The sequence below is a fragment of the Bufo gargarizans genome, chromosome 3 (genome assembly GCF_014858855.1).
Source record: "Bufo gargarizans isolate SCDJY-AF-19 chromosome 3, ASM1485885v1, whole genome shotgun sequence".
In the NCBI taxonomy this organism is placed as follows: domain Eukaryota; kingdom Metazoa; phylum Chordata; class Amphibia; order Anura; family Bufonidae; genus Bufo; species Bufo gargarizans.
The window spans coordinates 156,214,936-156,287,024 of NC_058082.1; positions in this window are offsets into that span (position 1 = coordinate 156,214,936).

The following is a 72,089-nucleotide window of genomic DNA, read 5'->3' on the forward strand; positions in this document are numbered from 1 at the left end:
TGTAGCATTTTGGGAATGATATTTTATTTTTTGGGGATGTTACAAGGCTTAGAAGTTTAGAAGCAAATTTTGAAATTTTCAGAAATCTTCAAAATCCCACTTTTTATGGACCAGTTCAGGTTTGAAGTCACTTTGTGAGGCTTACATAATAGAAACCACCCAAAAATGACCCCATTCTAGAAACTACACCCCTCAAGGTATTCAAAACTGTTTTTACAAACTTTGTTAACCCTTTAGGTCTTCCACAACACTTCATGGCAAATGGACATACATTTTTAGAATTTAGATTTTTTGGAAAATTTTCCAATATAATCAATTTTTTCCTGGAAAAAAACAAGGGTTAACTGCCAAACAAAACTCAAAATGGGTTGCCCTGATTCTGTAGTTGCAGAAACACCCCATATGTGGTCGTAAACTACTGTTTGGCCGAACGGGAGGACATAGAAGGAGGGGAACGCCATATGGGTTTTGGAAGGCAGATTTTGCAGGACTGGTTTTGTTTATACCATGTCCCATTTGAAGCCCCCTGTTGCACCCCTAGAATAGAAATTTCAAAAAAGTGACTCCATCTAAGAAAGTACACCCCTCAAGGTATTCAAAACTGGGTTTACAAACTTTGTTAACCCTTTAGGTGTTCCACAAGAGTTATTGGCAGATGGAGAAACAATTTAGAAATTTCTATTTTTTGGAAAATTTTCCAATATAATCAATTTTTTCCAGGAGTAAAACAAGGGTTAACTGCCAAACAAAACTCAAAATGGGTTGCCCTGATTCTGTAGTTTGCAAAAACACCCCATATGTGGTCGTAAACTACTGTTTGGCCGAACGGGAGGACATAGAAGGAGGGGAACACCATATGGGTTTTGGAAGGCAGATTTGGCAGGACTGGTTTTGTTTATACCATGTCCCATTTGAAGCCCCCTGTTGCACCCCTAGAATAGAAATTTCAAAAAAGTGACTCCATCTAAGAAAGTACACCCCTCAAGGTATTCAAAACTGGGTTTACAAACTTTGTTAACCCTTTAGGTGTTCCACAAGAGTTATTGGCAGATGGAGAAACAATTTAGAAATTTCTATTTTTTGGAAAATTTTCCAATATAATCAATTTTTTCCAGGAGTAAAACAAGGGTTAACTGCCAAACAAAACTCAAAATGGGTTGCCCTGATTCTGTAGTTTGCAAAAACACCCCATATGTGGTCGTAAACTACTGTTTGGCCGAACGGGAGGACATAGAAGGAGGGGAACACCATATGGGTTTTGGAAGGCAGATTTGGCAGGACTGGTTTTGTTTATACCATGTCCCATTTGAAGCCCCCTGTTGTACCCCTAGAATAAAAATTTCAAAAAAGTGACTCCATCTAAGAAAGTACACCCCTCAAGGTATTCAAAACTGGGTTTACAAACTTTGTTAACCCTTTAGGTGTTCCACAAGAGTTAATGGCAGATGGAGAAACAATTTAGAAATTTCTATTTTTTGGAAAATTTTCCATTTTAACCCATTTTTTCCAGCAATAAAGTAAGGGTTAACAGCCAAACAAAACTCAATATGGGTTGCCCTGATTCTGTAGTTTGCAAAAACACCCCATATGTGGTCGTAAACTACTGTTTGGCCAAACGGGAGCACGTAGAAAGAGGGGAACGCCATATGGGTTTTGGAAGGCAGATTTTGCAGGACTGGTTTTGTTTATACCATGTCCCATTTGAAGCCCCCTGTTGCACCCCTAGAATAGAAATTTCAAAAAAGTGACTCCATCTAAGAAAGTACACCCCTCAAGGTATTCAAAACTGGGTTTACAAACTTTGTTAACCCTTTAGGTGTTCCACAAGAGTTAATGGCAGATGGAGAAACAATTTAGAAATTTCTATTTTTTGGAAAATTTTCCATTTTAACCCTTACTTTATTACTGAAAAAAATGGGTTAACAGCCAAACAAAACTCAAAATGGGTTGCCCTGATTCTGTAGTTTGCAGAAACACCCCAAATGTGGTCGTAAACTACTATTTGGCTAAACGGCAGGACATAGAAGAAGGGGAACGCCATACGGTTTTTGGAAGGCAGATTTTGCTGGACTGGTTTATTTACACCATGTACCCTTTCAAGCCCCCTGATGCACCCCTAGAGTAGAAACTCCATAAAAGTGACCCCATCTAGGAAACTATGGGATAAGGTGGTTGTTGTTTTGGTACTATTTTAGGGGTAAATATGATTTTTGGTTGCTCTATATTACACTTTTTTGAGGCAAGGTAACAAAAAAATAAAATTCTAAAATTTTTCTACATTTGCTATTTAGTTTTGTGGAACACCTAAAGGGTTAACAAAGTTTATAAAGTAACTTTTGAATACCTTGAGGGGTGTAGTTTCTTAGATGGGGTCACTTTTTTGGAGTTTCTAGTCTAGGCTACATCAGGGGGGGCTTCTAATGGGACATGGTGTCAAAAAAAAAAACTGTCCATCAAAATCTGCCTTCCAGAAACCATATGGAGTTCCCTTCGTTCTATGCCCTGCCGTGCGGCTATATAGCCATTTACGACCACATATGGGGTGTTTCTGCAAACTACAGAATCAGGGCCATAAATATTGAGTTTTTTTTGGCTGTTAACCCTTGCTTTATTACTGGAAAAAAAGGATTCAAATGGAAATTTTGCCCAAAAATGGGTGTTTTGGCACCGTTTTTATTTTATATTTTTAACACCGTTCATCCGAGGGGTTTGGTCAAATGTTATTTTTATAGCGACGACTTTTACGCACGCGACGATGCCCAATATGTATGGCTCTCAGACTTTGGAGACACTAAGCAGGCATCCTAAAACTGCGGCCCTCCAGATGTTGTAAAACTACAATTCCCACCATGCCCTGCTGATGGCTGTAGGTTGTCTGGGCATGCTGGGAGTTATAGTTTTACAACATCTGGAGGGCCGCAGTTTGAGGATGCCTGCACTAAAACTAATATTTTTTTGGGGAAAAAAAATTGTTTCTGTGTCTCCAAAGTCTGAGAGACATAGTGTTTTATGTTCTCTAGGGGACTGTTGGAGATTATAAAAATTTAGTACTCCATGGAAGTGTGATACTCCCTGAAGCAATCGATAACGCAGAGGCCCGGATGATCGGGGCAAGTGTCACACTGAGTAGTGGTGTCCTTCCGTATCCCCCTCTTGTGACACACTCTGCATCTTTTTTGGGTTCGTCCCTTCTTTCCAGTATGGGGGACCACACCTGGAAAGTGTTGGCCAGGGACGATCCGGGCGCCTCCAGTTCCCGAGGTACTCCGGCCTGCTCTTTCCCGGTCCGAAAAGATCAGGTCTTTGAGGACTGCCTCATAGAATTGGAGGAATGTCCCTGTGCTGCCAGCGCTTCGGGATAGTACAAAAGAGTTGTACATGGCAACCTGCACCATGTAGACCGCAACTTTTTTGTACCATGCCCGGGTTTTGCGCATGGCATTATATGGCTTGAGGACTTGATCAGAGAGATCAACTCCTCCCATATACCGATTGTAGTCGACGATACAATCGGGCTTGAGGACCGTTGCCGTGGTACCTCGCACAGAGACTGGGGTGGTGCTGTTACCGTGGATTGTGGACAGCATAAGGACATCCCTCTTGTCCTTATACCTGACCAGCAACAGGTTTCCACTGGTAAGTGCACGGGTCTCACCCCTGGGGATAGGTACCTGGAGGGGGTGGGCAGGGAGGCCGCGTTGATTTTTCCGCACGGTCCCACAAGCGAACGTGGATCTGGCGGCAAGGGACCTGAACAAGGGAATGCTGGTATAAAAGTTGTCCACGTACAAGTGGTAACCCTTATCCAGCAGTGGGTACATAAGGTCCCACACGAGTTTCCCGGTAACACCCAGAGTGGGGGGACATTCTGGTGGTTGAATCCGGGAATCTCGCCCCTCGTACACACGAAATTTGTAAGTGTACCCTGAGGTACTCTCACAAATTTTGTATAGCTTCACGCCATACCTCGCCCGCTTTGTGGGAATGTATTGGCGGAAACTGAGTCTCCCCTTGAACGCAACGAGAGACTCATCAACCGCGACCTCCCTTCCAGGTACGTAGGCCTGCTGAAATGTGGCCCCAAAGTGATCGATGACCGGCCGTATCTTGTACAGCCGGTCATAGGCAGGATCACTTCGGGGGGGACATGCTGCATTATCGGAATAATGCAGACATTTCCGGATGGCCTCAAACCTGGAGCGTGTCATGGCCGTACTGTACAGTGGGGTCTGGTATAGGACGTCCCCACTCCAGTACAGCCTGACACTGGGTTTTTGCACTAGACCCATATGCAGCACGAGGCCCCAAAATGTCCTCATCTCGGCTGCACTGACCGGCGTCCAGCCACCGGGTCTAGCCAAAAATGAGCCCGGGTTTTGAGCGACGAACTGTTGGGCGTACAGATTCGTCTGCTCCACCATCAGATTCACCAGTGGGTTACTGAAAAAAAAACTAAAAAAGTATATTTCAGTAAACCCCACTGTGGGAATCTGGATTCCAGGATTGCCAGCGAAATCCGGAATCTCAGGCTCAAAGTCCACTGGGGGACACCAGCTAAGTTCATCGGCAGGGGGCTCCGGTGAACTTATTTGGTGGGCCGGGAAACCAGTACGAACCCCAGGGCGGCTCGTACTAGGGTGGGCCACAGGATCCCTAGCATGTGTGGCCCCTGGCTCCGCCTGGCGGCGTCTCCGCTGCCTTGGTGGCTCATCGTCATCCGATGATGATGAGGAGGATGCGGATGACAAAAGGAACGTGGGGCAAGTGGCAGGGGGGTCTGGGGTCTGGTAGCTGAAAAAAAAAAGTTTGGAATAAATGTGCTTTTTTTTTTTCTAACTTTTCCCTTCTATCCCTGCCTAAAGGTGCCTCTCCCTCACTGACCCTAACCTACCTGGGTGGCGATGGGTGCAGGAGGGTGATGGATGGCGATTAGGGGGACACAGGAGCTGGTGCTGGACGATGCTGCACGGTCAGGGTGCTGGACAGGAAGAGGAGGGGAGAGAGGAGCGCAGGAAGTTTGAATCTCGCGCCTCTCTCCCCTGCACCAATCAGCACCCTGGACAGCGGCGTTCAGCACCAGGGCCAGCTCCGCCTCTGCAAATCCTCGGACTGCGATTGGTGGTGTAAAATTACGCCACCGATCGCAGTCTTTTTCCGGTTCATCGGGTCACAGGACACCCGAATGGACCGGAAACGCAGAAAACCGCAGGTCTGAATTGACCTGCGGTTTTCTGCGATCGTCGATGCGGGGGGGTCAAATGACCCCCCCCTGCATTGTTACAGGATGCCGGCTGAATGATTTCAGCCGGCGTCCCGTTCCGATTAACCCCCGCGGCGCCGGCATCGCTATTTAAAGCCATGACGTACCGGTACGTTATGTGTCCTTAAGGACTCGGGAAACATGCCGTACCGGTACGTCATGTGTCCTTAAGGGGTTAAGGAACAGAGCCTCAGATCTAGAAAAGAAAAAAAGTTTTTAATCAGGTAAATTACAACTAATTGTCTATGCCAACAGCTGGTTAGGGAGGTTGCTGGTAACAGATTCCCTTTAAAGAAATCCTGGTCCAAGTGACCATAGGCAGGCTATTATAGCTAAATGATAAAGTACATGGAAGATATACTATATTGGACTGTAGTATTCAGGTTAAAATGCCATGTTGGCACGTCGCTATAAATAAGTGGGTTTTGGGTTACAGTTTAGGCACTCGGTCTGGAAAAGATTCGCCATCACTGATCTATAGAATTAGAAAATCTGGGCTATTGTGCCGGTTTAAAGTGTTTTGAAACCTTTAACTTATGGTTGGGATAACTGGGTTCTTACAACCTGTAAAAAGTCTATGGTGTACCAATATACCTTAGACTTTCCCTATCATCTATCAGCGCAGGGCGCACTATGAATAGCACAGGCAGCGCACTGAATTTAGGCAGGCTATTATAGCTAAATGATAAAGTACATAAAAGATTTACTATATTGGACTGTAGTATTGCCGTGTTGGCACTTTGTGATAAATAAGTGGATTTTGGGTAGCAGTTTGGGCACTGTCTCTAAAAGGTTCATCATCACTGTCATAGAGATTCATTTTCAAATTGTACTACATAAGGTACCCATAAATGTAAGCGTAAAGTAAGACAAACCCTCAATTTAATCAGGATTTGCCAACTATCTCATACATAGGGTGGTATCCTAATGTTCGCCTGGCGATAGATGCTGTCAGAAGAAAGGACAGGGTGTGCTCAATTTCAACATGTGAGATCCTTTTTTCATACAGGAGACAGCTTTCCCATCTTTTCTCTACCATACGCCGTCTCCAAAGGTGTTTCAGAGAATTTGGCAGTACATCCAATCGTAAATCACAGAAAAAATGCACCAAACGGATATGCCACTGACTATACTGGCTAGTCATAAATGCAGATATTAAAAGCTGAGACTTTTGCCAATATATTCCTGTCAGGAAGATATCGGAGCCCACATGCACCACGTCACGGCTCTCAGCATGGCAAGGGGTCCTACCACTACGCTACCTATGGTGTGAACAAGGTCTGAAGGTGATGTAATCCAGCTCACAGCCAAGCTTCCACACAACCGCCTAGCAGGACAACTAGTGCAATGTGAACAAAGCCAGACTGTAAGCCACACCCATATCAGACCATGTGATGGAGGCTACCAGGTGCAAAGGAGAGTGTTTAAATGCCAGGTAAAGGCACATACACTACATATAAAACAAGACAAAAACACAGAAATATAGTGGCAAATATCTGTACATGTGGGCTCCGATATCTTCCTGACAGGAATATATTGGCAAAAGTCTCAGCTTTTAATATCTGCATTTATGACTAGCCAGTATAGTCAGTGGCATATCCGTTTGGTGCATTTTTTCTGTGATTTATGATTATATTTTCATCCGCACAATGCTCGGTTTTGTGTAGGATGCCTTTGTGGTGCATGTGGACCGCGCCGACATCCTCCACCGTATGCAAAATATTTTTTGCTGGGGATAGTCGTTTGCTGCGGTCCACATGCGGTGGGGCTGCTCCCCCAATGAAAAACACGCTACAGTGTTAGGGGTTGAGCAGCTCCCCCAGATTTGCCACTATATTTCTGTGTTTTTGTCTTGTTTTATATGTAGTGTATGTGCCTTTACCTGGCATTTAAACACTCTCCTTTGCACCTGGTAGCCTCCATCACATGGTCTGATATGGGTGTGGCTTACAGTCTGGCTTTGTTCACATTGCACTAGTTGTCCTGCTAGGCGGCTTTGTGGAAGCTTGGCTGTGAGCTGGATTACATCACCCTCAGACCTTGTTCACACCATAGGTAGCGTAGTGGTAGGACCCCTTGCCATGCTGAGAGCCGTGACGTGGTGCATGTGGGCTCCGATATCTTCCTGACAGGAATATATTGGCAAAAGTCTCAGCTTTTAATATCTGCATTTATGACTAGCCAGTATAGTCAGTGGCATATCCGTTTGGTGCATTTTTTCTGTGATTTATGATTATATTTTCATCCGCACAATGCTCCGTTTTGTGTAGGATGCCTTTGTGGTGCATGTGGACCGCGCCGACATCCTCCACCGTATGCAAAATATTTTTTGCTGGGGATAGTCGTTTGCTGCGGTCCACATGCGGTGGGGCTGCTCCCCCAATGAAAAACATGCTACAGTGTTAGGGGTTGAGCAGCTCCCCCAGATTTGCCACTATATTTCTGTGTTTTAGTACATCCAATCGGCCTCACAACCACAGACCACGTGTAACCACACCAGCCCAGGACCTCCACATCCAGCATGTTCACCTCCATGATCGTCTGAGACCAGCCACCTGGACAGCTACAGCAACAATCGGTTTGCATAACCAAAGAATTTCTGCATAAACTGTCAGAAACTGTCTCAGGGAAGCTCATCTGCATGCTCGTCGTCCTCATCGGACTGCAGTTCGTCGTTGTAACCGACTTGATGGTGTCTGACATGTTGGAGAGGCATTCTGCTCACGGATGAGTCCCAGTTTTCACTGTTCAGGGCAGATGGCAGACAGCATGTGTGGCGTTGTGTGGGTGAGCAGTTTGCTGACGTCAACGTTGTGAATCTAGTGGGCCATGGTGGAGGTGGGGTTATGGTATGGGCAGGCGTATGTTATGGACAACGAACACAGGTGCATTTTAATGAAGGCATTTTGAATGCACAGAGATACCGTGATGAAATCATGAGGCCCAAGGTTGTGCCATTCATCCAAGAGCATAAACTCATGTTGCAGCATGATAATGCACGGTCCCATATTGCAAGGATTTGTACGCAATTCCTGAAAGCTGAAAACATCCCAGTTCTTGCATGGCCAGCATACTCACTAGTAATGAGCGGCAGGGGTCATATTCGAATTGGATTTCTCGTGAATATTTCGTAGAATATTCGTCATATTAAACTTTTTCTTTACTACAAAAATCGGCAAGGTAATGATCGCGTAATATGCAAATATTATGCGATCAATACAGGTGTGGGTCAAAAACGAATATATAGCACTATAGAATTTAGTGCTATATATATTCTTTATTTAGAATATTAGTAATTTTTTTTCCATCTAAAGTCATGATTCCTCCCTGCTTAAGTTACCTAAGCAGGGAGGAATCATGACTTCAGATGGAAAAAATTACAAATATTCTAAAAAACAAATATATAGAGCAATATATATAATATAGTGCTATATTCATTTTTGCAGAATATTCTAAATATTCTAAAACAAGAATATATAGCAATATAGCGAATATTCGAAAAAACTAATATAGAGCAATTTAGCTAATATAGTGCTATAATCTTTTTTTTTAATAGTTGTAATTTCTTTTCCAATCTGAACTTCAGATGAGAAAAGAATTACAACTATTAGACAAAGAAGATTATAGCACTATATCAGCTAAATTGCTCTACATTTGTTTATTCGAATATTCGCTATATTGCTATATATTCTTATTTTAGAATATTACAAATATTCTAAAAAAAGAATATATAGCACTATATCGAATATATTTGTTTTTTAGAATATACGTCTTTTTATTTTTCAATCTGTACAGTTGTTCCATTTCGGCATACTCCTCCCCGTCAAGCGTCTCCGTCACAATGGGAATGCCTGGGGGTTAGAATATACCATCGAATCTGAGTTTTCACGATCTCACTGAGATCTTAAAAAAACTCAGATCCGATGATATATTCTAACCCTCAGGCGTTCCCATGGTTGCCCCCCTCCCCCCTTTGCAGGCAGAGTTTTGGTGTCTGCCTCCAAAGCGGAATGGAGATGGAATGGAGACAAACTGAGGCAAACTGATGCATTCTGAGCGTATCCTTTCCCATTCAGAATGCATTATGGCAAAACTGATCCATTTTAAACTGCTTGTGAGAGCCCATTATGGATCTCACAAACGGAAAGCTGTAGAATGACTGTGTGTCACTGTCAGGCTCAGTTCACACTTCACTTATTTGGTCAGTTAGAACAGGTGCAGATCTTTTCATGATATCTTATCAGAGAGTAGAGATGGCCTTGTGGTTCACCCGGCGGTCGTTTTGCGGCAAACTTTGCTTGTTCGCAATTCGCCGAACATGTGAACATATGGTGATATTCGCATGTGCCATATTTTTTTGCATAGCGCCGAACTTTGACCCATGACACATACATCAGGTGAGACAGGACAGCCAATTGAGACATTTCAGCACATGGACATACCCCCTACCCTATAAATAAACCCGATCTGGCTGCCATTTTACATTCAGTCTTTTGCCAGTGTAGGGAGAGGTTTCTGTGTGGAGCAGGGACAGACTGTTAGAGAGTATACACTACGTGCAGAATTATTAGGCAAATGAGTATTTTGACCACATCATCCTCTTTATGCATGTTGTCTTACTCCAAGCTGTATAGGCTCGAAGGCCTACTACCAATTAAGCATATTAGGTGATGTGCATCTCTGTAATGAGAAGGGGTGTGGTCTAATGACATCAACACCCTATATCAGGTGTGCATAATTATTAGGCAACTTCCTTTCCTTTGGCAAAATGGGTCAAAAGAAGGACTTGATAGGCTCAGAAAAGTCAAAAATAGTGAGATATCTTGCAGAGGGATGCAGCACTCTTAAAATTGCAAAGCTTCTGAAGCGTGATCATCGAACAATCAAGCGTTTCATTCAAAATAGTCAACAGGGTCGCAAGAAGTGTGTGGAAAAAACGAGGCGCAAAATGGTTGCAAGTCAAGCGTGCAGCTGCCAAGATGCCACTTGCCACCAGTTTGGCCATATTTCAGAGCTGCAACATCACTGGAGTGCCCAAAAGCACAAGGTGTGCAATACTCAGAGACATGGCCAAGGTAAGAAAGGCTGAAAGACGACCACCACTGAACAAGACACACAAGCTGAAATGTCAAGACTGGGCCAAGAAATATCTCAAGACTGATTTTTCTAAGGTTTTATGGACTGATGAAATGAGAGTGAGTCTTGATGGGCCAGATGGCTGGATTGGTAAAGGGCAGAGAGCTCCAGTCCGACTCAGATGCCAGCAAGGTGGAGGTGGAGTACTGGTTTGGGCTGGTATCATCAAAGATGAGCTTGTGGGGCCTTTTTGGGTTGAGGATGGAGTCAAGCTCAACTCCCAGTCCTACTGCCAGTTTCTGGAAGACACCTTCTTCAAGCAGTGGTACAGGAAGAAGTCTGCAAGGTAAGAAAAACATGATTTTAATGCAGGACAATGCTCCATCACACGCGTCCAAGTATAAAAGAAGAAAATCTAATGACATGGCCTCCTTGTTTACCTGATCTGAACCCCATTGAGAACCTGTGGTCCATCATCAAATGTGAGATTTACAAGGAGGGAAAACAGTACACCTCTCAGAACAGTGTCTGGGAGGCTGTGGTTGCTGCTGCACGCAATGTTGATGGTGAACAGATCAAAACACTGACAGAATCCCTGGATGGCATGCTTTTGAGTGTCCTTGCAAAGAAAGGTGGCTATATTGGTCACTGATTTGTTTTTGTTTTGTTTTTGAATGTCAGAAATGTATATTTGTGAATGTTGAGATGTTATATTGGTTTCACTGGTAAAAATAAATAATTGAAATGGGTATATATTTGTTTTTTGTTAAGTTGCCTAATAATTATGTACAGTAATAGTCACCTGCACACACAGATATCCCCCTAAAATAGCTAAAACTAAAAACAAACTAAAAACTACTTCCAAAAATATTCAGCTTTGATATTAATGAGTTTTTTGGGTTCATTGAGAACATGGTTGTTGTTCAATAATAAAATTAATCCTCAAAAATACAACTTGCCTAATAATTCTGCACTCCCTGTAGAGACACCAAACGCTAGCTAATTGGGCCATAAAAGTCCTTTTAAGGACTGGAATAGGTATGCAATCGATAGGTGTGACTTACTGAGGGGTGTAATATACTTATATTATACTTTCCAACATAGAAAGTATATTATAGTGCATTTGTATTGTGCAGCATTTGTGTGTGGTTCTGCTGAGATACTGCAGCTATACAGAGGGACAAACTAACTACAACTGGTGTGCTATACCAGTTGCCCCCAAAAAAATCTGATTGCGGCAGGGGTGTGATATACCTAAAATATAATTTCTATATAGTGCATTTGTATAGTGCAGCATTTTTGTGCGGTTCTGCTGAGATACTGCAGCTATACAGAGGGAGAAATATCATTGGAGCAACTAATTGCAACTGGTTTGGTATACCAGTTTCCCCCCAAAAAAATCTGATTGAGGCAGGGGAGTGATATACCTATAATATAATTTCTATATAGTGCATTTGTATAGTGCAGCATTTGTGTGCGGTACTGCTGAGATACCGTAGTTATACAGAGGGACAAACGCCATTGGAACAACTAATTGCAACTGGTGTGATATACCAGTTGCCCCCCAAAAATCTGATTGAGGGAGGGGTGTGATATGCCTATAATATAATTTCTATATAGTGCATTTGTATAATGCAGCATTTGTGTACGGTTCTGCTGAGATACCGCAGCTATACAGAGGGACAAACGCCATTGGAACAACTATAGTAATTGCAACTGGTGTGATATACCAGTTGCCCCCCAAAAAATCTGATTGGGGCAGGGCTGTGATATACCTATAATATAATTTCTATATAGTGCATTTTTATAGTGCAGCATTTGTGTGCGGTTCTGCTGAGATACCGCAGCTACACCAAGGGACAAACGCCATTGGAACAACTAATTGCAACTGGTGTGATATCCAGTTGTTCCCCCAAAAACGGATTATGGGGTTATATATGTCTGCTTCCACAAATACTGCTCTTCTATAGGGACTTTGTCACAGAGTCATTTTGAAAATGACAGGGAGAGGAAGAGGCAGACCATTCTGCAGGGGTGGTAGGGGTCGGGCAGGTGCACCAGGCCGAAGCCTAAGTGGGAAGTTGGAGAAAGTGCATGTTATTACGTCAAAGGATGCACCAGAGTTGGTTGAGTGGCTCACTCAGCCTTCTGCTTCTGCACCCTCCTCATCCTCTGTATATGCACCCTCCTCACTCTCTGCTGTGTGCACCCCCCCAAAGACACCACCACCACCATAGCCCCTCCACTCGAGTCAGAGGAATTATTTTCCCATCAATTCCCAGACCTTACCGATGCGCAGCCATTCTTGGCATTGGATGAGGAAGAGGAGGTAGCAACGGCGGCAACCCAGCAGTCTGACGACAGTACTCAGATCAGCCCAAGAAGGGTGGTCCCCGCTGTTGCTTCCCTCTCCGAGATATCTAATGTCAGTGGTGGTGAAGATGACGATGATGACATGTCGATAAAGGTCACGTGAGTGCCCACAAGAGAGGAAAAGGAGGGTAGTTCAGAGGGAGAGACGGAGCAGCAGATAGGGAGGAGAAGGAGAAGACAGAACTCGCAGTGCACAGGAGGCAAAAAGCAGACTGCAAATGTGTCTGGAGCGAGCCATCCACCATGCACAGTCATGCGCTCTCAGGACGCTGGCACATGGCTCCGCAGAGTGGGCTTTTTTTAACGTGTCAGCTGCTGACAATAGTGTTGCCATTTGCAGCCTGTGCTGTCAACTCAAGTCGCGGTAAACCCAACACTCACCTAGGGATGACCATTTTAACCACTTCAACCACTTCAACCCCGCTAGCTGAAACCCCCTTCATGACCAGAGCACTTTTTACACTTCGGCACTACACTACTTTCACCGTTTATTGCTCGGTCATGCAACTTACCACCCAAATGAATTTTACCTCCTTTTCTTCTCACTAATGGAGCTTTCATTTGGTGGTATTTTATTGCTGCTGACATTTTTACTTTTTTTGTTATTAATCAAAATGTAACGATTTTTTTTCACTTTCAGCTGTAAAATTTTGCAAAAAAAAACTACATCCATATCTAAATTTTTCACCAAATTTATTGTTCTACATGTCTTTGATAAAAAAAAAATGTTTGGGCAAAAAAAAAAAATGGTTTGGGTAAAAGTTATAGCGTTTACACACTATGGTACAAAAATGTGAATTTCCGCTTTTTGAAGCAGCTCTGACTTTCTGAGCACCTGTCATGATTCCTGAGGTTCTACAATGCCCAAAGAGTAGAAAACCCCCACAAATGACCCCATTTCGGAAAGTAGACACCCTAAGGTATTCGCTGATGGGCATAGTGTGTTCATAGAACTTTTTATTTTTTGTCACAAGTTAGCGGAAAATGATGATGATTTTAATTTTTATTTTTTTCTTACAAAGTCTCATATTCCACTAACTTGCGACAAAAAATAAAATATTCTAGGAGCTCACCATGCCCCTCACAGAATACCTTGGGGTATCTTCTTTCCAAAATGGGGTCACTTGTGGCGTAGTTATACTGCCCTGGCAATTTAGGGGCCCATATGTGTGAGAAGTACTTTGCAATCAAAATGTGTAAAAAATGACCGGTGAAATCCGAAAGGTGCACTTTGGAATATGTGCCCCTTTGCCCACCTTGGCTGCAAAAAAGTGTGACACACCTGGTATCGCCATACTCAGGAGAAGTTGGGGAATGTGTTTTGGGGTGTCATTTTACATATACCCATGCTGGGTGAGAGAAATATCTTGGCAAAAGACAACTTTTCCCATTTTTTTATACAAAGTTGGCATTTTACCAAGATATTTTTCTCACCCAGCATGGGTATATGTAAAATGACACCCCAAAACACATTCCCCAACTTCTCCTGAGTACGGCGATACCAGATGTGTCACACTTTTTTGCTGCCAAGGTGGGCAAAGGGGCACATATTCCAAAGTGCACCTTTCGGATTTCGCAGGCCATTTTTTACACATTTTGATTGCAAGGTACTTCTCACACATATGGGCACCTAAATTGCCAGGGCAGTATAACTACGCCACAAGTGACCCCATTTTGGAAAGAAGACACCCCAAGGTATTCCTTGAGGGGCACGGCGAGTTCCTCGAATTTTTTTTTTTTGTCACAAGTTAGCGGAAAATTATGATTTTTTTTTTCTCTTTTTTCCTTACAAAGTCTCATATTCCACTAACTTGCGACAAAAAATAAAAAATTCTAGGAACTCGCCATGCCCCTCACGGAATACCTTGGGGTGTCTTCTTTCCAAAATGGGGTCACTTGTGGCGTAGTTATACTGCCCTGGCAATTTAGGGGCCCATATGTGTGAGAAGTACTTTGCAATCAAAATGTGTAAAAAATGACCGGTGAAATCCGAAAGGTGCACTTTGGAATATGTGCCCCTTTGCCCACCTTGGCAGCAAAAAAGTGTGACACATCTGGTATCGCCGTACTCAGGAGAAGTTGGGGAATGTGTTTTGGGGTGTCATTTTACATATACCCATGCTGGGTGAGAGAAATATCTTGGCAAAAGACAACTTTTCCCATTTTTTTATACAAAGTTGGCATTTTACCAAGATATTTTTCTCACCCAGCATGGGTATATGTAAAATGACACCCCAAAACACATTCCCCAACTTCTCCTGAGTACAGCGATACCAGATGTGTGACACTTTTTTGCAGCCTAGATGCGCAAAGGTGCCCAAATTCCTTTTAGGAGGGCATTTTTAGACATTTGGATCCCAGACTTCTTCTCACGCTTTCGGGCCCCTAAAAAGTCAGGGCAGTATAAATACCCCACATGTGACCCCACTTTGGAAAGAAGACACCCCAAGGTATCCAATGAGGGGCCTGGCAAGTTAATAGAATTTTTTTTTTTTCGCATAAGTTAGCGGAAATTGATTATTTTTATTTTTTCTCACAAAGTCTCACTTTCCGCTAACTTAGGACAAAAATGTAAATCTTTCATGGACACAATATGCCCCTCAGCAAATACCTTGGGGTGTCTTCTTTCCAAAATGGGGTCAGTTGTGGGGTGTTTGTACTGCCCTGGCATTTGAGGGTCTCCGCAATCATTACATGTATGGCCAGCATTAGGAGTTTCTGCTATTCTCCTTATACTGTATTGAGCATACAGGTAATGAGATTTTTTTTTCCGTTCAGCCTCTGGGCTGAAAGAAAAAAATGAACGGCACAGATTTCTTCATTCGCATCGATCAATGTGGATGAAAAAAATCTCTGCCAAAAAAAAAAATTGAGGGGAAAGGCGTCTGCAAGGACATAGGAGCTCCGCCCTACATCCATACCCACTTAGCTCGTATGCCCTGGCAAACCAGATTTCTCCATTCACATCAATCGATGTGGATGAATAAATCATTGCCGGGATTATTATTTTTTTTTTATATATACAAAGTGTTTGCCAAAGCATAGGAATGCCGCCTCCTCCTCAGCTCGTATGCCTTGGCAAACGTATCTGTTACTGCAGAGTAGAAATCTCGTCTTGCAGCGCCGCATACACCGACTTGCGTGTAATCTGACAGCAGGGCAATGCTTCTGTCAGAATGCACATCAGTGCTGCAGCTAATCGATCAGTTGGTCCACCTGGAAGGTAAAAAAAAAAAAACAGGCCGCAACGCAATAATTTTATTAACTTTGGAACAGAATATATAAACTTTAACTTTTTTAACTGAACATTAACCTTTTTGCTTACTGGTGTTTTTTTTTTTTTTTTTACCTTTATAGAACAAACCTCTCCTTCCCCATGGGTCAATGTGCAAAGCGCAAATCGCCCAAAGATGTGGCGAAGTGCGTTATGCACTTTGTCCCAGGTGAAAGGAGACGTTTGCAGCAGCTGTGTGAGTGAATGGGCCCTAATAGCCCTGTGTGCCTGTCCTGGTGAGATGATTCCTATGCTAATAGTGTACCTGTGAGTGGTACTTCCGGAAACACTCTCCAAAGCATAGGGCAGGGTGGTCAGGACAGTCAGGACAGAAATAGCGGGTGTCACGCCTTATTCCACTCCTGCTACAGACACGACATCTTTTTCAGGGTGACGGTTGGGTTAAGGTACCAGGAACGACATTGGGGAAATGTCGCTCGTGTAGACGGCTAACTACACTGGTGGATGGGGCCACGGAACCTCCTGGGTACAGGAGGTTCTCGATGATCTCTTCCTGAAATTTGAGGAATGATCCAGTTCTCCCAGCCTTACTGTAGAGAACAAAACTATTATACAGAGCCAATTGAATTAAATATACAGACATCTTCTTATACCAGCGTCTGGTTCTGCGGGAAACTAAATACGGAGACAACATCTGGTCATTGAAGTCCACCCCTCCCATGAGCAAATTATAGTCGTGGACTGAGAGGGGCTTTTCAATGACACGGGTTGCTCGCTCAATTTGTATTGTCGTGTCTGCGTGAATGGAGGAGAGCATGTAAACGTCACGCTTGTCTCTCCATTTCACCACGAGCAGTTCTTCGTTACACAGTGCGGCCCTCTGCCCCCTTGCAAGACGGGTGGTAACGAACCGTTGGGGGAAGCCCGCGCGACTAGTTCGGGCGGTACCACAGGCGCCAATCTGTTCTAGAAACAAATGCCTAAAGAGGGCCACACTTGTGTAAAAATTGTCCACATAAAGATGGTACCCCTTGCCGAATAAGGGTGACACCAAGTCCCAAACTGTCTTCCCACTGCTCCCCAGGTAGTCAGGGCAACCGACCGGCTCCAGGGTCTGATCTTTTCCCTCATAGATCCGAAATTTGTGGGTATAGCCTGTGGCCCTTTCACAGAGCTTATACAATTTGACCCCATACCAGGCGCGCTTGCTTGGGATGTATTGTTTGAAGCCAAGGCGCCCGGTAAAATGTATCAGGGACTCGTCTACGCAGATGTTTTGCTCTGGGGTATACAAATCTGCAAATTTCTGGTTGAAATGGTCTATGAGGGGCCGAATTTTGTGGAGCCGGTCAAAAGCAGGGTGGCCTCTGGGACGGGAGGCGGTGTTGTCACTAAAGTGCAGGAAACGCAGGATGGCCTCAAAACGTGCCCTGAACATAGCAGCAGAGAACATGGGCATGTGATGAATTGGGTTCGTGGACCAATATGACCGCAATTCATGCTTTTTAGTTAGACCCATGTTGAGGAGGAGGCCCAGAAAAGTTTTAATTTCGGAAACTTGGACTGGTTTCCACCGGAAAGGCTGGGCATAAAAGCTTCCTGGGTTAGCGGTGATAAATTGTGTGGCATACCTGTTTGTTTCGGCCACAACTATGTCTACGAGCTCCGCAGTCAAGAACAGCTCAAAAAATCCCAGGGCCGAACCGATCTGAGCTGTCTCAACCCGAACTCCAGACTGGGCAGTGAAAGGGAAAACTACAGGTGCGGCTGAAGTTGGGGACTGCCAATCAGGGTTTGCCAGCACCTCAGGGATTCTAGGGGCTCTACGGGCACGTCTTTGCGGTGGCTGCGACGGGGTCACTACTGCACGTGCCACCGTAACAGCTTCAACTGCCCTTCTGGTGCTCGCTACTTCACCAGGTTGTATGGCAGTGCTGGTACTAGGTCCAGGAGGGCTGGGCTGCTGGTGTATGCCTCACCACGTAATCCGACAGCACCAGCCCCACTCTGCTGCTCTTGAAGCGGATCATGCGCAACCTGTGGTCTAGCGACACAGGGCCGGGTACGCCTGGTGCTATCAGGGACCTCAGCCTCCTCGTCCGAACTTAGGGTCAGAGAGCCACTGCTTTCTACATGTTCGTATTCTGACCCGCTGGATTCATCAGATGAGGGTTCCCATTCCTCATCCGACTGGGTCAGAAGCCTGTAGGCCTCTTCAGAAGAATACCCCCTGTTTGACATTTTGGGCAACTAAATTTAGGGGTATTCCCTGAGACTACCCAAGAAAAAAAAAAAAAGCAAGCCTGTCTTACAAAGGGGAGGCTAGCGAAGTACCGGAGGCCGCTGCGGTTGATAAAAAATATCAAAACTGATTTTTTTATCGCCGCAGTGCGTGTAAAGTGATTGTGCAGTGATCAAAAAAAAAAAAAATTGTCACTGCGGTGGGGCGGGCGTGGGTGAACGCACGTGTGGGCGACCGATCAGGCCTGATCGGGCAAACACTGCGTTTTGGGTGGAGGGCGAACTAAAGTGACACTAATACAATTATAGATCTGACCGTGATCAGTTTTGATCACTTACAGATACTATAAAAGTACAAATGCTGATTAGCGATACGCTAAGCAGCGAATAACGGACTGCGGTGCGGTCGGCTGGGCGCTAACTGATCGCTAACTACCTAACCAAGGGGCCTAAACTATACCTAAAACCTAACGGTCAATACCAGTGAAAAAAAAAAAAGTGACAGTTTGCACTGATCACTTTTTTCCTTTCACTAGTGATTGACAAAGGGGTGATCAAAGGGTTAATTGGGGTTCAGGGGGGTGATCTGGGGCTAAGAGTGTAGTGTTTGTGTACTCACTGTGTACCCTGCTCCTCTGCTGGATCCAACCGACGAAAAGAACCAGCAGAGGAGCAGGCAGCCATTTAACAGATCATATTTACAAATATGATCTGTTATCTGGCTCCCTGATTGGATTTTTTGAAAATCATCAGCTTGCCAGCCGCGATCATTGGCTGGCAAGCTGATGACGAAATGCTCCTCTACGAAATGCCGGCCCGAACTGCGCATGACGCGTATATGCATCGTTGTGCGCAGCACTGCCGCCTCCGGACCGCACATCTGCGTTAGGCAGTTAAGAAGGCACCTGGCCTCCCATCACCGAGCCCAGTGGGAGCAACACCGTCAAAACCCACAAAGCCACACTCCTGGCACTCCACGTACTGTCTCTTCTCCTTCTCCTCTATCCTCCCATTTGTCCTCCACTCCACCTTCCACTGTGCCATCGTCATGTTCTTCTTGCAGAAGGCAAGCTTCCGCGGCCCAAATTTTCTAGCGTAAAATGTTGATCACGTCAGATAACCCTCTTGCCCAACGGCTGACCGCTGGCTTTTCGGAACTGCTAGCCCGCCAACTACTGCCATATAAACTGGTGGACTCGGAAGGCTTTTAGAAAATTTGAGGCCACTGGAACACCGCAAGGTCCCCGGAAGGAAATATTTCTCCCAGAAGGGCATCCCAGAGCTACTGTATATGGCCACGTTCACCAAGTGAATGTATCTCTGGCACACAGTGTTGGTGCCAAGATACATCTGACCACAGACACGTAGTCTAGCATTTAACCCGTGGATTTGGTGTTACCTCCATGGATTGCATGCATACCTGCCTCTTCTTCTCCTCCTCCGTCTCCTGCTTGGCTGACTCCTCCTATTCCACTGCTCCCGCCTCTTCCTCTGCACCCCCCAGCTCCCCAGAACCTATTCAATGTGCCAGGTGAGATGTTGCTATGCTGTCCTGCGGCTGTTGTGCCTGGAAGCCAAGAGCCACACCGATCCTGCACTGCTTTCAGTTCTGCGGTCACAGGCCGATCAGTGGCTAACCCCGCTCAATTTTACAGTTGGTAAAGTGGTGTGCGACAATGGTGCCAATCCGCTGAGCGCACTAAAACAGGGCAAAACGACATGGGACACGTCTTGAACTTAGCCGTGCTGCGATTCGTTGCCAAATACCCCGGGGTCCAGGACATCTTGCGGTAGGCCAGGAAAATCTCTGCCCATTTTAGAAAATCTTAAACTGTCATGGATCGCCTTGCTGATGTTCAGCAGCGACACCACTTGCCCGTCAGACCTCTGATTTGTGACTGCCTGACGCGCTGGAACTCCACCTTATAAATGCTTGATAGGCTGCTCCAGCAGAAACTTGCCTTTAACAACTGCCTGTACGAACTCTGCGGCACGACAGCTTTTTTTTTTTTTTCACCGTGCCAGTGGCTGCTCATGTGCGACGCATACAGACTTCTGCTGCCATTTCATGAGATCACCAAACTGGTCAGTTGCAGCCAGGGCGCCATCAGTGACATCGTACCTTACGCTTTCTTTCTGGATCATGCATTGGTTGGTGTCATTGATCAAGCCGTCAAGGAGCAGGAGCTGGAAGATGAGGAAGTCACAATGCTGAATGAATTCCAAGGAGGGGCTAGTCCATCTGATACAAGTCAGCAGGAGTCTGAAGAGGAGTCAGAGGAGGATGGAGCCTGGGGGAGGAGGAGGAGGAAGAGCAAGAAGAGCAGGCTTTAAACTTTTCTGGGATCCCTTGTGTTGTCCGTGGATGGGGGGGGGGGGGGGGGGGGGTGGAGACCGAGGATGACATTCTCCTGAGCTCCACCACTTCCAATTTAGTGAAAATGGGGGCCTTCATGCTCCAGTGTTTGAAGATGGACCCCGTATAAAAATCCTAAAGGGCAAGGACCAGCACTGGATGATAACATACTTAGACCCCCGGTACAAACAAAAATGGCGGATATGTTACCAGCATCACAGAGGCCTTGCTGTGAGAGATGCTGCATTCTGCTGTTGCAGGCGCTGGCAGAGAAATTTTCACCCACAGAGAAACAGTTGCCAGTACCAATGCTACAGCACATGCAAGAAGAGGGTAGTTTAAAGATATGTTGGTTACTTCGGTTAGGAGATCATTTTTGCAGCCAACCCATCGACAGCCACTCTCCTGATCCAGCCTCAGGGAACACGTAGACCGATAGTTGTCCGACTACATCGGGTTAACGGCTGATGTGGTTGCTCTGAGAAGCGAGGAACCCCTGGACTACTGAGTGTGCAGGCTTGACCTGTGGCCAGAGATGGCACATTTTGTCATTGAACTCTTGGCTTTCCCCTCGTCGAGTGTCCTGTCTGAAAGGACGGTCAGCGCAGCAGGGTGGATCTTGACCGATAAGCGCACTCGCCTAGCTCACGACAGTGTGGGATACCTCACATTTTTTTTTAATGAATGAGGCATGGATCTCAGAGGAATTCAACACCTGTGATGACCATGTTTAATTGAATTTCTTCATAAGAGCCCACAAATATCCACCACCACCCAGAACAAATAATCGTCCCTGTCTTAGGTAAATATTGATCCCCCTCTGGTACGTCACTGTCGATGTTGTGGGACGATTTGTGCACTTCTTGTAAATATTTTGTGGCTGCAATAATGACCTGAAGGTTTTTCAGGTTCGCCTGCAATTAAAGTGAATGGGGCCCGCCACAAACTTGCAGTTTGCGAGCATTTGATCGCGTTTGCGAGATTGCGTTCGCGAATCGTCCTGGTTGATGTTCGTCCATCACTATCTGAGAGTAGGATTCGCTCCCGATTTTGGCTCACCATACAGTAACTGACTAAATAACTGAAGAATGAGGAATGCGGAACAGGTGCCGACCCTTTCATTTTAACGGAGCTGCAAAACATGCGGACAGCACACCATGTGCAGTCCACATCCATTGTTCCGTTCTGCGGCCCTGCAAAAAAGCATGTCCTATTCTAGTCCGCAGTCATGGACAAGAATAGGCATTTCTAAAATGGGCCACCTGTTCCGTCCTGCAAATTGCGGAATGCACATGGGCGGCATCCATATTTTACGGATCTGCAATCTGCAGACCGCAAAAATGGCGTGGGCGTCTGAATGCTCCCTTACAGGTCATTGTTAGCATCAGGTCTTATTTACTTAACCATGCACTGGCCCAAGATTCTAATATAGTGGGAAAGAGCGGTCTCATTTTACACCTGCTGTGTCCACATTGATTGATACATCACCTATTCTGTTAGCCACTGATTCTAATATAGTGTGAAAGAGCTTTGTCATTTCACTGTTTGTGGGGTGCCCACATTGATTGATAGATAACGTATTCTGTTAGCCACTGATTCAAGTAGTGGCCCCATGACAGAGTGGGCAACTTGTCAGCAGTACGGTTGTATTGACGTCACTGTTTATTTTTCCCTTCTTCTGATCCATCAGAACAGCCCCCAAAAAATGGATCCTGTATTTTGAGCATCCACCTTCACATGGTCAGTATTTGGTCAGTAATTGACCAGTATTTATAAAACAGAAAAAGGATTGGGTCTAAAACAGAGATGAAATGTCATGGAAATATTTGCATGTCTTCTGTATTTTGGACCAACTCCAGCTTTTGGCTTCGAAATCATGATCAAATCCTGAAAATACTGATCATGTGAACAAGGCCTTATTGATGCTCCAAAGACAGAAACTGCTGTGTTTTTTCATTTTTCAGTTATTCTGATAGAAGATAATGTCAACAATGGAAAACTTGAACAATAGTCGCCCCAGAACAGACTGGTAAGTGTGATCACAGGATAAACATTTCCAATAGTGGCCCAGTCTCAGATTGATGAGGGAATGAAATGCATGAGGAGTCACAATAGTGGTCCAGTGACAGAGTGGGGAGAGTGGCAACATCATGAAGATCAACTTACTGTATTGAGGGTGTGAACAGCATAAGGAATCACAATAGTGACCCAGTCACAGAGTGGGGGGTGGTGGCAAAAGCAGTAGCATTAACAGCATAAGATGGTGGCAGTAGGAAAAAAATGACAGCAGAGGCAGCAGGTGTGTGACATCAGGCAGGTGGCAGCAGCAGGTGGGCAGAAATAGTGGGCCATTTTCAGAATGTTCTGGTGTGACAGCACACTGCAGTCAGATCATTACTGGCAGAATGATCTAGTCTGATGCATCAGGCACCGGTGTGTGGAAATCCTGGCTGATCCCTGCCTGATTCATCTTTTTATAAAGGTTAATATCTCAAAATGTTGTCTTGAAAGGAGAGTTTTCTTTGGGGTAACTATGCCCCCCTCGCTCTGGTGCCACACCACTGGCCAGACAGGAAAGCTTGTATGGGGCATACTGGGCCAGTTGAGGCCACAATTCAAGTTTGGCTGCCCATTAGTCCAGGGAATCTTGGATCTGGGGTGTTAGGGTGCAGTCCAAGTAAGCCACCACCTGCTGGTTCATGTTCTGCTCCATGTCCTGCTGATGTTGGCTGGCTTCTTCAGTAAGCCGGTGAAGGGATGTTCTCATCAGAGACTCAAGTTTCTGCTCATGAAGTCATGGCAGTGAAGTATGAGCCTATAGGGTTCCCCCAGGTCAGACCTTCGTGAGGAAGGGTGATGACGCACGTAGGCAGTGACCAACTGACTACATACTATGTCTCGATAGTAGTTGAGTTTTTCATTCCTCTTAGAAGGTGTAATAAAGGCCCCCATTTTGTCCTAGTAGCTAGAATCTAACATTGAGGAGAGACAGTAGTCATCTCTCTGCTGAATAGTGATAAATCAGCTGACACTATGCAAGCAACTCAGCATGCATCTGGCCATATGCACAAGGGAATCGGAAGGACTCCCTTTCTCCATCTTTACTGCATAATGCCACGGTGTGTCAGGGTCATCTGCCTGGACTTCCTCCTCGCCCTCCAGCTCCTCATACTGCTCCTGTGCTGCTCCGGTTGCTTGGGCAGGTAAACAACCTATTTCTGTATACAATTCCTGGGCATTTATGTCCTCCTCCTCGTCCTCATCCTTCTCCTCCGCCATATTAGCCCCCACCGGGCTCAGGTGGCTTTGAAATGTAGGCACCATGTCTCCGGTCCCCTGGTCAGTCAGATTTATTAGCATCTGCCCTCAAAAAAGAGTGGAATTACATGATTCATCCCGTAGTGCTGGCGACTGACAAATAAAGTGGCCTCAAAGGACTTGAGCAAATGATAGGTGTCACATATGAGCTGCCACTGGCTAAAGTTGAAGTTACACAGGAAAGTAGTTATGTCTGCCTGCATCATCAAGAAATCATTCACAGCCTTCTTCTGATCATATAGTGGGTCCAACATGTGGAGGGAGGAGTTCCAAGAAGTGAAACGTTGCATATGAGGCAATGATGATGAACACCATTCTGCCTTTGCAGGTCAAGGAAGATGTGTTTTGCACAGTAAGAGTAGCTGAAGTGCACGCACAGTTTCCTGACCTTTTTCAAGAAGTCTTGCAGTTGGAAGACTTCAGGAACCAGGTTACAAGACGTGAGCATGGATCAGCCCTCCTTGATGCAATGCCAACAAAATGTCCTTCCCGTTATTAGTGATCAGGGTTCTGATCTTCATTTGGGTAGGAGCCAGGATTCAATTTCTTGGTGAAGGAGGCAGAGCAGTTCCTCACTGTGCCTATAGTGGAGGCTGAGGACAAGTTGGAGGAGGCGGAGGAGGACATTAGAGCCCGAATCACAGCATTAGAATGCGGAGGCTGGCATTGTCATCACCTGGCGAAGTTGCTGTTGTGCCTGGGCAGGAACCAGATTTATCTAGTGGGCCATAAAGGACAAACAGTCAGGTCCATAAATATTGGGACATTGACACAATTCTAAAATTTTTGGCTCTATGCACCTCAACAATGTATTTGAAATGAAACAAACAAGATGTGCTTTAACTGCAGGCTGTCAGCTTTAATTTGAGGGTATTTACATCCAAATCAGGTGAACGGTGTATGAATTACAACAGTTTGCATATGCGCCTCCCACCAAAAGTAATGGGACAATTGGCTACTCAGCTGTTCCATGGCTAGGTGTGTGAAATTCCCTGAGCAGATAAAAGGTCCAGAGTTCATTTCAAGTGTGCATTTGGAATCTGTTGCTGTCAACTCTAAAGATGAGATCCAAAGAGCTGTCACTATCAGTGAAGCAAGCCATCATTAGGCTGAAAAAACACAACAAACCCATCAGAGAGATAGCAAAAACATTAGGCGTGGCCAAAACAACTGTTTGGAACATTCTTAAAAAGAAGGAACGCACCAGTGAGCTCAGCAACACCAAAAGACCCGGAAGACCACGGAAAACAACTGTGGTGGATGACCGAAGAATTCTTCCCTGGTGACAAAAACACCCTTCACAACAGTTGGCCAGATCAAGAACACTCTCCAGGAGGTAGGTGCATGTGTATCAAAGTCAACAATCAAGAGAAGACTTCACCAGAGTGAATACAGAGGGTTCACCACAAGATGTAAACCATTGGTGAGCCTCAAAGACAGGAAGGCCAGATTAGAGTTTTCCAAACGACATCTAAAAAAGCCTTCACAGTTCTGGAACAACATCCTATGGACAAATGAGACCAAGATCAACTTGTACCAGAGTGATGGGAAGAGAAGAGTATGGAGAAGGAAAGGAACTGCTCATGATCCTAAGCATACCACCTCATCAGTGAAGCATGGTGGTGGTAGTGTCATGGCGTGGGCATGTATGGCTGCCAGTGGAACTGGTTCTTTTGTATTTATTGATGATGTGACTGCTTATAAAAGCAGCAGGATGAATTCTGAAATGTTTCGGGCAATATTATCTGCTCATATTCAGCCAAATGCTTCAGAACTCATTGGACGGCGCTTCACAGTGCAGATGGACAATGACCCAAAGCATACTGCAAAAGCAACCAAATAGTTTTTTATGGGAAAGAAGTGGAATGTTATGCAATGGCCAAGTCAATCACTTGACCTGAATCCAATTGAGCATGCATTTCACTTGCTGAAGACAAAACTGAAGGGAAAATGCCCCAAGAACAAGCAGGAACTGAAGACAGTTGCAGTAGAGGCCTGGCAGAGCATCACCAGGGATAAACCCCAGCGTCTGGTGATGTCTATGCGTTCCAGACTTCAGGCTGTAATTGACTGCAAAGGAATTACAACCAATTATTAAAAAGTGAAAGTTTGATTTATAATTATTATTCTGTCCCATTACTTTTAGTCCCTTAACAAGTGGGAGGCACATATGCAAATATGTTGTAATTCCTACACTGCTCACCTAATTTGGATGCAAATACCCTCAAATTAAAGCTGACAATCTGCAGTTAAAGCACATCTTGTTTGTTTCATTTCAAATCCATTGTGGTGGTGTATAGAGCCAAAAATGTTAGAATTGTGTTGATGTCCCAATATTTATGGACCTGGCTGTATATTGTCCTTGACAATAGTTACAGCTCCAGACGTTGGCACTGGCATGAACTGTACCAGACACTGATAGGCTCAAGGACTGGCCCATCTTCTGCTGTACATATAGTACTTATGCAGAGCTGGTACAGTAATGACGGTTTTTGTACTCTCCTCCTTGGCTCGACAAAAGCCATCAGTTCTCTGAAATATGCAGAATCAACTCCATAAAAAGGGAGGGACTGTAGTACCAGCGACTTGGCCAGATGCATGCATACGGTTGTTTTTTTTGTAATCGCCTCAGTGATCAATTGCAGGCGAAATGTGTGACGAGGAGTAGGAGGAACATCAGGACCAGTAGATAAAGAAATGACAGTTTCCTTCTGCTGAGGTGGAGGAGCCCTGACTGCTGGAGATGGGGTGCAGGCTGCTGGAAGATGCAGCAGTTGCTGTATCAGGCTGTACCACTATATTAGTGCCACGGTTTTCCCAGGCCACTTTATGGTGACTGTCCATTTGTTGATGCAGGGCAGTGGTCCCAACATTACTACCCTGGCCATGCTTTATCTTCTGCCCACAGATTATGCATACCACCATGCTACTGTCCTCCAGCGACTTGATAAAAAAAAATCTCACACTGGCAAGTATGGCACTTTACCCCCACCACTCTGTGATGAAGCTGTGCACCATTAGTTGTTTCCTGACAGGTAGGCTCCTAAATAGCAAACGGTCTACCCCCGGCGTGTTTGGCTCCAGATCTCACATTGCTGCAACTCTGCTGTCTCATAGGCAAGCTGCCTCCCCCACCCCCTGATTATGATGATGAAGCTACATTATCACCTACTGTCTGGTCATCATTTATGTCACCCTCAGCAGTCTCATAGCCATGTGACTGACCACTCGCATCACCTGCTCTCACGCGACTGTCATCGTTGCTACTTGCACACCTACAGGAGGACACAGCGGACCTCTCCTCCCAATCTGGGTTGACCTTTAGCTGCTGGCTGTCCTCAATAAGCTTGTACTAACTGAAAAGCGGAGCAGAACCGGCAACATAAATTACTTGCCTGGCAGAAAGAGCAGCAAAGGAAAGAGGCAGGTTCGGGACAGGTGACGGCACAGAGCTTGTTCCTGGGCCATGCCAACTAAGTGTAGTGTCAGAGGAACCCACCCAACTCCTGGCTGTGTGTGTTTGATGTCAGTTGAGAAGATGTTGAAGACTCAGTCAACAATTCCAGTAGAAGGGCATTGGTCATCAAAACACAACCACTGGATGACAGTGATAGATCTGGCCTGCTGCTAGCACCTTTCCTTCTTTTGTTGCTACTTGTGCTGGCTACAGCAACATTTTGCCACTGCTTGTTTCTTTGGAGGGCCCTGGCAACTGTCTGTTTGACATACTGTACAGTAACACTAACTGCATATGTAAAATAAGTTATTCATTGTCAATGTGGACACCCCACTAACAGTAGAACAAGACAGGTTATTCACCCCAATTTATGAATCAAGGCCTAATAGAATTGTTTATCTATTAAACAAGGTGGGCCCCACAATAACAGTAGAACAAGACAGGTTATTCACCCCAATTTGACAATCAATGTCTAATGGAATTGTTTATATATTAAACAAGGTGGACACCTCAATAACAGTTGAACGAAATAGGTTATTCACCCAAATTTAAGATTTAAGGCGTAATAGAAATGTTTCTCTATTAAACAAGGTGCACACCTCAATAACAGTAGAACGAAACAGGTTACTCACCCCAATTTGAGAATCAAGGCGCAATGGAATTGTTTTTCTATTAAACAAGGCGGACACCCCAATAGCAGCAGAACAAGACAGGTTATTCGCCCCAATTTTGGAATCAAGGCATAATAGAATTGTTTATCTATTAAATAAGTCTTTCTATTAATCAAGGTTTTTTTATTAATCACTGTGGACACCGTTCAATTGGAGAGCTCTTTGCCCTAAACTGCGATTAATTCAAACTGCACTGTTTCCTATGGATCCCTTCAGCTTTAGATCAGTCCTTGCACTATCCCTGCACTGTCCCTTTCACACTGGCAATTCAGTATTTTCTTTTTCTACAGATTGTCAGTACTAAAATCCCTAGTCCAACAGTGCTTCCATGTCTCTCTCTATGTTCTGCTCACAGTGAAATGGCGGAGACCGTGCGGGATGAGGCTTTTAACGGGATGTGACATCACAGGGGATGGCTATCTGCGGATTGGCTGGCTGCACGGCACTATCGTGATCTCTCATTCCTAGGGTTCTTACTTTCACTTTATAACACATGTAGTCACCATTTTAGAAAAAAAATGTTTTGCTACCCGAAGTGCAAGGAAATTCAAGATGCAAATCTAATTTTTCCTAAACTTTGGATCTAATTTCACTTTGGATGCTTCAATTCTCTCAAAACTACTTGGCACAGTGGTTCCATTTCTGCCACTGATCCACCTGATCGAGATAGCAGCACATTCATCAGTAGTTCGTACAAAGTATGAATTCTCTCCTCCCAGATGATGGCATATGGTGGTTGGCAATGTGGCAACGATAACACTCAGAAACTTGCTGGTGGATGCCGTCTCTCTCTCTGGCTTCCTTTGCCTATGGTTATGGCTTTGCTCTGGCAACAGTGACTGTAGATGTCCACTGCATGATGGAGGCTTCTAGCTATGCCTGTCCTGAACTCTCGTCATTATGTCTGAATGTGTTTTCCACCACTTTGCAGTGGAGTATTTATAGCTTAGAGGAGCAGAAAATGGATTGCTATCTCCCTCACTCCTCATTCTCCTCTCTCCAACTCTAGACTTCCCCTCCCTAGCTCATCCCCACTCTTGGCAGAAAGTCGAACAAGCCTACGCCTAACCAGAGGGGAAGAAAGGAATGGTAAATTCTATTCCTGTTACAAAACGTTGACCACCCTACCCCATCTTTTGGTGAACAAAGTGTACTGGATGTTATGTTGTTGCATAGTGAGACTTTTTTGGGTGGAAATCCCCTTTAATTGTATCAATTTATAATACTGCTCTGAAAGCTTTTTGATTTTTGATAAAAAAAACTGTAATGCAAATGGATGTTGTTTCTGTCTGTGCCTTGGTGATGACAGTTCTTATCTGATGATAACAGTGAGTTTCATTCCTGCTGCATTCATTATGTCCCAAAATGTTTTTTTTTATCCTGCAATGAAGTAAATGAAGAATAGTATCTCAGCATTGGAGACATTGAACACTTGTCTCGTTTGCAGATTGTGGCTTAATATATCAGTATGACATAGGTATAATCAGTACTAATGGGAACACATAAACAAGTCCTCTTAGAAACTTCCTAAAAGATCAGAGGCTTCTAGAACATTATTTTATATTTGCTGCTGAAAGTGAGAGTTATGTGTAGTCATGTATTGGTTGATGATCATCTCTTGGTTGCATTTTATCATAGACTGTATGACAAATTAGAATGAGTGGGCTAATAATTATGGAACTGAGAACATTAAAATTTCACCTATTAGGATTGATGTTAGCTGTCTGTGAAGAATTATTTGGAACTATGGCCCAGATCTACTAATTGAAAAGATGGTGTACACTTAGACTGGCTAGCCCTGCACCAGATTTATCACATTGCCTCAGGCTGGATGATAAATCTAGTACACAAATAGACATTTTTCTCTGACTGTATACCAACTGTTGGTTGGCTTAGGTTGAGACAGATTTTTATGTCAGAATTGTGGTGCAACTTAGGCCCCAGAAAAACCCTAGATGTACCAAAATGTCTCAATTGTTTCCACTTTTTAGAAAGATTTTTAGTGCAAATTAGTAAATCTGGGCCTAAAGGTTTTCATGATATTCCTCATGAATGTATACATCTGTTCATGGGCAGATATAGACAGCTGAGAGCCCCCCATAAAAGAACAGTATATGAGCCCACTGATTTCCAATCTTAGAGCACCCTTCAACAATTTACTAGTGAGCAAATTGATTCTAAAATTTGGGAAATCAACATTTTTCAAAAAGTTCTGATTCTTTAAACCCAAATTTTGTGTGATTTTGTGATATTAAGTAATTTTCTTATCTCTATGATAGTAGAGTTCTACTTATTGTTTATAGAATGGCAGAGTGCCCCACACCTATTAGGGTACTTTCACACTTGCGTTTTTCTTTTCCGGCATAGAGTTCCGTCACAGGGGCTCTATACCGGAAAATAACTGATCAGGCATATCCCCATGCATTCTGAATGGAGAGTAATCCGTTCAGTTTGCATCAGGATGTCTTCAGTTCAGTCGTTTTGACTGATCAGGCAAAAGAGAAAACCGTAGCATGCTACGGTTTTATCTCCGGCGAAAAAAACTGAAGAAATGCCTGAACGCCGGATCCGGCATTTTTTTCCATAGGAATGTATTAGTGCCGGATCCGGCATTCAAAATACCGGAATGCCGGATCCGTCCTTCCGGTCTGCGCATGCGCAGACCTTTAAAAATGAAAAAAAAAAAAAAAACGGATCCGTTTTGCCTGATGACACCGGAAAAACGGATCCGGTATTGCAATGCATTTTTCTGACTGATCAGGCATTTTTCTGACTGATCAGGCATTTTTCTGACTGATCAGGATCCTGATCAGTCAGAAAAATGCCTGATCAGTCAGAAAAAATGACATCCGTTTGCATACAGTTTGCCTGATCAGGCAGTCAGTTCAGGCAACGGAACTGCCTGCCGGAATCAAGCAACGCAAGTGTGAAAGTAGCCTTAGTTGCCATGCAGTACTGCCACATGTGAACAGATCTCAAAAGCTCACATTTTTCCATATTGGTCTCAGTGATCAGACTGGGACCAAGTAGGTATTAACCCTCATTCCATCTCCTGCTACTTAAAAACGCCTGGGTCTAAGGGGTGGAGTAGTGATACAATGACAAAACAAGAAACAGAGGTGACAAAATAAAAATATGTCAATCAATATACCATGCATTTGTCTATATTTTATAAGTATACTCAGGGGTGCACCTAGACTTTCTGCTGCCTGAGCTGAAAACTAAAATGGCGCCCCTCTGTCCTCAATACCAATTTCTTAACCTAACCCCTTCCCTTCAGCCCATGTCCCTTTGACTGTCCCTCTCTTGACCATACCTGGTGCTGCCTGAGGTGATCGCCTCACCTGGCCTCATTGGTGGTGCACCTCTGAGCATACTTTATAAAGTATTCTTAGCAAGCTATGCCTAGGCAAAAGCCTAAAAATGGGCATCGTGGCTGGCATCATACCGACAGGAGAGGACCACTGATGGGTAGGTTATGCACTGACATTTTTATTTCATATGTACTGTATTGATACTATATGTGAGACTTCCAGCATGCAGCACTTTGGTGGATATCCTTTTTACCTCATTGTGTGGCTTGTTGTTACAGGTTACATATCTATGCATTGCATCTATATTATGCATATCAATGATAGCAATGGCACTTAACACTTTAGTATACTTTAGGGCATTTTTGTGGTAGCAAAGAGTACTATACACTTACATCCAATGTTCCTTGCTTCATATTTTTCCATGTGAGCCATGCTTTTTTCCAAATGGTAGCATCCATCATTTTTTTTTTTTTTTATGTGATTCCTGGGTCTTCAATAAAGTGTGCCATTTTATATACCAGTGGTTGGTATATTGTTAGAAAGGATGTATACAAATATTGTACAGATGTTTGGTTGAATTCACAGGCCTTACATTATTTTAGATAACTTTATTTTGACTATAATAGGGGGGATTTATCAAAACTGGGGTAAAGGAAAAAAATATAGTAGGAACCCACAGCAACCAATCAGTTTACTGCTTTAGTTTTCTAATTGGCCCTGGAAAAATGAGAGGTGGAATCTGATTGGCTGCTTTGCAACTGCTCCACTTTTCCCTTAGGATATGTTCACACAACGTTTTTTCTGCTCGGTTTTGGTGCATATATATATATATTTTTTTTAAGCTTCCCGTTCATTTCAATGTGAGAAGCAGCACAGATTCCACTCGAAGATAGAGCATGCTGCTTCTTTTTTCCACACTGTCTTTTTCAGCATGGAACAGAAAACAAGTTCTGCCTCCTATTGAAATGAATGGGAGGCTTTTTTTTTTTTGCTGAAAACGTGAAAAACATGGCCAAGAAATGCTGTGTGAATGGACCCTTACACTTATTTTAACAGATACATCTAATTCTGTGTATTAAATGACTGAAAAGACAGAACAATGGCATAGACACCATTCTTCCCTTTGTAGTAGATATATCCTTATCAGCCTATCCTGTCCACCTTATCTAGAGAGCAGCTGAGTGAAGGGGTACATCACTTCAAATGCACAGTGTGGAATCTACATGATATTCTTTGTGCAAAAGTGTATTGTGAAATGAGATGTCATGTACATTCATCAAAAAGGCAGCACCCACTAACAAATACAGTATAATGGCAAACAGAAAAAAAGAAATACAATCTACAAATGGTTCTCTTATTCATATGACGCTATTTACAGACACTTGATGGATTCTCTTTAAATGGGTTCTTCAAAAACAGCAACCCCTGGTGAGATGCAGGGTGCAAAAAAAAAAAAAAAAAGAAATCTTCCCCATTGGTAATTTCAGGCTAAGCACAGAGGTCCCTTCTACTCCACTTCAGGTCTCCACTAGACTGGAAATGTCATATTCTGTCTACATGCACATCACTACTGGAGGCTGGTTTTAAAGTCAGTATAAAACTGAGTCTGCTTATATAGCACCTACCAGTAGCCATTTGGCTCCAGGAGAAGTATATAGTGGGCTCAGCATGCATGTTGGTACTTGCATCCCTGGATCCGATGAAAGCTGTAATGGCACCGGATGGGGTTAAAAGCAGAGTGTGCTTGGCGTGCATGCTGTACCTACACTCCCTGGACTTTATGTGTCTGTCATGGCCCATAACAGGTAGGAACTAGTGTTAGGGACCACTCATGAAGGTGACCTTGACGTGATGAGTGGCTTATTACGCTTTGGCCAAAATGTACACCAATGCCTTATTCAACATCCAGCATAAAGGCAGGGCAGAGTGCTGGTTGCAGAGTGCGATTGCATTTGTGTTTTTGCGTTTGGATCTGTATTTCGCCATAGTCACAATCTGCACCTGCATAGGGTTGTGCGGGCTGAATCCCCCATATTTTTTCTAGGAAGTTAATATCACCAACCATTCCCATTTTATTAAGGTGTATCCATATAAATGGCCCACCCTGTAGATGGCACAGCAGGGAAGGAGAAGGGTTCTCAACGCTGGACTTTTATTTTCAACTTTTAAACCCTCTTTGGCCAACGAAACAGGCCTATGGTGAACCCTTTAACTCTGACTGACCATATAACATCACTTGGTTTATTGAAAGAAGCTACTGGATACAGTATTGATTGTTAAAAGCAGCTAACCCTCGATCTGCTGTTAGTGGAAGTCATGTAACATAATGTGACTGCAAAGCTTTCTGACAGGAAAGGATTGCAGAGTTCATAAAATATGGTCATAAAAGCTCTTAATTTGAATGACCAGATGTCAGCTCCTTCTGTGGCATAAATAATTAACCAAGTTCCACAAAAATAGTTGTCATAGCAACAGTTTTGCATGGCATACGTCATGAACAATTCTTAATTAATATCACAGAAAAAGCTTATTAGTTTTTGCTTTGTTGGTGGTGCATTGTGGAATCCACTGGTGTTGGTATTGTTGCTGTTATGGCAAGCTAAGGCTATCTAATTTTAGAGATAGACAGCACGCCAAACTTGCCACCGTGTCACTGCTATCTGCATAAATTCAAAATCGGAAATTATCTGTGATTTTTGTCTTACAGAAGCTGGAGAACATAATAATTCAAAGGGGTTGTCCTCAGGATAGGTCATCAATAGGGATGAGCGAATTGACTTCAGATGAAACATCCAAAGTCGATTTGCATAAAACTTTGTTCTAATACTGTACAGAGCAATAACTTCAGCTCATCAGAGCCAATACATTCTAATACTGTACAGAGCTCCTGCTCCATAAAGTATTAGAACAAAGTTTTATGCAAATCGATTTTGGATGTTTCATCTGAAGTCTATTCGCTAATCCTTAGTTATCAATATGAGATTGGCAGGCGTCCGACTGCCAGCTCCCCCTCTGATAAGCTGTTTGAAGAGAAGGCATCGCTGCCCACTTTGCTCTGTTTTACCTGCTCACTGCAGCAGTAACTAGGTGTAATTACAAGTATGGTGTCTTCATTCACTTTTATGGGACTGCTCCCGTATGTTCAAGTGAATACTACAGAGCTGTCCCATAGAAGTAAATGGGGACACTATAGTTTTAATTATACCTGCTCACTTTAATGGTCAGCAGGTGCAAACCTGCTGTCCCACTTGACCAATCTCCTCAGATAGTGATGTCTAAGTGTACCCCTCATTCTTCACAATACCTATGATGATGAGGATAAACTTTCCAGAGGGGTACGTTAGACGCTACCTCTGAGGGGGGTTGGAACACGAGGAAACAAGAACGTGGGTGTGGACCCACTGAACTAACCTCCAGATGCTACGGGACACCCAGAGGGTGCTGGGGAGGCCAGAGGCTGATCAGGCGGTGGTAAGGCAAGGTCTGAGATAAATGGTCGAGGAAGGCGGCAATATAGCTAAGTCCAAAAATGTAATCTGAGGTCAGGGCAGGCAGCAGTGTAGCAGAGTCCGTAAACTTAACCTGAGATTAGGGGCTGGCAAAGTCCATTAAACAAGATACAGGGTCCAGTACACACTAAAGGTTGAATCACAATACTATTTTGCTGCAGAGAACTACTGTAGACAGGCTAAGGATCGCTGTTGTTTAGGCGCCTTCCTATAGCAAAAGGCTCCAATTTATACATGCTGAGCACCAGCCATAGGATGAGGAAGAATGAGGGTGTGCGCACTATTCATCACATAAGGAAGAAAGGCAAGCGTGTGTGCCCTAATCACAAACCGAAGAGTTCTGAGCATGGAGACCCACACCCGTGCCAGCCCGAGGGCAGGAGGATTGGCACAGGCTCAGCACAGATGAGAAGCTTGGCTCCTATGTCCCGGCCACTTGAAGGACGGAGCACTGAGTTAACACTCACCAGTGCAATTGCAGCAGTGAACAAGTAAACAGACCAGAGAATGCAACGATCGTACGAGTGCTGCTCTGTCTTCAAACAGCTCATCGGCAGGGGTGCCGGGAGTTGGGACCCCCCCCCCCCATCTGATATTGATGACCTATCCTGAGGATAGGTCATTAATAGTAAAAAGCGGACAACCCCATTAAGGGCACATAGCAGGCAGTATATAATACTATTATATACTGTCACTTGTTTCCTCAAAGCCACAGTAATGAAAGAAGGTAGACTTTCCTTAGTTTCTTCCATGCAAGGATAAAGGATAAGGATATGCAAATCAGCTCCCTTTAAAAAAAAAAAAAAAAAAAATCTGAGCCTTTGATGCCACCAGATGTAAGTTAGATATCCTATAAATTAATGCTCAACCTTGGAGAGGTACATTTTCTTTAGTGTATACTGTGCAGTAATTATATAGCACTGTGCAAATGTTTTAGGCAGGTATAGGAAAAATACTGCAAATTAACAATTGTTTCAATCATAGAAGTGTTAATAGTTTTTAGCAAAATGCAAACCGAATGAACAAAAAGAGAAATATAAATCAAACTAATATTTGAATATTTGGTATGACCATTATTTGTCTTCAAAACAACATCAGTTCTTCTAGGTTCACTTGCAGATAGTTTTTAAAGGACCTAAGCAGGAAGGTTCCAAACATCTTGGAGAACCAACCACAAATCTTCTGTGGATGTGGGCTTGCTCAAATCCTTTTGTGCCTTCATGTAACCCCAGACATATTTTAAAAAAATGCCAGTGTCTCTGATGGCCAGCACTAGAGATGAGTGAGTTTTTCAAAAATTTGATTCGATCTGAATTTATTTGCGGCGATTCGCTTAAAAAAAAAAGGCTATTTCCTGGATGCAGAGAGCCTTTATAGTGGTGTAGAACACTGTGCCTTGCAGTAACACGAAATAGGGAGTCCGCTGTGGCAGTGATAAAATACTGTGAGTCAGTATGATATGCAGATGACAGGCATCTTAAAATCACTGCAGACTTCACTTATTTGGGAAGTCACGGGGCCAAAACTGACGAAATAACTCAAATATGAACTTAGCCTTATAGGTCGATGTTAGCGCCAAGAAGAAACGCACTCCTTTTAAACCGTCGTCAGCTGATTCCACATAGATGTCTACAGAACCTATCTATGCTTGATAAAGACAGCAACAAGCTGTTGAAACGTCGCTTGACTTTGGGTCCAATAAACCACACTTTTCTTTTGTCTATTTGGAGTGCTGCTGGCTGTTTTTCTACTTCTTGTCTACAGAAACTGTTCTATTAAACGCTTATACAAGTAGAGACCCTCAACAGAGTGGAGAGGGTGTCAGCAATAAGTTTGTGTTCACGATCTCTATAACATTATTTCCAGTTTGTGTTCACGTCTCTGATTATTTTGCCTTTCCTCTGATCTGTCAGAACAATAACCCCCAAAAAACAGATCCTGTCTGTTGAACATCCGCCTTCACTCGGTCAACATTTGGTTAGTAATCCATCAGTATTGCTAATGCCCAAAAAAGCAGGATGGATCCAAAACAGAGATGACATGTGAATGGAATATTTGCATGTCTTCCGTGTTTTGTACCCACTCCTGTTTTTGGCTACCAAATCACAAGCCAATTCTGATGGGACCAAAGAATCCTTAGAGCTGCTACACAGACAGGATCCGTTGTGCGTCTCATTTTTCTTTCCTTCTGACAGATCAGAAGTAGGGTCAAATAAATGATGATGTTGGCCTGGCCGAAAGGCAAAATAGTGGCCCAATCATGAAGTGCGGAGGAAGGGAACAGCATGAGAAGTCCCCAGAGTGGCCCTATGACATAGATGTCAGGTGGAGGCAGCATGAGGAGACCACAGAGTGGCCCAATGACAGAGTCTGGAGGTGGCATCAGGAGGAGGCCACAGAGTAGGCACAATGACAGTGTGGTGGCGGCAGCAGCATCAGGAGGAGGCCATAGAGTGGCACAATGACAGTGTGGAGGTGGCAGCATCAACATAAGGAGACCACAGAGTGGCAGGATGACATAGTGTAGAGGTGGCAGCAGCATCAGGAGACCACAGAGTGACCCGGTGACAGACTGGGGAGGTGACAGCAGCATCAGGAGATCACAGTGTGACTTGGTGACAGACTGGGGAGGTGGGTGGCAATACAAGTACCAGCTAAAGATGGTAGGTGAAAGAAGGAGCACTTGGCATCAGATGTGTGGCATAAGGCTGGTGGCAGCATCAGAATAGTAGCTGAGGCAGGTAGCCAGAATAAAATGGTCTCTTTTGTCAAAGTGTTGGTGTGGCACCATGGATGATCTAGTCTGATGCATCAGGCATTGGTGGGTTGAAATCCTAACTCATTCATGCCTGATTCATCTTGACAAAGGTCATTCTCTCCACATTTTGGGTGGACAGGTGAGTTCTTCTTGGGGTAACTGTGGCCCCTGCTGCACTAAAAACCCGCTTTGATGCCACACTACTGGACTGGCTGGACAGCTTTTGCAGGGCAAGTTGCGGCCACAAATCCAGTTTGGCTGCTAAGTAGTCCAGCGGATCTTTAATGTGGGGTGGCAGGGTACTGTCTAAGTATGCCACCACCTACTGGTTCAGGTCCTGCTCCAGGTCTAAGTGCTGCTGCTGGTGAGTAGTTTCTTCGCTAGGCGGATGAAGAAAGCTGCTCATCAGCGACTCTACTTTCAAGTTGCTGTTGAATGAGATGGAACTGCTCCCACCCCCCCTCCCACCCTGCAACATATGGCAGAGGAACATGAGCGCAGAGGGCCCCCCCGGTCAGACCTGTGAGAGGATGGACGATGGTGCAGATAGAAAGTGGGCGACTCACTACATAAGATGTCTCTATAGTAGTTCAGTTTCTCCTCCCTCAGCGGGTGTAAAAAATGCCCACATTTTGGACCGGTAGCGAGGGTCCAACAAGGTGGAGAGCCAGAAGTCACCCCTCTGCAGAATGCTGACAATTCATCTGTCACTATGCAAGCAAGTGAGCATGCATTGGGCCATTTGTGCAAGTGACTCGGAGGGACTCCCTGCCTCCATCTCCCTGTAGCTCCTCAAGACGCACATGGGTGCATGGCTCAGCCCTCCTTGATGCAGCGCCAACACCATGTTCTTTCCATTGTCGGTCACCATGGTTCCGATTTTAAGTCGTCACGGAGAAAGCCAGGACTCTATTTCTTGATGAATCACATGGAGCAGTTCCTCCCCTGTGTCAATCCGCTCACCCAGGCAAACCAGGTGCAGAACAGCATGACACTGCCATGCCCTGCACTTGTGGTATGCTGGAGGGGCACTGTGAATTGTCCCTGCAGTGGAGGCTGAGGACACAGTCGATGAGGAGGCAGAGGCGGACATTATCGTAGGATCAACGGTGTGACAACATGGAGGCGGAAGTGGCGTCACCTGGCCAAGTTGCTGGTGTGGCTGTGCAGGAACTACATTCACCCAGTGGGCCGTAAAGGATATGTATTGTCCTGACCGTAGTTACAACTCCATACATCGGAGCTGCTGTGCACTTTGGCAGACACCAACAGGCCCAAGGACTGGCCCACCTTTTGTTCTACATGTGTGCGCAAGGCTGGTACTGCCTTTTTGGCAAAGACATGACGACTTGGGACTCCCCACCTTGGCTCGGCAAAAGACATCAGTTCTCTGAAAGGTGCAGAGTCCACCACTTGAAAAGGGAGGGACTGCAGCACCAGCAACTTTGACAGGAGCACATTCAGCTTCTGTGCCATTGGATGAGTGCACGCATACTGTTGTCTCTTAGCAATCGCTTTGGTGATTGATTTATTGCTGACGGAATGACGGACAAGGAGTAGGAGGAGCAGGAGCATCATTACCAACAGATGATAGGAGGACAGACAGCTCCCTTCGGCTGAGGTGGTGGAGCCTTGACAGCCACTGGGTGATCCAGCGGTTACTACGGCAGGCTGCACCACCACATCAGAGCCACGGTTCTCTCAGGCCACTTTATGGTGACACTGCATACATTGACGCATGGCCGTGCTGCCAACATTGGCACCCTGGCCATGCTTCACCTTCTGCCTACGGATTCTACATATGGCCATGTTCACCTCCACCAGTGGCTTAACAAAAAAACTGCCACACCACCGAGTAGGTGATTTTACCCCCCAACACTCCGCACTAACTGACTGCTACTGTGGCTGCTTCTGTGAACCCATGCATCACTGCTTGGCAGGCAGGCAGGTTTCTGCGAAACAGGGGGTCTACTGCGGGCACATTTGGCTACTGACCTTCCACTGCTGCCACCCTCTTCTCCCAATGATGATGAAGCTCCTAATTCACCCGACTCCCAAGTGCGATCAGCTACATCATCATCATCGAGTACTGTCTGCACGTCACTGATGTTCTCCTTAATGGTCTCTGGGTCAGGTGCCTCACCGCTCGCAACATCAGCTCACACGCCACTCTCCTCATCACTACTTGCCCGCCTAGCGGAGGAAGCGGCGGATGTCTCCACCACGTCTTGGCTGGCCAGTAGCTGCTGACTGTCCTCTAGTAACTCGTCCTCGCTGTATAGTGGGGCTAAGCCCACAGCATATAATACTTCTCTGGCTGGGGGAACAGAAAAGGACAAAGGCAGGTTGAGGACAGGTGAGGGCACAGGGCCTGCTCCTGGGACATACCAACTAAGGGTTGTGCCTGACGAACCCACTGACTCTTGGCTAGGGGTGTCTGATATCACTTGGGACGAAGTGGATGACCAAGTCAATTATTCAAGAACTGCTGAGTTGCTGGTCAAGACACGACCGCTAGATGACACCGGGAGCTCAGGCCTCTATCTGCAACTCCTGCTGCCATGATCCCTTACTCTGCTGCGACCTGTGCCTGCGCCAGAAACATTTAGGCCTCTGCCATTCCCCTGTGCAGGGCCTGGCACTTCTCTGTTTGACATATTGTTAGATCAAATAAATAAATAGGAAATAAAATAGCCCAAAAAAGTCTGTAATTTTCTCATTTCACCACACCACGGCTAATAATCCCTTTTTCCCCCTTAATACACGTTAAAAACTGCTATAATTCTCTCACTTCACTACACAACAGCAAATACTTTTTTTTGTGCCACTAATACATGCAAAAATGGGCTTTAGAACATATAACTGCACCGCTGAACGGCAAATATATTTTTCTTTTGCCACTAATACATGACAAAGGGATTTAGAACATATAACTGCACCACTCGACAAATATATTTTTATTTTTTCCACTAATACACTCCACAAAAAGGCTTTAGAGCATATAAATGCACCTCTGAACGGCAAATACAGTGGATATAAAAAGTCTACACACCCCTGTTAAAATGTCAGGTTTCTGTGCTGTAAAAAAATGAGACAAAGATAAATAATTCCAGAACTTTTTCCACCTTTACCCTGGGTTCACACCTGAGCGTTCGCGATGGAGCACTCTGTATGCGCGATTGTACCGGCGTTTACAATCGCGCATACAGAGACAAGCAAACGCCCATTATCGCGCGTTCCCGAAAGTCTATGTACGGGAACGCGCAACAAAACGCCCCAAAGAAGCTCAAGAACTTTTTTGAGCGTCGGGCGTTTTACAGCGCGATCGTATGCGCTGTAAAACGCCCAGGTGAGAACCATTACCATAGGGAAGCATTGGTTTCTCCTTGTTGAGCGTTTTACAGCGCGTAGGAACGCGCTGTAAAACGCTCAGGTGTGAACTCTTAGGGTCAATGTGACCTATAAACTGTACCACTCAATTGAAAAACAAACTGAAATCTTTTAGGTGGAGGGAAGAAAAAAACAAAACTAAAATAATGTGGTTGCATAAGTGTGCGCACCCTCTTATAACCGGGGATGTAGCTGTGTTCAGAATTAAGCAATCACAATAGGAGTCTGCATACACCTGCCATCGTTTAAAGTGCCTCTGATTAACCACAAATACAGTTCAGCTGCTATAGTTGGTCTTTCCTGAAATTTTCTTAGTCGCATCCCACAGCAAAAGCCCTGGTCCACAGAGAGCTTTCAAAGCATCAGAGGGATCTCATTGTTAAAAGGTATCAGTCAGGAGACGGGTACAAAAGAATTTCCAAGGTATTAGATATACCATGGAACACAGTGAAGACAGTAATCATCAAGTGGAGAAAATATGGCACAACAGTGACATTACCAATAACTGAACGTCCCTCCAAAATTGATGAAAAATGAGAAGAAAACTGGTCTGGGAGGCTACCAAGAGGCCTACAACAACATTAAAGGAGCTGCGGGAATATCTGGCAAGTACTGGCTGTGTGGTACATGTGACAACAATCTCCCGTATTCTTCTGTCTAGGCTATGGGGTAGAGTGGCAAGACAAAAGCCTTTTCTTACGAAGAAAAACATCCAAGCCAGGCTACATTTTGCGAAAACACATCTGAAGTCTCCCAAAGGCATATGTTATGTGTTATGGTCTGATGAAAGCAAGGTTGAACTTTTTGGCCATAATTCCAAAAGATATGTTTGGCGCCAAAACAACACTGCACATCACCAAAAGAACACTATACCCACAGTGAAGCATGGCGGTTGCAGCATCATGCTTTGGGGCAGTTTTTTTTCAGCTGGATTTGGGGCCTTAGGTAAGCTAGAGGGAATTATGACCAGTTCCAAATACCAGTCAATATTGGCACAAAACCTTCAGGCTTCTGCTAGAAAGCTGAACATGAATAGGAACTTCATCTTTCAGCATGACAATGACCTAAAGCATACATCCAAATAAACAAAGGAATGGCCTAACCAGAAGAAGATTAAAGTTTTGGAATGGCCCAGCCAGAGCCCAGATCTGAATCCAATTGAAAATATGTGGGGTGATCTGAAGAGGGCTGTGCACAGGAGATGCCCTTGCAATCTGACAGATTTGGAGTGTTTTTGCAAAGAACAGTGGGCAAATCTTGCCAAGTCAAAAAGTGCCATGCTGATAGACTCATACCCCAAAATGCTGAGTGCTGTAATAAAATCAAAAGGTGCTTCAACAAAGTATTAGTTTAAGGGTGTGCATACTTATGCAACCATATTATTTTATTTTTATATTTTGTCTTCTCTCTACCTAAAAGATTTCAGTTTGCTTTTTAATTGAGTTGTACAGTTTATAGGTCAGATTAAAGATGAAAAAAGTTCTGAAATGATTTATCTTTGTCTCATTTTTTTACATCACAGAAACCTGACATTTTAACAGGGGTGTGTAGACTTTTTATATCCACTGTATATTTTTCTTTTGCCACTAATACACAACAAAAAGGGCTTTAGAACATATAACTGCACTGCTGAACGGCAAATGTATTTTTTTTGTGCCACTAATACACGCCAAAAAAGGCTGTAATTTTCACACTTCATCACACAACGGCTAATAAGCCCTTTTTTCCCACTAATACAAACAAAAATGCTTTAGAACATATAACTGCACCACACAAGGGCAAATAAGACATAGAAATATTTCCTTGTAATAAACTCTGTTAATGGCTCTATGAAACAGCACTTGCAACCCAATAACAAGAACATTGAGCTGTATAATGGCAATTTGGATCCCCAGTCAGTGCAGCAAGGTGTAATAGGATTGTTCCTATTACCTAGGCTGTAACCTCCCCTACTGAACCCTGTTCTACATAAATCCTGTGGAATGATGCCTCCCCATCCTTTTCCTACACCTTAAATAATCTTTATAGACTTAAATCTATCTAATAGTGTCATAATTTGATAGACAGAAATCAACTGCCTCAAAACCCCATCCCACTAAGAGGTGGGGTTTCCCCTTTTGGGGCATGTGCTCTGCCTGTAGGCAGGGTTAGTCACAGGGACATCCTAGGGAAAGGATTGGATGTTCCAGATTTTTCAACACAAGATTATCGTTACTTGGATAGATTTTTCATCAGACCGTGAGTAAGGACTATTATTAGTCCCGTCTTGAGATATCCTATATACATCACCCTCTTTTTACATTGATTATATGTTTGTTACAAGATTGTTATAGGGGTTTTCCTTATTTTAGATATTGAAATAAAAGGTATTTTTTATTGAATATGGAGTTTTTTTTCTTGTTTTTTTGTTTTACTGTAACAAACAGAAATATTCAAAATTGCTCTTGTAACTGCTGGTGAATCACTTTCAGTGAAGCTGACAAAATTAGTCCACCCAGAAGTGGAGGAGCACAGCTGCTGGGAGGATCGAATGGTGAGGTGAGTATTCTCTCCTGTCCATAGAGACCTCTTTGCCTTCTCCTGATGCTCTGCTGCAAACAATCAGTGCCGGGACCTGCATGTAATCCACAGCATACACTCACACCAATGAATCATTTGGCATTATTAGTGGTTCCACACTGCTGGACCATCAATGACTTGAAAGATGAAGTTCCTATTTGTTGCCAACTCTTTTTTTTAGGGGTTCTAGAAGTTTTTGCATAAGGATGATATTGGGAGTGTCTGAATATAGGGCTGGAATACCTGTCTAAGGGGAGAGAGGCATGCACAGAGGAGGTGTGTGTTAGAATAGCAGTGCTCCAAGTCTTCTGCCTACCTCCTTGGTGCTTGAAATAGATAATAATAACAATACTGATATCCTGGGAATGCTGCTACATACAAAATATAATGAGCTATCATGAGAAACCCTGTCAGGCAATATACCTGGTTTAATAGGGTCGATCATGCTGACAAAGGCTGTTTAAAGGTTCAAAAACAGAATAGAAATCTCTCTCTCTCTTCTCCACACAGATCCTAGAATACAGAGTGCCATAATTATAGCAGAGATGAGTGTTGTCTCCATCTATCAATAACAATCCACAGCACTTTTAGAAGAATCACAAGTGATGCTTAAAACATATGGTTTTATTCTGGTGTGAATTAAAAACAGCTAATTTACAATCATCCAAATAGGTCTAGGGGTGCTTACATACATAGTCTTTTAGTGGAGTTTTTCTGAACATTTGCATTTTTTATTTTTTTTGCTATGTTTTATTCACCTGCACGTTGTGCCCCATTTATTTTAAAAACACCAGCTCCAGTCCAGATGTTTGTCTATGTGAAATATAAATTCTCAGGGCAGACAAGTGTCTTTTTGCCTCGAGTGCTTTTGTTCATTAGGTGGCATTGTTTTGTCTTTCTGCCTTCTTTTCTTAAATGCAGCATGCTGTAGCTCTGGCATTTTTTCTGCCATAAAAAGCACAGTTCACACAGCTTAAAACATGCCGAGAAAACTAACAAAAAAAAGTGCCCTAAGAAATTAATGGGCACATTCTACCATTTTATTTCACTAGTAAGAAAATGGCAGAGCCAAATTGTGTGAGGGCATCCTTAAAGAACTTAGTCAACATCATTTTTAGGTGAGCCACCACATGAAATTACTGGGGCATGTCATTTACAGTATCTCTTCCAGAGATTTCTATTACTTGCAGACAAAACTGCCCTTTAATTAACTGTGATTGCTATGCTGGGACCAATTAAACAAAGCGAGAATCAGAAACCATTCAATGAATGTCTATGGATTGTGACTAGAATAATGTGCATGTAATTCTAATGGGTTCTTTAGGCAGTAATATGTATATAATTAAAGCACAGGACTGTATCCTGCTAACACGGTATTATTTGGAACAAAGTCCCTGGTGACAGTTTCTCACATAAGACCAATAAAATAACCCTTTTTCTTGTTTATATTGTCGTTCTAAGCATATAAGGAAATACAAAACTGAGTACCATGTACTGTAGGTTAGGAGAGAAGGTTGTGCCCTTCACTTTGCAATTAATAAAGGTAATTAAGCAGAAAGAAACATTACAAGTGGCATTTATGGTTTGGCAGTACCAAAGAAATAAAAAAAAGAAGAATAAGGTAGAAAATACTACGGTATACCACTGTAATTACAGGGAAGGCCTAAATAATTATACTTTCGCGCAGATTATCATTATCCATGGGGAAGAAATACTGTAATGAGTAGTAGTTAACCATGTAACTGGTAAATACAGTCCTTATCAAAAGTTTAAGACTACTTTAAAAATGACAAAAAATCATATTGTACATTGTTGGATCTTAACAAGGTTCTAAGTACGGCTTCAACATGCAAGAAGAAATAAGAGTGAGACAAAACATTTTTTGAGCATTCAATTAATTGAAAATAACGACAACTGAAACAGGCTGTTTTTCAGCTGATCCAAATTTTAGGACCACATGCATTTAAAAGGCCAAAAGATGTGGATTAGTTGTCATTTTCTGTCAGGTAGTCACACCTTGTGATGGCAAAGGCAAAAAAAACTCTCCCTTTTTGAACGTGATCGGGTTGTTGAACTGCATAAGCAGGGTCTCTCACAGCGCGCCATCGCTGCTGAGGTGGGACGCAGTAAGACAGTAATTTGGAATTTCTTAAATAATCCTGATGGTTATGGAACAAAAAAGTCAAGTGGAAGACCCAGAAAAATTTAATCAGCACTGAGCCGGAGGATCCAATTGGCTATCCGTCAAGACACTGGACGATCCTCGACCCAAATTAAGGCCCTTACTGGTGCTGACTGTAGCCCCATAACCATCAGACGGCATCTGAGACTGAAGGGCTTCAAAAACAAAAAAGTCTTCAAAGACCTCGTCTCCTTGAACGCTACAGAACTTTGCAAGAGAGAACCAAACATGGGGCATTCAAAGGTGGAAGAAAGATTTATTCTCTGATGAGAAAAAAAAATAACCTTGATGGTCCTGATGGTTTCCAACGTTACTGGCATGACAAGCAGATCCCATCTGAGATGTTTTCTGCATTCCACAGTGGAGGGGGTGCCATAATGGTCTGGGGTGCTTTTTCCTTCAGGAAGTGCAGGGGCATAAAACGGCCGCTGGCTATGTGCAGATGTTGCAGAGAGCATTCCTCATGATCGACTGGGTTTTTCAACAGGACAACGCTACAGAACACAATGCCCGCAAGACAAGGGACTTCTTCCACGAGAATAACATCACTCTTTTGGCCCATCCTGCGTGTTCCCCTGATCTAAATCCAATTGAGAACCTTTGGGGATGGATGGCAAGGGAAGTTTACAAAAACGGACAACAGTTCCAGACAGTAGATGGCCTTCGTGTGGCCGTCTTCACGACTTGGAGAAATGTTCCCACTCACCTCATGGAAATGCTTGCATCAAGCATGCCGAAACAATAACGGCGGAGCTACTCATTACTGAGTTCATGTTTGGAAGTTGGATTTCTGTTTTGGGGGGGGGGGGTTTAGTTTTTTTTTTGGAGGTGTGGTCCTAAACTTTTGATCAGCTGAAAAACTGCCTGTTTCAGTTTATTAGTTGTTTTCATTAAATTGAATGCTAAAAAAAATGTTTTGTCTCACTCCCATTTCTTCTTGTTGCATGTTGAAACTTTATTTGGAACCTTGTTAAGATCCAGCCATGCTAAATATGATTTTTTGTAATTTTTCAAGTGGCCTTAAGCTTTTGATCTGGACTGTATTACCATATGAGTAGAGATGTCGCGATGTCCGCAAATGTTTGCGAATGGGCGAACCGGGCGAACCACCATAGACTTCAATAGGCAGTCAAATTTTAAAACCCACAGGGACTCTTTCTGGCCACAATAGTGATGGACTGTGGCATGCCGGAGGGGGATCCATGGCAAAACTCCCATGGAAAATTACGTAGTTGACGCAGAGTTGGGTTTTAATCCATAAAGGGCATAAATCACCTAACATTCCTAAATTGTTTGGAATAACATGCTTTAAAACATCCAGTGGGTGTATCCGATCAGGTATGATGTTGTATTGATCAGGTAGTGTAAGGGTTACGCCCGCTTCACAGTGACAGACCAAACTCTGACAGACCTAACTCCCCATTTAACGCACCGCAAACAACCACAAACAGTCCATTTGCACAACCGCAAACTCCCTATTTGCACAAGGTTGGCTACCAAGCTAGCCATGTCCTGTTCCTTGTCCTCACTGATGTCATTAAAGGTCTCTTCATCCACCCAGCCACTTACAACACCAAGGGTCCCCAAAAGGTGACAACAAGCCCCCTGGGACGCCTGTTGTGGTTTGTCTTCCACCTCCTCAAAGCCACTTTCCTCCTCTGACTCTTCTTCAGACTCCTTTCTCTGCGTTGCCGCAGGTCCAGCAATCGACAACGACAAGGCTGCTTCTGGTGGTTATGGTGACCACAACTCTTCCTCTTCATGCTCATCTACGGCCTGATCCAGCACTCATCGCAGGGCACGCTCCATAAAAAACTCATATGGGATGAGGTCGATGATGTTGCCTTGGGTTTGACTGACCAGGTTTGTCACCTCCATTGTGCATGAGCGTTCAGTAACGCGGCCAAAAAATACCCAGCTCCGCAGAGGCTGTCTTTTTTTTTTAATTAAAAAAATCTGTTCTTACCAGTTTAATCTCTGTTTTGTCCCCTATCAGGGGCGGGTGTATGGAATAGATTTTAGGGAGATGGAAAAAGATGCTTGGTCGGTCCTCTTACTTCCAATTTGGGGCACTGCACGTGTGCTGTGCAATGTACTGTGCCACCCTATATGAGTGGTGTGTTAAGTAGTACTATTTCTATCAGTTTATCCCTGTTACGTCCCCTATCAGGGGCCGGTGTATGTAATAGATTTTAGGACCGGGAGATGGAAAAAGATGCTTGGTTGGTCCTCTTGCTTCCAATTTGGGGTACTGCGCGTGCGCCGTGCAATGTACTGTGCCACCCTATATGAGTGGTATGTTAAGTAGTACTATTCTTATCAGTTTAATCCCTGTTACGTCCCCTACCAGGGGATGTGTATCGAATAGATTTTAGACAACCTCAAAGAGTTGTCAATAGTTGCAGGCGATGACGGTTTTTTAAAGCCTATGGTCGTGCTGAGGTAGTTCAGTGACAGTTAAGTGACCTAGAAAACAATGATTCTGCAGTGTGGGCCCATTGTTGGCCTAGTAGGCTTTAATGATCACCTTAGATGATCAAAGAAAATTTATGTTTTTCTATGCAAAATTATTCAGCCGATCGCTTTTGGTCTGTTCACAATGAAGCAAAGACCTTATCATCTGGGGTGTGCCAACACACTCATAGAGGTGATCGCTTCATTGTGATACGCAAGCCCCTTCACCACAACAAGGTAACGATCACGAAGGGGAATTGACACATGTATGTGCCTTTTTTTTTTGCAGCCACAGTGCAGCACCAGAGGCCAGAAAAATTAGGCATTTACACATGCCAGAAAAATTTGGTATTGTTGCAGCAACTGCTGTAGTTTTCCAGGCAGAAAGTGCACTAAAACATTGCGGCTTGAACCCTAGTTGGTGGCGGAGAAGTCACGCAAGTCATCCGGCATGCAGAGATAAAATACAGCAGCATGTGGACCATTTTTAGCCCAAGGCATCTCATCAGGCCTTTTTTAGTCAAATGCATCCCCCACTGTCAGTCTCTTCAGGATCTATGCCTCATTCATCTTAATAAAGGTGAGGTAATCTAGACTTTTTTGACCTAGGCGACTTCTCTTCTCAGTGACAATACCTCCTGCTGCGCTGAAGGTCCTTTCTGACAGGACACTTGAAGCGGGGCAGGCCAGAAGTTCTATCGCAAATTGGGATAGCTCAGGCCACAGGTCAAGCCTGCACACCCAGTAGTCAAGGGGTTCATCGCTCCTCAGAGTGTCGATATCTGCAGTTAAGGCAAGGTAGTCTGCTACCTGTTGGTTGAGTCGTTCTCTCAGGGTGGACCCTGAAGGGCTGTGGCGATGCATATTTTTATCTGCAAGGTACTGTGCCACCAGATATGAGTGGTGGGCAGTGGGCACAGTACAGTCTGTGGTCCTGACACACACTGGCAGGCAACTGCAATTATATTACAGAGAAAAAAATGTAATTACTTCTTTATCTGCAAGGTACTGTGCCACCCGATATGAGTGGTAGACACTGGCAGTGGGCACAGTACTGTCAGTTGGCCTGACACACGGGCAGTCAACTGCAATACATATATATTAAAAAATAAAAACACAGCAGATGAGTTTTTGAGGACTGGAGTGGACACAGAACACTGGCCTAGCTAACGATTTCCCTATTCATTCAGCACCAGCACTCTCCCTGCTCTCACTAACACTGCAGCTTCAGAATGAATCTAAGATGGATGCTGTCCTTGCTTTTTGATAGGTAGGAGGGTGGGTATGCTGATTGGCTGGAATGTGTCTGCTGACTGTGAGGTACAGGGTCAAAGTTTGCTCAATGATGACGTATAGGAGGCGGACCGAACATCGCATATGTAAGCCTGCCGCGGCGAACGCGAACAAGCGATGTTCGCCGGTGAATAGTTCGGGATATCTCTACATACGAGAACAGTGGCCCCAATTTATCATGCCTAGAGTTGAGCGGACACCTGGAAGTTCGGGTTCGACGGGTTTGGCCGAACTTCGCAAAAAAGTTCGAGTTCGGGACCCGAACCCCATTGAAGTCAATGGGGACCCGTACTTTGGAGCACTAAAATGGCTCTAAAAAAGTAATGAAAAGGGCTAGAGGGCTGCAAAAGGCAGCAACATGTGGTTAAGAGCATGGTAAGTGCTCTGCAAACAAATGTGGATAGGGAAATGACTTAAAATAACATAACATACGTAAAAAAAAAAAAATCTTGATCTAGGAGGAGGAGGTCCATATGGAGTAGGAGGTTGAGGAGGCGATGGATGTGGCGTTGTAAGTGGAAGCGGCGGTGGAGAAAAAGGCGGTAGGCAACACTATTTTTTGGTTTTGCATTTTGTGTTATTATTTTTTGTTTAAATTTGTGTTCACCCCAAAACATTGGGAAATATAAAAAATAAAACTAAGAAAAAGTGCTCTGAAGTGCAACAATGGCTGGGTGAGGCCGGTATACATGTCTATTCTGCACAAAATACGGACATGTCCTGTGAGATCCCTGCCTGGTTCATTTTAATGAATGTGAGATTGTCCACATTGGCTGTGGACAGGCGGCTGCGCTTGTCTGCCATGCTAAACAAAAGTTCAGACAATACACGGGCTGCAGGGCAGGCCAGCACCTCCAAGGCATAAAGGGCAAGCTCAGGCCATGTGCCCAATTTGGAGACCCAGAAGTTGAAGGGAGCAGACCCATAAGTCAGTATGTGTAGGCATGTGCACACATACTGCTCCACCATGTTGCTGAAATGCTGCCTCCAGCTCCTCCTCAGCCATCGCCTTGTGCTTCCACTGTGCCCCCACTATCAGGTGGGAATGCCACCAGCAGCGCGTCTACCAGTGCGCGCTTGTAGTCGCTCATCTTCTGATCAGTAACAGATGTTTTTACTAAATTTAGTTCCCTCTCAGCAATGGAGAGCAGGGGTTTTTCACCGGCAAAAATGGGTTAATGTCAACCATCAATGTAACAGATGAATTTTAGAAATGTAGGTCCCTGTCACCTATGCAGAGCAGGGGTTTGTATACGGCAAAAATTGTAAAAAGTCACCCGAGCATGTAACAGATGATTTTTAGAAATTTTGGTCCCTGTCACCTATGCAGTGCAGGGGTTTATTCATGGCAAAAATGGTAAAATGTCACCCAATAATGTAGCAGGCTCTTCCTTCTAAACTGCACACGTCACTCGCATGACCTAAATTCCATGTGGTGTCTAGTACCTCATCAGCCTCCACATCATCTTACACCCACTCTTTACCCCTGCCCTCCTTGTCGGTATGCAGACTGCAGAAAGCCGCAGCAATTGGCACCTGTGTTTCTTCATCATCAGAGACGTGCTGGGGTGGTCTTCCCATGTCCTCATCCTGAAACATAAGTCGTTGGGCATCAGTGCACTCAATCTCTTCCACTTCTGGGGCAGGGCTATGTGGATGGCCACAGAAACCCTGCCAGCAGCGCCATCAAAAAGCATAAGAGACTGCTGCATGACTTGGGGCTCAGACTGCTTGGCTGATTTGCAAGGGGTGAGGTGAAAGACTGATGGCCATGGGCTGCAGGTGCCAACTCTGATCTTTCAGAAGGGGACTGGGTGGGAGACAATGTGAAGGAACACCACGACCAGGGCCATGTCCCTTGTTTGATGCTCTCCTCATTTTTTGCAGTCACCCACCGAAGTAACATACATTTTTACTAAATTAAGTTTCTTGTGAACAACACAGAGCAAGGTTTTTTTGCTGTCCAAAATGGGCTAATGTCACCCAACAATGGAACAGATACATTTTTTGAAATTTAGGTCCCAGTCACCTAGGCAGAGCAGGGGGGGTTTTGACTGCAAAAATGGGTTAATATCACCCAACAATGGAACAGACGAGTTTTATAAACTTATTGCCCAGTCTGCTATGCAGTGCAGGCAGCAAAGGTACTTTATTGCCCAAAAAAAGTTGTTTTTTTCACACACAATGAAACAGATAGATTTAACTGTATTTATTTAACTACCATAAATGCAGCACATGGCAAAAAAGTACTTTATTGCCCCCCAAAAAAGTTTTTTTATAACCCTAAATGAAACAGATGGATTTAACTGAGATTATATTGCACTCTCACAAATGAAGCACAGGGTTGTTTTTACATAAAAAATTGTGGATATGTCACCCCTACAATGGAACAGATGGATTTGCTGAATTTATGTGCTTACCTGTCACATGTGCAGGCATCAGAGGTACTTTACACCCAAAAATTGGAATTTGAAGCCTAAAAATGTAACAGCGGTATTTACTGGTTTTATTTGACTGACAGGATGCAGCACAGGCCGCAAATGTACTTTCTAGCAACAAAAGTTTGAATTTTTCAACAAAAAAAATGTAACTGCAGAATTTGACGGTTTTATTGGACTGTCGGAAATGCAGTACAGGGCAAAAAGGTACTTTATTGCCCAAAAGAAAGGGTTTCTTTAACCGTAAATGAAACAGATGGATTTGACTGAGATTATATTTCAATCTCACAAATTAAGCACAGGGGTTTTTAACATAAAAAAATGTGGATATATCACCTCTACAATGGAACAGATGGATTTGATGAATTGATCTGCCTGCCTTTGACATATGCAGTGTAGGCCTCAGAGGTACTTTACAGCAAAAAAATGTAAAAATGTCGCCCCACAATGGAACAGATGGATTTAACTGATTATATCTCACTCTCACAAATGCAGCACAGTTGAACTTTACAGAAAAAAAATGGGGATATGTCACCCCCTGGGTCCCTGAACTCACAGATGGCATTATTTTCCCTTCCCCTGGCACATATGCAGTGCAGGTGCACTTTGAAAATGGGTATAGGTCGGCTACTGAACTACAATAACAGGATTAAATGATTGTCCCTGGCACATATGCAGTGCTGGTCACTGCTGTTGCACAAAATGGCTGCCGACGCCCACCTAACTAACAGACGGATTAAAACTTTTTTTTCAGTCTCACTGGGCTCAGTGCAGGGAACAAAAATATTGCATTGCACCCCCAAACAAAAAACGCTGTAGATCGCAGACTTCACACCAAGTGCAGATATCAGTCTTTCCTAATCTCTCCCTCACAGCAGCAGCATCCTATCCCTACAACTAGTAAGAGCAGAGTGACATGCGGCACTATGTGACTCCAGCTTATATAGTGGCTGGGTCACATGCTGCACTTGGCCAATCACAGACATGCCATTAGTAGGCATGGCTGTGATGGCTTCTAAGGGCACACAAGTTAAACACTTGTTGATTGGCTGCTCTGCAGCCTTTCAACAAGTGCCATTAAATCGTCGAACACCGAAACTCGAACCCAAACTTTTACGAAAATGTTCGGGTTCGGGTCCAAGTACAAAAACCCTTAAAGGGAACCTGAACCTGTCATGTGGACATTTGATTATAATCTAACTAATTATATACAATCATTAACTACTAAAAAGTAGTATGTATTCACTTACTGGTGTGACAGATGGTTACCTCATAATATACACACAAAGATGCCGCATGCTAATGAGCTGATTCGAGTCCGGCGTGATGTCATTGAGTCCAGCGTATATTTAATTCAGAGCTATAGCCACTCCCCTGCCCACCTGCTGCTGATTCATATGGAAACAAACTGTCACTCAGCAGCAGGTGGGCGGGGAGAGTCAGGAGCTCATAAATATTCATGACTCATCATTATCTTTTCAATACAAGATGTTGACTGGGTCAATTAATGAAAGTGACCCAGCATTTTGCTAAGCAAATCAGTCACTTATTTATGTTGCCCTTAGTTAGGACACCATAGAACTGGTGACAGGTTCCCTTTGAGTCCGGTACGAAACTGAACTTTACAGTTCGGGTTCGCTCAACCCTAATCATGCCTTAATTCCAGAATTCGGGCTTCAACATTTTGAAAAAAAGGACTTTTGCAACTTCTTAACCTAATTAGTGAAAAGAAAAATAGTGACTTTTTTTTCATTTTTACTCCACTCACTCCAGCTTTTATATACATTTGGAAAAGTGGTTGTGGTTAGTTATGTTAATGAGTTTTCACTTCAAATTATCTTTTTTTAAATAGTCACAATCTCACTCCAATAGAAGAATGGAGTAGGGAAACTGGAGTAGCTTTTCTAGACAAAAGTGTTTAAGAATGAGCCAAATTTATCAAACAATATGACATTTGATAAATGTGGAATAAGGTAGATAATGCAGACTCAGCAAAACTGACTTTAGACATCCCTCTCATGGTAAATTCCACCCAATGTGTTGTTACTTGCTTTATGAGTATATGCCTGCTAACGTTAACCACCATAAAGGATACAATGAACTATTCAGAACATTCATTAAGACTAGCGGTTTAGACACCGGTGTTAATAGCCCCTATACCTGGCTGTGGATCCGCTGGAGTTATGAAGAGGTGCCGGTGCCTCTATATAACTTCGGGTAAACCTCCACCACTTGTAAATGTAAGACAACTTCCGTGCTGTCTTACAGTTAGACTGTTTTCTATGTCTAAAACAGGTGTATAAAATGGTAAATGAGACGGGCCTGCAAACCCGTCCTCTTCCCCGCCACACACCCCTTTTTTAGACCAGGCATGAGCGGGGAGAAGTTGCAGATTGCAGCACAAAGGACAATCAGTGCCAGAAATATGCCTAATTTAGGTGTATTTCTGTTTGACAAATGACTCCTATGTATTTATCATATTTGATAATTCTCAAAATAATATTAAAAGATGGGATATTTTAATTTTAAGTCAGCTAAGGACTAAACCTATCCTTCAAATGTTGAACTACTACCCAACATCTTCTTCATGCCTTTCACTAAATTCTATAGCTACTCCAGAAAACAAAGTAATAGTATATTAGTAGGATGCACAAGGTGGTTGATACATGTTGAGGAAGGGTTGAGACGTATGCATATATCTCCATGCATGCCTGCAAACATGTGCGGGCATGTATGGTATATATGTGCATACATTAACCACAGCATCATGGGACGATGTGCGCAGATGTGCCCAGCATCTGCGCACATCTGCCCATGGTGATCCCCAGGGGCTCATGGTGGCCCCTGTGGGAAATATGTGCCTCCTTTAGACCATGCCCCTTATAATATATATATATGGCTGTGGCCCCTTATGACATAGATAGAGATATATATACATATATATATATATATATATATATATATATCTCTATCTATAATATACATTATGCCCCTTGTATATGTGTATGTATGTTATCGGGAGGACATATATGTGTATCTGCCATGGCTCTCCCCCAGGTGTGTATATATATATATATATATATATATATATATATATATATATATATATGGGCCTATAACTGTATATAGATGCGCCCCAAGTATCTATATACATATATATATACTTAAATTTCCCCGGCGTCTGCAGGGGGGTGGCTATGTCTCCAGGTGGCTGGTGACTTCAAAGGATCAATTGATTTGAGGTTTATCAGCCTATTTACTATGCGGCCCCACCTTGTGTTTGTGACATGGCTGGGCGTGTGGTGCCGTGAGCCTCAGGGGGCCAGCCATTTGTATGATGCAATCTGAGTGCATGCATTCCGTCACACGCACACGATGATGTCATTTCCCTACACCTTGGATGGGAGAAGGGGGGGGGGTGAGAGTGACTTATATATCAGTCCAAGACAAAGGAACAGGGCTCTTGCAACCAGATTAGAACCAGAGACACATGGGGACTGCGGCCTGAAGGAAGAGAGGCCCATTTGCCCCTGGAGATGGCTGAGTATACGCTGGGATGGCATTGTACCTCCCTTGCAGTGCCAACCATATTCACCCCCCTTATTTCCCTACCACTATCCCACCAACGATTTAACCCTTTGTATCCCAGACCCCATGCTGCCCCTTGTTACCCCTGATTAACCCTACTGTTTAACTTATTCCCTGCCAGTACCCCAGCTCTCCTGCTGGTATTAACCTCAGCACTCACTGGCAAATAACCCTTGCAGTGCTGAATCTATAGTGTCTGTGGCCTGCACTCGCCCCTGCAGCGCCACTGGAAACCCCTTGTACCCTGTAGGGACAGTATAGAGTCAGGTGGGGTGGGTTGTTATACCTGTATGTGTGTATTGTATAGTTAGTTTGTGGGTGGAATTTGGGAACGTGTAGTGTAGTTGAGTACTGTATATTTAGGGTTGTGTTGTCAGTATTGCGTGCGTAGTATATTGTAATAAATACCGTAATATTTGTACCCTTTGTGTAGTGTGTACTTGTTAGCGGTAGTAAGTAAGGCGCATGCAGCTAGTGTAGCGATCAGTGTAAGCATAGCGAAAGTATTGTGTTATTGTTATATAAAGGTATAAATAGGCAGAGTCTTCACTAGACGGCTCCTCCTATTTATGAATATTAATTATCGATATTCGCATAATATTGGTAATTAATATTCCCCCTTTACAATACACCAAAAAGGGTGCTCTCAGTTTCGCAGCGTCACCCCACTGCTGAGACAAGGTTAAAGATTCTAAATGAAAAACCTGAGCACACCTAGGATATTTGGTAACTTGTCTTTATTAATTGTGGTGATGGATCAATAGATCATACTAGTAGTATTAAAAATATTGAAAGACATTAAAAACATTAAAAGAAATTTAGGTCCCAGTCACCTAGGCAGAGCAGGGGGGGTTTTGACTGCAAAAATGGGTTAATATCACCCAACAATGGAACAGACGAGTTTTATAAACTTATTGCCCAGTCTGCTATGCAGTGCAGGCAGCAAAGGTACTTTATTGCCCAAAAAAAGTTGTTTTTTTTCACACACAATGAAACAGATAGATTTAACTGTATTTATTTAACTACCATAAATGCAGCACATGGCAAAAAAGTACTTTATTGCCCCCCAAAAAAGTTTTTTTATAACCCTAAATGAAACAGATGGATTTAACTGAGATTATATTGCACTCTCACAAATGAAGCACAGGGTTGTTTTTACATAAAAAATTGTGGATATGTCACCCCTACAATGGAACAGATGGATTTGCTGAATTTATGTGCTTACCTGTCACATGTGCAGGCATCAGAGGTACTTTACACCCAAAAATTGGAATTTGAAGCCTAAAAATGTAACAGCGGTATTTACTGGTTTTATTTGACTGACAGGATGCAGCACAGGCCGCAAATGTACTTTCTAGCAACAAAAGTTTGAATTTTTCAACAAAAAAATGTAACTGCAGAATTTGACGGTTTTATTGGACTGTCGGAAATGCAGTACAGGGCAAAAAGGTACTTTATTGCCCAAAAGAAAGGGTTTCTTTAACCGTAAATGAAACAGATGGATTTGACTGAGATTATATTTCAATCTCACAAATTAAGCACAGGGGTTTTTAACATAAAAAAATGTGGATATATCACCTCTACAATGGAACAGATGGATTTGATGAATTGATCTGCCTGCCTGTCACATATGCAGTGTAGGCCTCAGAGGTACTTTACAGCAAAAAAATGTAAAAATGTCGCCCCACAATGGAACAGATGGATTTAACTGATTATATCTCACTCTCACAAATGCAGCACAGTTGAACTTTACAGAAAAAAAATGGGGATATGTCACCCCCTGGGTCCCTGAACTCACAGATGGCATTATTTTCCCTTCCCCTGGCACATATGCAGTGCAGGTGCACTTTGAAAATGGGTATAGGTCGGCTACTGAACTACAATAACAGGATTAAATGATTGTCCCTGGCACATATGCAGTGCTGGTCACTGCTGTTGCACAAAATGGCTGCCGACGCCCACCTAACTAACAGACGGATTAAAACTTTTTTTTCAGTCTCACTGGGCTCAGTGCAGGGAACAAAAATATTGCATTGCACCCCCAAACAAAAAACGCTGTAGATCGCAGACTTCACACCAAGTGCAGATATCAGTCTTTCCTAATCTCTCCCTCACAGCAGCAGCATCCTATCCCTACAACTAGTAAGAGCAGAGTGACATGCGGCACTATGTGACTCCAGCTTATATAGTGGCTGGGTCACATGCTGCACTTGGCCAATCACAGACATGCCATTAGTAGGCATGGCTGTGATGGCTTCTAAGGGCACACAAGTTAAACACTTGTTGATTGGCTGCTCTGCAGCCTTTCAACAAGTGCCATTAAATCGTCGAACACCGAAACTCGAACCCAAACTTTTACGAAAATGTTCGGGTTCGGGTCCAAGTACAAAAACCCTTAAAGGGAACCTGAACCTGTCATGTGGACATTTGATTATAATCTAACTAATTATATACAATCATTAACTACTAAAAAGTAGTATGTATTCACTTACTGGTGTGACAGATGGTTACCTCATAATATACACACAAAGATGCCGCATGCTAATGAGCTGATTCGAGTCCGGCGTGATGTCATTGAGTCCAGCGTATATTTAATTCAGAGCTATAGCCACTCCCCTGCCCACCTGCTGCTGATTCATATGGAAACAAACTGTCACTCAGCAGCAGGTGGGCGGGGAGAGTCAGGAGCTCATAAATATTCATGACTCATCATTATCTTTTCAATACAAGATGTTGACTGGGTCAATTAATGAAAGTGACCCAGCATTTTGCTAAGCAAATCAGTCACTTATTTATGTTGCCCTTAGTTAGGACACCATAGAACTGGTGACAGGTTCCCTTTGAGTCCGGTACGAAACTGAACTTTACAGTTCGGGTTCGCTCAACCCTAATCATGCCTTAATTCCAGAATTCGGGCTTCAACATTTTGAAAAAAAGGACTTTTGCAACTTCTTAACCTAATTAGTGAAAAGAAAAATAGTGACTTTTTTTTCATTTTTACTCCACTCACTCCAGCTTTTATATACATTTGGAAAAGTGGTTGTGGTTAGTTATGTTAATGAGTTTTCACTTCAAATTATCTTTTTTTAAATAGTCACAATCTCACTCCAATAGAAGAATGGAGTAGGGAAACTGGAGTAGCTTTTCTAGACAAAAGTGTTTAAGAATGAGCCAAATTTATCAAACAATATGACATTTGATAAATGTGGAATAAGGTAGATAATGCAGACTCAGCAAAACTGACTTTAGACATCCCTCTCATGGTAAATTCCACCCAATGTGTTGTTACTTGCTTTATGAGTATATGCCTGCTAACGTTAACCACCATAAAGGATACAATGAACTATTCAGAACATTCATTAAGACTAGCGGTTTAGACACCGGTGTTAATAGCCCCTATACCTGGCTGTGGATCCGCTGGAGTTATGAAGAGGTGCCGGTGCCTCTATATAACTTCGGGTAAACCTCCACCACTTGTAAATGTAAGACAACTTCCGTGCTGTCTTACAGTTAGACTGTTTTCTATGTCTAAAACAGGTGTATAAAATGGTAAATGAGACGGGCCTGCAAACCCGTCCTCTTCCCCGCCACACACCCCTTTTTTAGACCAGGCATGAGCGGGGAGAAGTTGCAGATTGCAGCACAAAGGACAATCAGTGCCAGAAATATGCCTAATTTAGGTGTATTTCTGTTTGACAAATGACTCCTATGTATTTATCATATTTGATAATTCTCAAAATAATATTAAAAGATGGGATATTTTAATTTTAAGTCAGCTAAGGACTAAACCTATCCTTCAAATGTTGAACTACTACCCAACATCTTCTTCATGCCTTTCACTAAATTCTATAGCTACTCCAGAAAACAAAGTAATAGTATATTAGTAGGATGCACAAGGTGGTTGATACATGTTGAGGAAGGGTTGAGACGTATGCATATATCTCCATGCATGCCTGCAAACATGTGCGGGCATGTATGGTATATATGTGCATACATTAACCACAGCATCATGGGACGATGTGCGCAGATGTGCCCAGCATCTGCGCACATCTGCCCATGGTGATCCCCAGGGGCTCATGGTGGCCCCTGTGGGAAATATGTGCCTCCTTTAGACCATGCCCCTTATAATATATATATATATGGCTGTGGCCCCTTATGACATAGATAGAGATATATATACATATATATATATATATATATATATATATATATATCTCTATCTATAATATACATTATGCCCCTTGTATATGTGTATGTATGTTATCGGGAGGACATATATGTGTATCTGCCATGGCTCTCCCCCAGGTGTGTATATATATATATATATATATATATATATATATATATATATATATATATGGGCCTATAACTGTATATAGATGCGCCCCAAGTATCTATATACATATATATATACTTAAATTTCCCCGGCGTCTGCAGGGGGGTGGCTATGTCTCCAGGTGGCTGGTGACTTCAAAGGATCAATTGATTTGAGGTTTATCAGCCTATTTACTATGCGGCCCCACCTTGTGTTTGTGACATGGCTGGGCGTGTGGTGCTGTGAGCCTCAGGGGGCCAGCCAGTTGTATGATGCAATCTGAGTGCATGCATTCCGTCACACGCACACGATGATGTCATTTCCCTACACCTTGGATGGGAGAAGGGGGGGGGGGGTGAGAGTGACTTATATATCAGTCCAAGACAAAGGAACAGGGCTCTTGCAACCAGATTAGAACCAGAGACACATGGGGACTGCGGCCTGAAGGAAGAGAGGCCCATTTGCCCCTGGAGATGGCTGAGTATACGCTGGGATGGCATTGTACCTCCCTTGCAGTGCCAACCATATTCACCCCCCTTATTTCCCTACCACTATCCCACCAACGATTTAACCCTTTGTATCCCAGACCCCATGCTGCCCCTTGTTACCCCTGATTAACCCTACTGTTTAACTTATTCCCTGCCAGTACCCCAGCTCTCCTGCTGGTATTAACCTCAGCACTCACTGGCAAATAACCCTTGCAGTGCTGAATCTATAGTGTCTGTGGCCTGCACTCGCCCCTGCAGCGCCACTGGAAACCCCTTGTACCCTGTAGGGACAGTATAGAGTCAGGTGGGGTGGGTTGTTATACCTGTATGTGTGTATTGTATAGTTAGTTTGTGGGTGGAATTTGGGAACGTGTAGTGTAGTTGAGTACTGTATATTTAGGGTTGTGTTGTCAGTATTGCGTGCGTAGTATATTGTAATAAATACCGTAATATTTGTACCCTTTGTGTAGTGTGTACTTGTTAGCGGTAGTAAGTAAGGCGCATGCAGCTAGTGTAGCGATCAGTGTAAGCATAGCGAAAGTATTGTGTTATTGTTATATAAAGGTATAAATAGGCAGAGTCTTCACTAGACGGCTCCTCCTATTTATGAATATTAATTATCGATATTCGCATAATATTGGTAATTAATATTCCCCCTTTACAATACACCAAAAAGGGTGCTCTCAGTTTCGCAGCGTCACCCCACTGCTGAGACAAGGTTAAAGATTCTAAATGAAAAACCTGAGCACACCTAGGATATTTGGTAACTTGTCTTTATTAATTGTGGTGATGGATCAATAGATCATACTAGTAGTATTAAAAATATTGAAAGACATTAAAAACATTAAAAGAACAATGCAGCCTCGATAAATTACAGTAGATTGAATGTGGCTTCTTTGTAATTTACTGTAATTTATCGTGGCTGCATTGTTCTTTTAAGGTTCTTTAATATTCTTGTGATCTATTGTAATTTATCGAGGCTGCATTGTTCTTTTAATGTTTTTAATGTCTTTCAATATTTTTAATACTACTAGTATGATCTATTGATCCCTCACCACAATTAATAAAGACAAGTTACCAAATATCCTAGGTGTGCTCAGGTTTTTAATTTAGAATCTTACTCCAGAAAACACTTAACAAATAAAGCAGAAGTGTCCATAACTAGAGTTGAGTGGACACCTGGATGTTCGGGTTAGAGAAGTTCGGTCGAACTTCCCGGAAATGTTCGGGTTCGGGATCCGAACCTGATCCGAACTTCATCCCAAACCCGAACCCCATTGAAGTCCATGGGGACCCGAACTTTTCGGCACTAAAAAGGCTGTAAAACAGCCCAGGAAAGGGCTAGAGGGCTGCAAAAGGCAGCAACATGTAGGTAAATCCCATGCAAACAAATGTGGATAGGGAAATGAATAAAAATAAAAATAAAATAAATAAAAATTAATCAATATCAATTGGAGAGAGGTCCCATAGCAGAGAATCTGGCTTCACGTCACCCACCACTGGAACAGTCCATTCTCAGATATTTAGGCCCCGGCACCCAGGCAGAGGAGAGAGGTCCCGTAACAGAGAATCTGTCTTCATGTCAGCAGAGAATCAGTCTGCATGTCATAGCAGAGAATCAGGCTTCACGTCAGCCACCACTGCAACAGTCCATTGGCATATATTTAGGCCCAGCACACAGGCAGAGGAGAGAGGTCCCGTAACAGAGGATCTGGCTTCATGTCACCAGAGAATTTCTCTGCAATGACATGCAGACTATCAGGCTTCACGTCACCCAACATTGGAACAGTCCATTGGCATATATTTAGGCCCCGGCACCCAGACAGAGGAGAGGTTCGTTCAACTTTGGGTAGCCTCGCAATATAATGGTAAAATGAAAATAAAAATAGGATTGAATAAGGAAGTGCCCTGGAGTACAATAATATATGGTTAAGGGGAGGTAGTTAATGTCTAATCTGCACAAGGAATGGACAGGTCCTGTGGGATCCATGCCTGGTTCATTTTTATGAACGTCAGCTTGTCCACATTGGCTGTACACAAGCGGCTGCGTTTGTCTGTAATGACGCCACCTGCCGTGCTGAATACACGTTCAGACAAAACGCTGGCCGCCGGGCAGGCCAGCACCTCCAAGGCATAAAAGGCTAGCTCTGGCCACGTGGACAATTTAGAGACCCAGAAGTTGAATGGGGCCGAACCATCAGTCAGTACGTGGAGGGGTGTGCACACGTACTGTTCCACCATGTTAGTGAAATGTTGCCTCATGCTAACACGTTGCGTATCAGGTGGTGGTGCAGTTAGCTGTGGCGTGTTGACAAAACTTTTCCACATCTCTGCCATGCTAACCCTGCCCTCAGAGGAGCTGGCCGTGACACAGCTGCCTTGGCGACCTCTTGCTCCTCCTCTGCCTTGGCCTTGGGCTTCCACTTGTTCCCCTGTGACATTTGGGAATGCTCTCAGTAGCGCGTCTACCAACGTGCGCTTGTACTCGCGCATTTTCCTTTCACGCTCCTGTGCAGGAAGTAAGGTGGGCACATTGTCTTTGTACCGTGGATCCAGCAGGGTGGCAACCCAGTAGTCCGCACACGTTAAAATGTGGGCAACTCTGCTGTCGTTGCGCAGGCACTGCAGCATGTAGTCGCTCATCTGTGCCAGGCTGCCCAGGGGTAAGGACAAGCTGTCCTCTGTGGGAGGCGTATCGTCATCGTCCTGCCTTTCCTCCCAGCCACGCACCAGTGATGGGCCCGAGCTGCGTTGGGTGCCACCCCGCTGTGACCATGCTTCATCCTCATCCTCCTCCACGTCCTCCAGTAGTGGGCCCTGGCTGGCCACATTTGTACCTGGCCTCTGCTGTTGCAAAAAACCTCCCTCTGAGTCACTTCGAAGAGACTGGCCTGAAAATGCTAAAAATCACCCCTCTTCCTCCTCCTCCTCCTGGGCCACCTCCTCTTCCATTATCGCCCTAAGTGTTTTCTCAAGGAGATACAGAAGTGGTATTGTAACACTGATAACGGCGTCATCGCCACTGGCCATGTTGGTGGAGTACTCGAAGCAGCGCAACAGGGCACACAGGTCTCGCATGGAGGCCCAGTCATTGGTGGTGAAGTGGTGCTGTTCTGTAGTGCGACTGACCCGTGCGTGCAGCAGCTGAAACTCCACTATGGCCTGCTGCTGCTCGCACAGTCTGTCCAGCATGTGCAAGGTGGAGTTCCACCTGGTGGGCACGTCGCATATGAGGCGGTGAGCGGGAAGGCCGAAGTTACGCTGTAGCGTTGACAGGTGAGCAGCGGCAGGATGTGAACACCGGAAGCGCGAACAGACGGCCCGCACTTTATGCAGTAGCTCTGACATGTCGGGGTAGTTGTGAATGAACTTCTGCACCACCAAATTCAGCACATGCGCCAAGCAAGGGATGTGCGTCAAACCGGCAAGTCCCAGAGCTGCAACGAGATTTCGCCCATTATCGCACACCACCAGGCCGGGCTTGAGGCTCACCGGCAGCAACCACTCGTCGGTCTGTTGTTCTATACCACGCCACAACTCCTGTGCGGTGTGGGGCCTGTCCCCCAAACATATGAGTTTCATATTGGCCTGCTGACGTTTACCCCGGGCTGTGCTAAAGTTGGTGGTGAAGGTGTGTGGCTGACTGGATGAGCAGGTGGAAGAAGAGGAGGAGGAAGCCGAGAAGGAGGAGGTGGCAACAGGAGGCAAAGAATGTTGCCCTGCGATCCTTGGCGGCGGAAGAACGTGCACCAAACAGCTCTCCGCCTGGGGCCCAGCTGCCACTACATTTACCCAGTGTGCAGTTAGGGAGATATAGCGTCCCTGGCTGTGCTTACTGGTCCACGTATCTGTGGTTAGGTGGACCTTGCTACAGATGGCGTTGCGCAGTGCACACTTGATTTTATCGGATACTTGGTTGTGCAGGGAAGGCACGGCTCTCTTGGAGAAGTAGTGGCGGCTGGGAACAACATACTGTGGGACAGCAAGCGACATGAGCTGTTTGAAGCTGTCTGTGTCCACCAGCCTAAATGACAGCATTTCATAGGCCAGTAGTTTAGAAATGCTGGCATTCAGGGCCAGGGATCGAGGGTGGCTAGGTGTGAATTTACGCTTTCTCTCAAATGTTTGTGAGATGGAGAGCTGAACGCTGCCGTGTGACATGGTTGAGATGCTTGGTGATGGAGGTGGTGGTGGTGTTGGTGGTACATCCCCTGTTTGCTGGGCGGCAGGTGCCAATGTTCCTCCAGAGGCGGAGGAAGAGGCCGAGGCGGCAGCAGCAGAAGAGGTAGCAGGGGGAGCCTGAGTGACTTCCTTGTTTTTAAGGTGTTTACTCTACTGCAGTTCATGCTTTGCATGCAGGTGCCTGGTCATGCAGGTTGTGCTAAGGTTCAGAACGTTAATGCCTCGCTTCAGGCTCTGATGGCACAGCGTGCAAACCACTCGGGTCTTGTCATCAGCACATTGTTTGAAGAAGTGCCATGCCAGGGAACTCCTTGAAGCTGCCTTTGGGGTGCTCGGTCCCAGATGGCGGTGGTCATTAGCAGGCGGAGTCTCTTGGCAGCGGGTATTCTGCTTTTGCCCACTGCTCCCTCTTTTGCTACGCTGTTGGCTCGGTCTCACCACTTCCTCTTCCTCCGAACTGTGAAAGTCAGTGGCACGACCTTCATTCCATGTGGGGTCTAGGACCTCATCGTCCCCTGCATTGTCTTCCACCCAGTCTTAATCCCTGACCTCCTGTTCAGTCTGCACACTGCAGAAAGACGCAGCAGTTGGCACCTGTGTTTCGTCATCAGAGACTTGCTGAGGTGGTATTCCCATGTGCTCATCATCAGGAAACATAAGTGGTTGTGCGTTAGTGCATTCTATGTCTTCCACCGCTGGGGAAGGGCTAGGTGGATGCCCTTGGGAAACCCTGCCAGCAGAGTCTTCAAACAGCATAAGAGACTGCTGCATAACTTGAGGCTCAGACAGTTTCCCTGATATGCATGGGGTGATGTGACAGACTGATGGGGTTGGTTTTCAGGCGCCATCTGTGTGCTTTCTGCAGAAGACTGGGTGGGAGATAATGTGAACGTGCTGGATCCACTGTCGGCCACCCAATTGACTAATGCCTGTACCTGCTCAGGCCTTACCATCCTTAGAACGGCATTGGGCCCCACCATATATCGCTGTAAATTCTGGCGGCTACTGGGACCTGAGGTAGTTGGTACACTAGGACGTGTGGATGTGGCAGAACGGCCACGTCCTCTCCCAGCACCAGAGGGTCCACTAACACCACCACGACCATGTCCACGTCCACGTCCGTGTCCCTTACTAGATGTTTTCCTCATTGTTATCGTTCACCACAACAAAAATATTATTTGGCCCAATGTATTGAATTCAAATTCAGGCCTTTTTTTTTTACAGACACCTAACACTATCTGGCTATCTATTTAGGTACCGTATTACACTAATACAGCAGTAACGACAGATTTAGCTGAATATAAATTTGAGGCCTAGTATTTAGGCGCTGGGTGACAGGTATAGATTTACTGACAGAATTAGACTGGGAAATGCACAGTAGCGTGTGTGTGAAGTTATTCAGAATGACCCTATGTGCACCTTGAATATTATATACCCTTTTAGGGATAGATTTCAAATAGCTCTGATACAGCAGAAACCACTAAATTAGGAAATTGCTAAATTGGGAATTGTATTTCAACCCAGAACAAAAAATGTGCTTTGACGGACACTAAATAACTTGCCCAGCCACAACAGTACAGCAGTAACGACAGATTTAGCTGGATATAAACTTCAGGCCTAGTATTTAGGCGCTGGGTGACAGGTATACGTTTACTGACAGAATTAGACTGGGATATGGCCAAAAAATAACCACACTATTGATGGTTAAATGCACTTGGTGTGACAGCTTGACCAACCACACTACTGAGGGTTAAATGCACTTGGTGACAGGCGCAGCTTGCCCCTGATGTAGTATATGGGCAAAAAATAAACAGACTATTGCTGGTTAAATGGACTTGGTGTGACAGCTTCACCCTGATGTAGGCTTTAGCCCAAAAACAACCACACCATTGAGGGTTAAATGCACTTGGTGACAGGCGCAGCTTGCCCCTGATGTAGTATATGGGCAAAAAATAAACAGACTATTGCTGGTTAAATGGACTTGGTGTGACAGCTTCACCCTGATGTAGGCTTTAGCCCAAAAACAACCACACCATTGAGGGTTAAATGCACTTGGTGGCAGCTTGTGCTGGCGCAACACAAGACACAAAATGGACGCCGATCACCCCAGAAAAAAGTGACTGAAAAACGCTCTGTGCAGCCTAAATACAGTGAGCAATTCAATAGCAGCAGTTCAATCATCCACAGCTGCAGATCGATCAATGGATTGAGCCTTTTGGAGGAGTTAATCAGCCTAATCTCGCCCTACTGTCGCAGCTGCAACCTCTCCCTACGCTAATCAGAGCAGAGTGACGGGCGGCGCTATGTGACTCCAGCTTAAATAGAGGCTGGGTCACATGGTGCTCTGGCCAATCACAGCCATGCCAATAGTAGGCATGGCTGTGACGGCCTCTTGGGGCAAGTAGTATGACGCTTGTTGATTGGCTGCTTTGCAGCCTTTCAAAAAGCGCCAAGAAAGCGACGAACACCGAACCCGAACTTTTACGAAAATGTCCGGGTTCGGGTCCGTGTCACGGACACCCCAAAATTCGGTACGAACCCGAACTATACAGTTCGGGTTCGCTCATCCCTATCCATAACCCAAAACTTGGTGAGATCACTCCACTTATTATGCTGATATCCAATTCCGACACTGTTATCGAAACTACAATACCCGGTTGTCCCACAAACGGACTAAGGATAATGGCATTAGCCCTATCGATTTGCATTAAATATTGCAATCTATGAATAGAACTTGGATTAACAACATTAATGGCTTACTATCTGAGCGCATTTAGAGATTTGAGTGGCACACATTATATCAAAATATGACTTTTGGTAAAAAAAAATTAAAAAAAGCAAAAAAAAAAAATCCATACATGTGCAATGTAGCAAACTAAGTATACTATATTGACAAAAATATTGGTACATACAAACCTCTTAATTTATTCAGGGGTATAAAATCCAGCCCCTAGCCATGCAGTCATCCTTTACAAACATTTGTGGAAGAGCTCACTGAATTCCAGCGTTTTACTGTAATAGAATGCCACAAATGCAACAAGTCAGTTTATGACATTTCTTCCCTCCTAGATATTCCACAATAAACGTGGAGTGAAATTATTGCAAAGTAAAAGTGTTTAGGAACCATAGCAACTAGTAAGACCATGTAAAGTTAAAGAACAGGGTCACCGAGTGCTGAGGCTCATAGAATATAAAAGTCGGGTACACTCTGCTGACTCAACAGCTGCAGGGTTCCAAACCTTGCCTGGCATTAACATCAGCACAAATACTGTGCGCCGAGAGCTTCAAGACATGAGTTTCCATGGCCGAGTAGCTGCATGCAAGCCTTGCATCATCAAGCACAATGCCAAACATGGGATGGAGTTGGGTAAAGCATGTCACCACTGGACTCTGGAGCAATGGAAAAGTGTTCTGTGGTGTGACAAATAAAACTTCTATATCTGTCAGTCTAATGGACGAGTCTGGTTTTCAGAAATGCCAGGCGAATGTTACCTGTCTGACTGCATTGTCCCAACTGTAAAGTTTGGTGGAGGACAGTTAATGCTGTGGGATTGTCTTTCAGAGGTTGGCCTAGGTCACTTAGGCTACTTTCACACTTGCGGCAGCATGGTCCAGCAGGCTGTTCCGGCTGGGGAACATCCTGCCGGATCCGTGCTAACGCTAGCCCACTGTGCCACCAGAAGTCTGATCCCGCCCCATTCACTATAAGGGGGATGGGCCAGAGGTCCAGCCGCAGCATGGCAAACAAGCCGAGAAGAGGCAAGACAAAAACCACAGAGTGCTGTGGTTTTTGTCCGGTTACCTCTTGACATTTTTGCCGTGCTGCAGCCTGACCTCCGGCGGCCCCCATTACAGTGAATGGGGCTGGAGCGGATTTCCAGCAGCATGGTGGGCTAGCATTAGCACGAATCTGGCAGGCTGTTCCCCCGCTGGAACAGCCGGTCGGACCCTGCTGCCGCAAGTGGGAAAGTAGCCTTAGTTTCAGTGAAGAGAAAGCTTAATGCTTCAGCATACCAAGATATTTTGGACACGTCTGCTTCCAACTTTGTGGGAAAAGTTTTGGGAAGGTCCTTTTTTCTGCTCCAGCATTACTGTGCTACAGTGTAATAGTGCAGAACCCCAAACAACCAGACAGAGTTTAAACAATGGTGGACTTATTAAATGACAGCAGTACAGTCCAGACCAGAAATCATATGCAGGTAATCAATCCAAATAATAACTTGTGCAGGAAAACTCACAAGGGACAGCCAGACCAGAAATAGTCCGTTTAAGGTAGTACCTAGGGACGAGACATTTCCATGGTCCGATCCGAGGTCCAACACGAGACAAACTGTTCCGCATAGAAGTTTCCCACAAGCAGTCTCTAACGATGGATTGAGGAAGTCAGAGGTCATGCACAGGTAGTCTGGAAGAATGTGAATAGCAACATACACCCAGGTTGTCAAAACAACAGTGGGCACTGACCAGCCAGGGGAGATCACCTCTTAAACACCTGCTAGCCAATCAAAGAGTGCCATGTGTCTATTCCTCATAGGCCATATGATTATCCTAATCCCTGACACTTGTGCGGCCTTGGCTGGTCATTGATCACTTAACCCATGCCTGCCCTCTAATCTACTAGAGTTTATGTACAGGTATATTCCCCGTCAGCGGCTGGAGTAGCGAATAAGATGCACGTACGTATAATTCTATATGGACTTAATATGGGATGCCATAAAAGCTCTTGTAGGTATAATATGTAGGTGTCTCAATGCTTTTGTCCATATAAATATGTCTGGTATATGTTGCAGCATAAGTGATAGATAGATAATAGATATATATCAGGTGGCAGCAGTTTGAAATTGCGAGTAGTGATGAGCGACATAGGCAATATCTGTGGATGACGGACACTGTTATGGGGGGGATCTGTGGATGATGGACACTGTTATGGGGGATCTGTGGATGATGGACACTGTTATGGGGGGCATCTGTGGCTTGCACTATTACAGGGGGATCTGTGGATGGCATTGTTACAGGGGGGGGAATCTGTGGATGGCACTGTTATGGGCTGGGGGGATCTGTGGGTGGCACTGTTATATATGTGCCATCCACAGACCCCCCAGCCCATAACAGTGCCATCCACAGACCCCCCCAGCCCATAACTGTGCCATCCACAGACCCCCCCAGCCCATAACTGTGCCATCCACAGATCGCCCCCCGCCGCCAGTATACTAAAATAAGATGTCATATTCAATTAATACTTATTAAACATGCCCCCTCAGTCCTATTACTACCTTACATCCTAATCGCTAGTGTAGAATTCAGGCAGGCAGGACGGGCGGCCGGCGCGTCTCTTACTGACGTCACTTGCCTGCGCCGCCTGCTTCATTCATAAAGTAGGCGGCGCAGGCACGTGACAAGAGTTACCGCCCGCCCGGCCTGAATTCTACTGCCGCGATTAGGATGTAAGGTAGTAATAGGACTAAGGGGGCAAGTTTAATAAGTATTACTTGAAAATGACATCTTATTTTAGTATACTGGAGCGGCGGGATGGTGCTATACTACACTGACTGCACCACCCCGCCGCTATTGCCAGCCCCCAGATCCTCCTCCCAGTCCCTCCCTGAGTCCCCGCTCTCTCTACATCGCAACTTGCAATGTAAAACTGCAAGCATTCGCCCCATAAGACGCAGCGGCATTTCTCCCCCATTTTGGGGGAAGAAAAAGTGCGTCTTATGGGGAGAAAAATACGGTATGTGGTGGCAGCATGCTCATTTTATTAATTGTAGAATTAAAATAAATTGCTCAGAAACCATGGAGTACTAGAGAGATAGTCTTGATTTATAATTTTTTTCTTTTTTTGCTTTTAAGATACAGGGAAAGACCTCAGTGCTTGACTGCCACAGCTATTATATTTCTCTGGTGAGCTACCCAGCCCTCTAGCTATGGTAAGCACTTCAGATATTCAAGAAGTTTCACAACTGCATTGCAGTATAATCAACCAAAGAGACATTTTACAGTTCTGTCTACTGTCATTGGGGATACACATTGGGAGCTCAAGAGCAAGTTTCCTTCTTATAGGGATTTATTCTAAATGATGACGAAATGGAATTCGATCCGAATTTCAGGAATTATTTGATTCGCATGGAAGCTGAATTTCTTCGTGCTTCGTGTCAGCGATTCGATTAATCCTGAAATTTAAACTTTCTGCCTCCATTTGCACGCGAAGGGCCGCCGAGACGTAATCTCGCTTCGCACTTGTTTTTGGCCGAGATCTTCAAGTAAGTTGGCGACGGCCGTCAAATGGATGCAGTAAATTTGATGTAATGTTTTTTTAATGCTCATTTCACACAGTTTGTATACTCAGATGCCGCAATCATGTATGAACGTGGCATCTGAGGGATATAATGACGCGGGCTGCGCTATCGCAGCTCCTTGTCATTGCACCCGCTACTTACAAAAAAATGCGCTTCGTGGCGAACTAATTCGTCACAAAGTGAATTTTTTGGTGACATTCGGTGAATCATTTGAATCAAATTTTCAAGAAATTTGCTCATCTCTAATCATATTTATATTTGAAGTTGATAAGAGTTTTGCCTACGATGAGGAAGAAATGGCTTCCAGCTCCTCTGAGTTGCAGCCTTCTGCATCAACATTTGAGGAGTATAGCTGAACTGGATGGACATATCGTATTTTTGGCCCTATAAGACGCACCTAAGTTTTTGAGGAGGAAAATAAGAAAAAAAATATTTTTAACCAAAAGATGTGCTTTTGTTGGGTTTTGAACTAATGGTGGTCTGTGCATGACACTATTATGGGGGATCTGTGGATGACACACTGTTATGGAGGGGATCTGTGGATGGCGCTGTTATGAAGGGGGGATCTGTGGATGGCACTGTTATGGGGGATCTGTGGATGGCACTGTTATGTGGGAGATCTGTGGATGGCAATAGGGGGATCTGTCGATGGCACTTTTATGGGGAGGGGCATCTGTGGATGGCACTTTTATGGGGTGGGGGATCTGTGGATGGCACTGTTATGGGGTGGAGAATCTGTAGATGACACTGTTATGGGGGAGATCTGTGGATGACACTGCTATATATGTGTCATCCACAGATCCCCCCCATAACAGTGTCCCCCCGCCGCTCACAGCAGTATTTCTAGTAATCACTACTCTGGTAACAGTAATCCATAACCTCTTAATAAATTTAACTAAAGTTGCGCTCTCCCCTGTATCCACTAACAAGCATCCGGAGCAGGCAGAGCGGCATTACGTCACTCACTGAAGTCCCACCCCCTCTCCGCCTTCTTCATTCATAAAGTGGGAGGAGCAGGTGCGCAACGTCAGTGAGTGACGTAACGCTGCCAGCCGCTCCGCCTGCCCTGGATGCTTGTTAGTAAGTGCTGATACAGGGGAGAGCGCAACTTTAGTTAAATTTATTAAGAGGTTAAGGATTACTTTTAAAAGAGTAGTGATTACTAGAAATACTGCTGTGAGCGGCGGGGGCCCGCTGTAAGAGTACAGTGACTGCAACGGGCCCCACCGCAAGTTCCCGAACTCCAGCCCCTCCTCCCTCCCCACAGACTGCGATGTAAAATGGCAGCATTCGCCCCATATGACGCAAGGGCATCCCCCTCCACTTTTGGGGGGGA